Source organism: Hydractinia symbiolongicarpus, chromosome 15, assembly GCF_029227915.1.
Source record: "Hydractinia symbiolongicarpus strain clone_291-10 chromosome 15, HSymV2.1, whole genome shotgun sequence".
Taxonomy (NCBI): Eukaryota; Metazoa; Cnidaria; class Hydrozoa; order Anthoathecata; family Hydractiniidae; genus Hydractinia; species Hydractinia symbiolongicarpus.
Window position 1 is genome coordinate 4787873 of NC_079889.1, and position 70815 is coordinate 4858687.

The following is a 70815-nucleotide window of genomic DNA, read 5'->3' on the forward strand; positions in this document are numbered from 1 at the left end:
TACTGATATAATTATAAAAATTATACGAAAACAATTATAAATTAAGCATGACGCGACCAGAAGGCTATATCGTATGTATCACAGTATCGGTTTTAGCTGTAGTCTGTATATTCGCCAGTTTTATTAGTGATCAGTTTCTGAGTTTTAAGGATTATTCATTTGGAACCAGAAGGATCTACACGCCAGGTTTTAAGCTGAGTTATGACAGTATACTCTCCAAAGCATGGCAACAAGACTACAAAAGCAAATGTGAGTTTTTCACAAATTATGTCTTTCTGGGTCTCGTTCGGGGTTCGGGCTGTTTTCATTAGTTTATATCTCCGAACAGTTATTTCTAGATTTATAGCTAACGCCACCCATTTTTAAGATGTAAAGAATGCACAAAGAATTTGTTTGGAGCGTAGGAAATTTTGCGTAATTTTTTCGTAGTATTCGCGAAAAGTATTACACACGGAATTTCCTCTCATTTTTCTTCGCTTTATAAACTTCTTAAATCGTTAAATTTGAAGGCATTGTCGTCATCAATCTGTACTTTAAACTTTAATTTTTCGACAAAATCTAGCTATCCACGTAAAAATTTTAAATTCTTGTTCGAAAATATTCGCGACAGTTCATCATTCAGGGCATGTGATTTTATACTGGTTTTATAAGCCAGTATATGATGTCGATGATTCCGTTGTGAAAAGAATCTTTTCGACCAACCTCGTTCCCAGTCTTTTTTTCATGTAATGACATTTTTTAACAATTCACAATTCGTCTCAGTCTTCTTAACTTAGTTCCATTATAACACGCATTATACTATTTTATTTTTTAGCTGTCGGAGAACTTAAAAGAATCTCAGCTATGATAATTATCGGTTCTTTTTGCTTGTGCGGGTCGATTATTCTGGATATTGTTTGCGTATGGTTGATAACTGTGAAGAAACATTTTAGAGCAAGGGATTGTTGCGTAATGGTGTCTGCTCTCTGGAAAATTTTAACCGGTAATTCTTTTATTTTTGGACATAAAAAAGGATAATTGGTAGCTAAGTTGTTATTACTTTGTGTTGTTTCCAAATAGTCATTCCAAGGTAAAAAAATATATGCCACAGTGAACCAGAGCGTAAGCAATTCTGTTGTTTATACTCAACTTGCACCAAATCTCCTATTAACAACCTTGTCCGCCTGAACAAAGCACTGGAGAGGAGGTTGCTATCTCAATTCTTAATTTACAAATGCGGCAAAACCTGCAGGGTTGCCAGCGAAAAAAAGAATAAATTCAAGGACTTTTCAGAACACCTAAGCTAAAATCTAGGATTTCTATATTAAACTGTTCAAATATTTCTAGACAAGAAGATATGATAAATATATATTTAAAATCATTTTATTTTATATCTAAGCGACTATGAAGAAATCCTTAACATTACAAGCTAAATGTCAATCAAAAATGGGATAGTTGTCATGACACAATTTTACTGCAGAAAAACAATTTATGGAGGTTAAAATTAAAATTGCAGGATTTTCCAGGACGCTCTGGCAATCCTGGCGTGAGAGTAAAAGTTGCTTCTCTAAAGTATATAGAACTGAAATATTGTAAACGTGTTTTCTTTAGTCGTGATTGGAACATACAGCTTATGCGAAATCAAATTCGTGGTGGGAAAAATTTTGTATGAAAGTGGGCAGAGCATGTGGAAGGATTGGCTTCAGATGGGATTTGGACCGTCCAGTATTATGATGGCGGTCGGTTTATCATTCTCTGTCTTGTCTATTCTAATACACTTTTTTATAATTTTGACGTCATCGAGTCAACTTGTATACCGAGAACGTCCATGTCGTCGTGAACACAGAACACGAAATCAAAGCCGAACGCGAAGCCTTTTCAATTTCTTACCCACTTTACCTCCGTATTCTCCTCCTCCACCTGAGTATTCTTCAAAACCAGCTACCCCTGCTGCTGTCAACCCAGAAAATAACTCCGGTGAAGTGCACATAATCGAAAATAATTCACATGTAGTATCAAATGCAAACACACAGATTGAGAGTGACACAGCGCCGACAGTTGTAAATATCGGCGACGTGACGGTACCAAATGTCGTTGAAGAAACCAGAAGTGAACCAACTGGTCAAGTGACTCCAAATGCTGAGCCGACGAACTTTGTATTCTAGGAAGCATTTTCTTGAACAGAATGTACTTTCTGTTTCCAAAATATTACACAAAATCGTTTCCTACCCTGCGCAAGGTCAAGAAACCTTTCGGACGATGACTGTAGCATTACCATGAGTTACCATTACTTCCCGTAACAAAATGTACGGAAACCTATAATAACGGAAATAGCACGGGTATCATGATGACTGTGCTAGTTTGTATCATTAAGGAGATAAAAATACGTGACGCTAAAGAAATAACATGCATAATGTAACTCTATTTGTATTTTAACACACTAATAAATATTTATTTATTTTCGTAGAAAAATTGTTAGCGAAACTTCGCGATATCTACGCGATAAGTCAGCTATAATTGTCTGTGCATAAACTTATATTGGATCGGGATAAGAAGATGTAGAGAACTCGCACGACTTTTCTCTTTAATTGTTATCATTCACAATACACTGTTACACTTGTTTTTTCTGCTATTCTTGCTTCTCATTCTCAAAAAATTATTATACTTAATTTGCGAATATTTTTTTTCATGAAAGAAAAAAAATGACGCCGAAAATTTATTCCCGCAAAATTACTTCTCTTAGGTACTCAAACCGCCACCAGGTACCACCACCGCTGAAAATGTTCTTACTCTAACCTTCCTCACACAAGAGTTGCTTTAAGTATAATCTTCCTCGTGTTTTACATTAACACTAAATAGAAATTACGATTGTCAAAAAAAATAAAAAAATCGGACACAGGTGTTGTTTGAGGGGGTAAAATCAAGCAACAATAAACTTTCACGTGTTCTTTTTTTTCCTTGGACATCAAAATAACGAGTTCTTACAAATGCTATAAACTAAAAACCATCTTTTACACCCACTTATAATAATCATTACTTCGTACTTTATCAAAATCCTTAACATCATCGTCTAACGACGTGACTTTGTCGGTAAATTCCCCTGACCTGTCGGATTAAAGGTGACTGTCGGCGACAAAGCTGCATCACATTCCCAACTCCTACGCTGTCAAAGTCAACTAATATTCGACCATACATTTCACTTCACCTTAAAAACAAAAATATTTTATTTACTGTTTTCGTTATTACATCAGAAGAAAAAAACAAACACAGTAAAACAAACAGGGTAAAGATTATCTGATTATAATTGTCCAAGGTAGGGTTCCTAGCTATCTTTTCACAAAAAAAAAACCCTAGAGTTTTTCTTAAGAAATCTATTCTTTCCAAGAAGAAAATACCATATCCGTCACGCCTAGCAAATACCGTACATTTTTTAGTTTTGATTCTCGCTGACATTACACTAGATTTACTTTTTGGTCCAATCCAAATTGGGAGCCCAAATTTAAAGCTGAACAAGAATAAGTAAGACATTCAGTGTTTTTATTGCTATTCTTTAAAATCTCCCCAAACTTTACATGATATAGGATTTCACGACAACCCATGCAAGAATATACCTCGGTAATAACACCGGCAGCGATTGTATTTCCAGAATACCTCAGCATGAAACGTCCCAAGACTTTGTTGTCACGATACAATTCCACACAAATTGGTCGTGGGAACTTGATCTCAATCACAGCATTCATGTGTTTCGTCAGACATCTAAAAGCACGGAATAATACACAGGTGAGAAATGAAAAGATTGTAATACTGACGGTTAAACCTGAAATAATTTTGAAATAAAGTAGAGAAATTTTCATGCACCCCGCAACCTTTTGTTACACCGGCTGCCATGACATTATTTTTTAGGTAACTATCACATAACCATCACTACAAGTGTTTGTCAGTAATTGATAGTAGAAATTTTAAAACAAACAGAAGAGTCGACTTTGACTGAGGGCCGACAAGGTCCAGGTATACTGTCCATAATAAATATTTGACGCACTTACAAAGATATGATGTAAAATTTCAAATTCACAACATCTGTTTTCCTTACTATTGTCAAGTTGAGTTAAAACTCCTTGTTATTTCCATGCCTGTTTTCCTTTTCAAATGACGGATAGATTTAAAAATGTTAATAGTCACTTAGACCTGACGTTATGTTTAGTATAAACACTGACGTAAGGGCTAGTTTACATTATTAATAATTCACGTTACAGTAATACAAGACAACTATTTTAACGCTAAACAATAAAACGTTTCTGCTATCCCACAAATTACAAGTGTACATGCCTACCTTGGTCTCTTCTGTATGACCTCTCCACTGTTTTTATTGAGGATACTTGCCAACTTACTAACTGTCGCTGGTTCACTTAAATTTTGTGAGTGAAAGACAACCTAAGAAAAGAAAAATAAGGGAGAATCACATTGCGAATGAAAATATAATGATGCGTTCCAATAAATCTTGCTTAAAACAACGTAAATGACCACTCACCCTACTTATATTTTGTTAATATTCTGAAGGCTTAACTACCAGACGACGAAATAAAAAAGATGCAACCTAGTAGAAATCTCCTGGTTGACAAAAAAAATAAAATTTTCCAATTCCTGTAAGAAAATGTTCATAATTTTTTTTCCCTAAACAGAATTAAAAAAATCTCACCATAAAACCTTTTGTGATGGGAACTTGAGTGTTGAACACCACAATACGTGTAACTATTCGCGTTGTTACTTTGATTGGAGACGTCACACTGCATATGATGCATCCAACGCTATAGCAAAGCATAAAAACAAGTTGACATTAATCTGCTTTTTTTTCTTTCGTATAAAAAAGCATGTTTTTGATTTATTAAGTTTTGTCTACTAAACCGGTCAATGCGCACCAGTTTTTAGAAAGATCTTTTTGAGTGTAAAAAAATAATTAGTTTTCCAGGCTTTGAGTTGAAATTGGTGAGGAATGAAAAAATATATATGGTTCAGGTTTAGCACCGCTGGGTATCTCACTTTATCCTCTTTCTAAACCATGCAAAATACTTTTCACAACCAGGTCCGCAGGTGTTATGACGGTGTAATGGTGGGGTGTCTTTTGCCCGATGATGCCCTACGTGACTTGTCACCTAGATGGTTGACTTTAAGCATCCAGTTCAAAGTTTTGACGAGAGTTCTTGCAATAGTGATAGAAATATTTTAAACCGAATATATCAAGGATTGACTAAATAAAGCTTAGCTTGTGGTAATGAGGAAAAACTATTGAATGTCAACATGAGGAACAACAGAGACGAATCATGTTAACTACTAAGAAATTTTTTACTGACTGTCGAAAGATAAGATTCAGCTAAAACTTTTAACACTCGTCCCTTATCAACATGGGAATATTAAAGTAGATATGAGTTACTTCAGAAACAAGATATATTTCTGAGACATAATGACGCGTGTAGGGTATAAAAAGGACAAAAATGGTTAACTTGCCTTATAAACTAAGATTTTTGAAGAGCTATAAGGTGATATAAACTATTTTTATTGTAAAATGTTTCACTTTTATTAGTTTGTGGGGATATTTATAACACTTCATAAAAACTTTTAAACACCAAATAAAACTTCCTACAACTTTTGTATTAAGCAGTTTTAAAAAAGCGACATTTTTACATTGCCCCTTTAAATTGAATGCATTACCCTGACATTTTAAATCCAATTTGGATTGAACAAAGGCTATTATTTATCTCAAACAAAGCTTCACCTGACATGGGCCATATCTACTCCATGAATGGACGCAGTTATGTGGTCACCAGCCGCTGCAAATTTCACAGGCTCGTCTCGCGTTGCTAAGCCTAGAATAATAAAAAAGGTGAACAGAAAGCAGACAATTTACCAGTTTTAAAGTTATCACTTGAATCAACGGAAACAGAAAAAAGATTACAATGATGATAATTAAAACTCAAAAAATCAACTCATGTTGGTGCAATGTAACGAAGAATTCTGACACGTTAAAATTTTCTTGCCTGCTTTCCTGAATATTGAAGTGATCAACCCCACATACTTTGATGTTAAGATCATGTGATTTGGCTTTGTAAAATGAATTTAAGAATGATTTCACGAAGACATTTAAGAGACATACGTACTTTTGATAATACCAGATTCAGTAGCTGGCATCAGCATAATTTTATCGCCATTTTGAACACTGCCTGATTCCACTTTACCAGCAACAACGAATGAACCTTGACCTGCAAGAAAAAAATTTGTTTTTCAAAAAAAAGGAACAGACAACAAACAGCTAACAACGTATTCAGATTTCATATTGTTAAGCGTTGAATTCAGATATGAAGTATCCTCTCCTTCTTATTGCACTTATAAACTGTATCAGAACATGAAGAAATCTTTAGTGGAATACTGACTTTCACCAGTGTGCAACTTTTGAATATTTTTAAGGACTTTTTTTTCCTTTTCGAAACCGTTTCTTTTCATTTAAAGAAACGGTTTCGATAAATCAAAAATCAGCATGTTAAGTGATAAAATTATCATTATATACTGATACTAACGCAATTGCAATCGGGTCGAACTAATCTTTGAAAATCACTAGATCGGTGAACCACAATAAATCCTACATCTCCAGCATGTTTAGTATCCTGACATTTGGGGATAATTTTTCCGTTCGACTTATTACCTTCCCAAAAATCAAACTTAGTACATTTCTCTAAAAACATTACTGGTACAATCTTCTTACCCTTGTATACATCGGCCACACAAAATCGAAATGGTTTATCTATAGGACGGTCAGGTGCGCGAAACTGATCTACATAACAACAACAACAAATTAGAGAAAACAGCCATCAAGTATCATTCGCTATTATTTTGCAAAAAAGACAATTTGATTGGTCGTTATAGAAACATTACAAAAAACAAACAAAGAACAAGCACACACAAGGACCACTGATAGGGCAATAAATACTTTTTTTATGAATCACGCGAAAAAAAAAATTATTATGATCATTGACCGACTACATATTTTCTGCATCTGTTTATAAAATTCAAGCTATGTAAACTAAATGATCAATATGCTGAGATGGTGTAGTGATAGTGCATTCGATTGGTAATTATAAGGTCCCAGGTTCCTGTCCCCACTCCGGCGCACTTTAAAAGTGGTATTGTCAGCGCATTTGGAATAATCTACAACGTCAACCGGCCTTGGGGGCCGGCGAGTTGGAGCAATGCTTCACTGACGGTAATGTAACATAGTTACAGTCCAAAGGGAGGAAGAATCAGGCGTAAGGATGGTATTTTTCAAGGACTAAACTTTGCTACTAACCTATTAACTCGACCAAACAATCCTTCTTATACCATGATATCAGCTTGTCTTCGTTTGATCTTTCCGTCAAATTTTCACCACTTAATCCACTGCATGGTATATAATAGACATCCGATTCCTAATAATAATAATTCAGTTAAAGTAGAAGATAAATAAATGTTCTATATGTTCCATTCTCCCAGCTTCTATACAAAGATATCATCAACATGAAATTAACAGTCACAACAAGAGATAAACAAAAAACCCAAATTTTTTGTGAAATTGTAATTTTTTATATAAAAAAAGCAAAACGTCGTTGTTTACATTTTAACGCATGCGCAAATTTAAACACTTTTATTTAGAATAAGCAGCGCAGTGTTACTTGCGTGGCTTATATCAAGCCAAAAGTGCTGCTGTACTATGCCAACCTTACCCTGAATCCAGCTTGTTTCGTGAGAAAAGTTTTTAGACGAATCACAATATCGTCATAACGATCTTTAGACCAACTGATCTATGAAAAAAATAACATAACAAATGAAGGCAAGATAAATAAGCAGGTAGTAACTAAAGTAGGTATGTATCACACAAATAATGGCGTGTGGCCTGGTGGTTATGGAGTTCTCTTCATTATCACGAGGTCCGTGGTGCTGTCCACAGCGCCGGCTTGTTTAGCAAATGCCAGCTATGGGTCAAACCATGTCTTGTGAGGGAAATTGGGTATGCAATGCTGGTGTATACCTAATGTATACATTCAAAACACAGGATCCATATTGATAACAGCGTTTCCAACACTGAAGCGGTTTTATCTCTCATAATAATAATAATAATAATAATAATAATAATAATAATAATAATAATAATAATAATAATAATAATAATAATAATAATAATAATAATAATAATAATAATAATGAAAAACATAAAAATATCTTACAGAGTCCATTTTATTTACAGCAACTACAAGTTGGCCAACACCTAACGACCTTGCCAAGATTGCATGTTCACGCGTTTGACCACCAGCTTCAAAGCCTGCTTCAAACTCACCAGGCCTTGAATCGACTACAAGGATTGCGACATCTGCCTAAAACGTAGTGTGTGAAAAAAATGGCTACAATGAACGATGTTGAAGCACAGTTGCAAAAATTTTGGCTAATAAACCTTTCCCGAATTTCCTAATTTTGTCAAATTCAATTTGTCGTCGATACTAAAAATGATTCTATCCCTAAGTTCCTTAGCATAAGTAAAACTAATTTCGTAAATATTTCTGTTCGTTAAGTGCCTCAATTGAGCATTGAAAGCTACCATCAAACCCATAACCGAGCTTTCCAAGAATAGCCTCGTTTTCAAAATAATTATTTTCTTTAAATCTAAATAAAATTCAACCAGAATATTATATCGCTCTAAAAACGTTAGTTTAGTCATGATAATTTGATATTCTATCTGAATATCCTTATTTGAAGAGCATAGAACCATTATAAAATTTTGAATGACGTCATAATTATGATAATTTATGAAATTTGGGAAATGTGTATTTTTTTTTGAACAAAGCATACTTTTGAAAATCTTTCTTAAATAAATAAATAAAAATCTATCTTAAATAAAGTAGTTTTGGCGACTCTTGCGGTTACATAATGACCGCTGATTCAATTGCAACAAATTGATCACTTAGTTAGGTATTCCAAATCAAAATCAAAATATTGTACAATTGGTCATAACTGGTAGGGTACACAACACTCTCTACAGCCTAGTTTCTAAAAAAGGTCTGTTATCACAGCGGTCGCAAATTTAAACTTTAAGTGGAGTCAAAATTCAGGAGCTAAAAAATATATTATGTATATATCATATATTATAGAAGATTTGGTCAAAATCTTAGGAGTAAAAGAATAATAACTATAACAATCAAGCCTTCTCCTGACATACATACTGGTAAATCAATTTTTTTTTAGGTTACATTGATTTGCTAAATAAAGGACTTAAAAACTCACTAGATAAGTACATCAACAATTTAATTCTAACCTGTGCAGTCCCTTGAATCATATTGGGTATAAAATCTCGATGTCCAGGTGCATCCATTAAGCTTACCATCTTTGTTTTCGTTTCAAACATTGTCATAGCAACATCCATCGTAATACCTCTGCACATAAAATTCAAAGGGCAAATTCAACGAAATTGTCCAGCAACTTCAAAAATTATACTGTTTTAAAATATTTTCGTATCTACCTAGTTCTTTCTTCTTCTGTTTCGTCCAACACCCATGCGTATGCAAATGATCCTTTTCCAGACTTTTTTGATTCCATTTCGTTTCTAGAGGTTATGCAAAATGGTTGGGAATGCAACACTAAAACGCTAGCTTGTTATTCTTTTATGAGAGTTAAGAGAATTGCCAATTCAGCATACAAAGTAAGTTAATGTGCCAGATTGTTTTTTTTGTAGCAACAGACTTTTGCTCACAACTAATCTGCCATGTTTTGTATTGTTTTGTTACTATGTGGTGGTTGCAGTGCCATCACAGTAACGAACTAGGCTTACAGGGGTTCAGTAATTTGTCTACACTAAGTTTGAACTTTGCTGCAACAAATTATTAGTTACAGGGTAAACAATAAAAACGTTCAACTTTTAACACGCTTTTTAAGTATCTCTTAATTAAAAATTTATGTTTACAAGGAAATGTTTTAGTTTGTACTTTTTTTATAACATTGAACATTGCAAGTAAAATGTCTAACACCACTATGCTCCTACAATATAGTCTCCAATGCTGTAATGGAGTTTTTAACGCCTGGAAATGCAGGTTTTACGCAAGTCTATATCACTCCATGTGTTGCACACTGATCTAGTACATTCACATTTTAATATCTTCATGGTAGATTCTCACTTGTATGTTTTGAAATAAGTAAAATACATACTTATGCATGACTTTCTTTGAAACATTGCCAAGATTGTAAAGTAAATGACCCATCAAAGTTGATTTACCCGCATCAACATGACCTGTGAAAAAACACCCATCAAGATTATTAATATTCCAACGGAATGGAAGTGTAAGAATGAAAAAAAGTTTAATTTAAAATTATTATTTCTTTAATAATAATTAGGAAGACGTGCTACTGGTAATATGAATATCAAATGTGATATATTTTTGTTCACTTTGTTGCAACAGGTAAATTTAAAGGACGGGTGAACCGGGGTTTTTTCCATGGGCTAACAACTAATCTTGATAATAATAAACATAATTTGTCTGTCTCTGTGCAAATAGTACCACAGTAGCAGGACACACAAAATGAGGTATATAAAGGACGGGTAAAAAAAAATTGGCTAACCTCAAAATGAATATTTAAAAATACTTAAAATAAGAGAACAATACCTACCAATTACAATTAAATTAATCAGGTCTCTTCCATCTTGACGTTTTTTCAGTTCCGTTGAAATATCAATAACCTGGGTGGCATGAAAATTAACAGTCACATTTACTAAAATCTTTTGTCATATCTTAAAATAAAATTCTTTAAAAATACTTTATTCGGACGCGAGAGAACCTTTCGCGAGAAACTTTTGCAAGAGAAACTTTCGCGAGAGAAACTTTCGCCAATTTCGCCTTTCTTGGCCTTTTTCGCAAAACTTTGTCTCCCAAAACTTTTAAAATTGTCAATTCGCGAAAGTTTATCCACTAAAATTTAAAAAAAATTTGCTATTTTTGAAAGTTATTTTTTGACTCCCCCTCACTTGGCTCGCCCTCCCGATATAAAAAATAGACAACTTTGAAGCCTTTGCCTGCTGGTTGGGTGATTGCCTTTTACAACTACATAACATTAGCTCATGGTAAATTATCACCATTAATGGATGGAAAGCCGCTGGAACATACGACGACATTGAACTTGGATTAAGTAAGCTATCGACGATAGATCCTTTCCATGATATTGACACCTTGGTCGATCAAGACCCTACCTTATTAGCTTTGAATCTGGACACGGTCTGCAGAATTGATGAAGAGGAGCGGAATGCTTATAATCGAGTTACTGGCGAAGAAGACGATGACGACGATGTGTGGGAGCTGAAGAGCGCAAGCCTAGAAATGTGTTTTATCTGTTTTGTGATTTTGACGATGAACCCAATTTGTAAAAAAACGTTTTTACACACCATTAGAAAAACAATTACATCGTTAAAAAACACTTCTTTCTTTTTATTGTAAGAAATATAGGCCACATAAAAAATAAGTTCATAATCACGAATAGCAAAAGTTTATCTTGCCAAAACTTAACAATTTCGGATTTCGCAAAAGTTTATCTCGTGAAAATACTTCAATTTGTAGATCCGCGGAAATTTATCCAAAAAATTTCGTGAGTTTTTGAACTCGCAAAAGTTTCTCTTGTGAAAGTTTCTTCGAATAAAGTATAAAGATTGCATAAATAACCCAACATTTCCTTGTGTTTTTAAATAATTTCTATATATTTAACTAGCTTAGTGTTGCTAATATAGAGATGTCAGTATTCTTCCAATTATTTTACAGTAAATATTCTTAACAACCTTATTAGAATTTTATCTTATACCTCTCTGTTTTTGGATGCTTTAGGAGTCTTTGAACTAGTTGGAGTTCCATCAAGTGAGTCTTCACTAGTCTGTGTTCGGGATGGAGTCTTTGTCGTTAAGCTAAAACCAAAGTTTCATTTTTGATAATAATGTTGAAACTGGAGAAAGAAGAAAAAAGTTAAGGATTTTAAAGAGAGTAAAATTTGAAGAGTATTCATGCTAGAGAGCAAACTGACAAATAATCACAGTAGCTACCTTAGGGATGGCTTCAAATCATCGCTTGGTGTTTTTCTGTTAAATGGATTTTTCTCTTTTAATGACGGTGAGGGTGTTTTTGATGACTTCTCTAATTTTGGAGTCGTCACAATATAACTTTTGTTGCTAGTAAAATATTCTAAAGAAGAAACTCGAAAGAATCTAGTGATTACAACAATTTCGATGGTGAATGTATTATTTATCTGTTCATTCAGAAACATCTAGAAATTAACCAACTAATTCCGTGGTTGAATCTTTTAGTTGACATTTTTTTTTCTATACACAAGTTGTTTTGTTTTTTTAGTTCTTAGGTAAAACTCTGAGTATATCACAAATTATTAAAAAGACACATTAAAGTAAAGTATGTGTGTAATATGCATTAAATCCTTGGTTAAAAAGGACATTGGGGATTATTTTCTTATACATATTTCTTAAGATGACAAAATTAGAAACAATAATTTGTTGCTTTTTCTCACCAACTGTCGTTTATAGCAAAAATAACTTAAAATAATTTCTCACATTTTTCTCTATTAATGTACTGAAATGCTTCGACTAAAAGCCCTCTTTCTTAGCACACCATATATAACTCATCTTAAAATTCAAATGTTCAATGAATGCTACTCTCTTTTATACACATCTTTTAATAAATTAAACGCCCTTTCCCAACAGAGAGCTAATTATTTACTGAATACTTAAAAATCACTAAATTAAACAAAGGACTAGATTTTGTGGATTTTGTGCTTTTGGCAGTCTTCCCCCGTAATGCAAAAATTTCTATATCTTCAAAATTTACTTGGCAATCTGTGAAATATGATTTTACGATATGCAAAAACAGGATTTTAATTGAGGAGTTCCCCAATTATAATGGAAACTTTGAAAGAAATTCATGCTGGCATCATTTAGAATTAAAATATTTATTTAAGATAAAACTAAAATTATTAGAATAAAGAAGAAGACATTTTACATGAAAAATTTAAAACATAGTTTTTAAATAAACCATAATTAATAATAAACATAAGACAAAACAGTAAAATTACATCTTAATATGTCGAAGCTTTTGTGTAAAATTGAACTATAAAATTCTTCATACTCAAAGTATTAAAATTTGTTGAAACAACAATCAAACAAGGTAAGAATGACAATAAAAGAAAATCATAAAACATATGCTTAAGTATAGTGTAAAATGAAAAAAAAGACATACAATAATGATGTCAATGGTGTTTACATATATACAATATAAAACAAAAGTTTATATATTTACAAATATCTTAATTTTCAACTAAAATAATAAAATTTTGCATAATCTTAATTACAGTTTATGTTCTTCTGTAAATACAAAATACAGAGTTCCTAGTTATGATATTCCATAATCTTCTTGTTTATGGTTAAATCACTTTAATATAACCACATAGTTTACAAGCAGTTTGATAATAACTACTAAATTACAGGTTTAGGATCTAGCTTGGTTTAGAGTCCCGCTCAAAAGCTTTTCCCTGTTTTGCTTTTACAACATCATCTGGAGAAGGGGTGGAGAAAAGAAACAATTTATCTAATGAAACATTATAGCATTCGTTTTTCAACACAAATACTTCATATGGTAAGTGGTAGGCATGTTCTTTTTTCAAAGAGCTAATACCAATACAAGGTTTCTTTAGGATAAGCGTTGCTCCAAAAATTCGTGAAAAATTTGATGGCTTTTTTAGATTTGTGTGGCCTTTGTTTGACGATTTATACATATTTTCTTTACTACAAAGTGAGAAAACATCAGTCCCATGACTTTTTTTCTTGCCCTCCATTTTTGATAAAAAATGATGCTGAGCCAGTTCTGCCAAACTCATATTAGCAACTGATTGTAAGGTAATTTCACAGCTGCCTGGCGACAATGACAGTTTTTCAAACGACAATAATGGTGCAATGCTGGGAGATTGACTTACGAGATTATCAGTTGTTAAATTGTGTTCAAATATTTCCTCGTCTTTTTGGTAATTTTTATCTTCAGTTAACAAGGAAGGTAAAGACAGTTGTTTCTCTTCTGATATCATCTTTTTGCTGTCTTTAAAACACAAATCACTCAAAGATGGTATAGCACCACTAACTTCTGATAAAGAAGGCAGGGTCTCCATAACATTATTACCAAAACCCATACTTGACAGGGGAACCATAGAACTATTTTGCAGTAGTTCAGACAACGATGGTATTGATTGAGGTATATTGTCTTCACGAACCCCATCAGGTGTATTTGATGATAAATTTATAAGTTCCAACAACGAGGGCATGTTTAATCCATCATCCATTTTAATGTTGTTTTTTTATCTTATACTTCATAATACGTCAAAATAACATGTTAGCAGATAAGTAAAATTGTGTGTTTAGTAAAACAAAACAAATATTAATAATTGTGCATTGCTTTGGTTTTTCAATATAGTACCGAAGCTAAATCTTGATTATTTCACAATCTATAAGTGTTTTGTGCAGGACCAATGTATTAATAAAACAAAGAAGATTTCTATTACTTAATGAGAACCAGAGGTATGGGCCTCAAACAAAACATTTGAGGGACCTGGGAAGAGCAAACGAGTGTTATTTTAGCAAAAAAATTTAGGTTAGTGAATCAATTCACCTTTGTAATATCTAAATGATAAAGTTTTAATGCACATTCCTTAACAGGTCTAAAATTACTAAACTTAAATGACTTGTTAACCAACTTTTAAAGATCTATAATAAAGTTCAACATCATTTTATACCCTGGTTTCCCTTTATTAAAATAAACAACAACAAGACAACAAAATGGCCCCCTTCTGCAAGGCAAATCAAGTGTATGCACATAATTTATCATTCTTTGTAAAAAGTAAAAAATAAGAAAGAACTCTGATAAATGGCTGATAATGGCAAACAAAAATTGATTCTTTAAAAAACAGAAAAACATTTATGAGCTGACTAAAATGCTAGTAAGTAACCCCTGAATTTACAATAAATCTTGCATGCAATCTTTTAGCGTTTTACCATGCCTAAATATCTTTCTTCGAAACCACAGGGTGCAATATAAAGTAACAAAAATAAGACAAATATCTTACCTTAATTGGTGCCAAAGTTAAACATAAAAAGAAAAAAAGAGGCGAAACATTAGTTAAAGTTAGTATTACATTAGTTAGTAGTATTCCACTAATATATATTTTTTGACCAATAACTTTGTGACTAACATTAATAATTCAACCACTTTCAACAAAATGAAACACTCACCAGTATTAAAAGTTGATTTGGGAGGGTTTGGAGGACTAGTAGAAGAGCCTAAAAAAATGTAAATTTATTTTCCAAGTAAAAAAATTTGAAATAAAAAAATCATGCTTATTAAATCATGCTGTAGTGTACACCATATCCTTAATGCTTTACGTGAAAACTGCGAAAGACTTAAGAAATAATATCATGTTGGTGTTTCGCAAGACTTATTCAAAAACATTATTTTTTTCTTGAAACTTTACACCAAAAGCATTCCTGTATCCTTTCACACAACCCATTTACAGCAAATTTCATCAGGGTTAACTGTTAACTGAAATAACAAAAGAGAGTTTAAACCTTTATTCAAGATTTGGTTCAGCGCTTTGTCAACATCAAAGTTATGTGCAAGAATGGCTTCAACAATAGTTTTTTCATGGATTGAGTCACCTAAGATATCCTCCAGATGTTCAATACAAGATTGTAGCTTTCCTACAATAAAAAAAGTTTTTAAGTTGGGAAACATTGTTACACAACTTTTACAAGGTTTATTAACAACATTGGAAGGAAACTATGCACTACACTTACGCACTTTTAAAAGCAAATTTTTTTTTCAGGTTAGTGTCAATGTTTCAAAATTTTGTTTGATCATTTGTGCAAATTCTACTGCCTTAGCACCCAATCACCCAGAAGTTGATTTGCTCATGGCAAGGCCTGGGCATTTTCTTGTTTACTATCAGCTCAGTAAAGGCAAAACAATGATGTGTAGATAAGGCTTGTTTTTACAAATTATATAGTTTGTAAAAACAGCAAAGACTAGAGAAAACTATATTACGCTTGAATATTTATTGCGCATAAAATGAACTTGCATCCGCTATTTTTCCTCACTATCGTGTTGTTAAAGCTATAGAACTCGGAATACAGTTGCTGTGTTAAAATATGCATGTTCGCCACATTTATATGGTTAAAATCAAACATTTTTAATTCTTTATACGTCGTTTCTAAACACTACAAATAAATTGTGCATTTTTTAAGGCAAAAAGCACTGACACATTTGCATATAAGCTACAGGGTGGACTCAGAATTGATTTATCAAACCTTGGTTAAGAGGATCTAGTACAGGCCTTTTATATTCAACATCAACACTGTCATAAAAGTCTTCTTGATCAAATTCTCCTTTTTCCTCTTCAATTTTGGCATCATTTCCGATAAAGGAAGACAAGGTATGGCTTTTATCTCTTCTGTACATAAACTCTGCCTCTGAAAAAGAAAAAAAAATCAGTAAATGGGTGAATATGCAGGCCAAGCAAATAATTAAAACAAGTAAAAAAATAATTATTGACTAAAGTTTTTAATTAACCTGTTCCTGGCGATACACAATAGTGATCTGTATCATCAAGTGAGCGACCATACACATCTTCTGATAACTCTGAAAATTAAAAAATGTGTAGAATTATATTCAGCATTTTAGTTCTCATAGATGCCCAAGAAAAAGAACTTGTTACAAGGTAGAAACACTTCTAAATAATACTATACACAGTAGATATTTTTTACATCTTTGCGCAACTGTTTTGATAGTTTTCAGGTGATATTTAAGTTTTTTTACAGTCATCTTTTGCTCAGACCTGTTGCACTTAACCACCTAGCTTTTATTATAGTAAGAGCAATTTCAAGCAAAATTACAATTATTCTCATGCTACATGATAAATAATTTACTATTTAAATCAAATATCCTTACCATCCTCCAAACTAAGGTTGCGAATATTTCTATGCCTGGACATTTTTATGTTATTTTTACTACATCTAAAAAAAATGTGATGTTTTAGTAATTATTATTATTATGATTCCGAATAGTTATACAGGATATAGGTACTTCAGTGTTAGAAACACTGTTATCAATGTGGGTCCTGTGTTACATTAAGTATACACCATATAAGTATACAACATATGGTGATAAGAAAATTGTTTACAAATAAAATTAAAACGATTGAATGCGCTAACAAACGGAAGATGGTTATTTACAAAGTCAGTCATGATGGAATTGATTATTGGGATTGACAACGAAATCTTGTAACAACAAATTATATATACTTTAAATAAAAAAGTTAGTTTTACAAAATAATAAGACAAAATGTATCGTGAGTTAATGTTAAATAATAAAAAGTTAGTTTTACAAAATAATAAGATAAAATATATTATGAGTTTATATTAAATAATAAATAAGTTAGTTTTACAAAATATATGTTGTTAAATTGTGCTGGAAGTTGTGCAGTAGTGTTGAGTTGTGTGGGAGTGTCGAGTTGAGAGGAACGTGTAACAAATTCCAGTTGTTTTTGGGTAGTTCTTTTTGGGGTTGAGAAGAAATTTGTATGTCAAAGTCAGTACTAGTGTCGTCGTAGTCATAATGCAAGTCCACAGGATTTTCAGGATTGTATGCAGGTGAAGGTAGCTCGGGAGACTGTTGTTATTCTTCTTCTTGTTGACCTGGTGATGGTGGTGGCTGAAGTTATGGTTGTTCTGGCAGTTTTGTCGAAGGTGGCTTTTGTTGTTCCAACTGTGATGCTTGTGTTGATAGGGGTTGTGTTTGAGATGGCTCTTGGTGATGTGATGGTTGTGTTTGAGATGGCTCTTCGTGGTGTGATGGTTGTGGTTGTTGTGCAGTCTTTTTTGTTGGTGTTAATGTTAAGCAAGGCAAAATTAGGGAGTCGATTCCCTGTGACGTTGTTAACTCAATATTTTGTGGTTGTCTGCTTAAATCTATTGCGAGGTTGCTCTTTATGTGGCTCACAGATAAAATAAAATCCTATAACAAAAGAAACATCTATAGAAAATTTGTATAAGGTGACGTTGTTTTGACTATACAATAGCATCTATGGATTAGACAAGACAAGATAATCGAGACAAATTCGATGATTACCTGAAGAATCTTTTTGATGTCTTTTTGCTCAATCATGACAACCTTCACGGCTTCCAGTGTTTGTTTGCATGTAGTGCATGTTTTGTCTTTCAGTATTGGTACTCCGTTGCCAGAAAAAAAGATGGAACATAACCAGTAATTTAATGATTTGTAAACAATTTGGTGAAAACAGGTGAAAAAACTTTGAGGCCAGCTTTCAACACTCTCACTTATCATTACATTTTATGTTGACATCAGACGTGTCAGAAGTAAATTTTTGAGCAAGGGTACTACCGATGGTAGCAAAGAAGGAGTTGAAAGAGTTCGAAATACCTTTAGGGTCATTTATTTCCATGTCGTTCTTAGAGATGGAAGATGGAACATTCTTGTTCTCTTTATCAGGAACAAGTTCCTTAAGCGTTTTCCAGAGGCAATTAGGATCCGATGCGTCCTCATTTATTTTATTGCCATAATGATGACCTTTCAACTTTTCCTTCATTTTATTGACTTGATTTCTTTTGAATTTGAATTTGTCCCAGACAGTTTTTGAGGCTTTTTTCTTTAAGAAATCCCTCTCTTTTATAGCATGAATAAGGTCATCATTTAGCCATTGAGGGCAATTTCCTTTCACACGGCTAGATTTAATAGGAGCATGTTGATCAATTATATTAGTAACAAATTCATTGAAGATATTACAAGCCGTGAAAAGATTGTCTTTATTTAAAATTTCATTCCAGTTTACAGAATGCAAGTCATTTTTTTTCATTGTTAAAGTTCTTAAAAGATCTTGCTTTAATAACTTTTGCAGGAATTTTAACCCTTTTCCATTTACGAATGGCATATATAAAAGAGTGGTCACTCATACCTATATCAATGACAGAGGAGTGACATATATGCTCACTGTTGGAAATGAAGAGATCAATTAAAGTAGATGAAAAAATAGTTGTGTGAGTATCCTTATCAATAAACTGCTTCAAGTTACAGGAGACAAGACAATCTTTTAAATTCAGGTCAAGTTATTAGGTTTATTAAAATTACAGTTTAAATCACCTAAGATGAAAACTTCTGGATTTTTCGGAAGGTTTATTAAACAGTCCTTGATATATTGAGACAGTCGTTCCGCCATGACAAGATCTTTTTCCTTTCCAGGTGGTCTATGGAACATAAAAATATTGAAGTACTTTTTTAGTTTGACCTCAATCCATATACTCTCATTATTATCTTTACTCAAATGGCTAAGCTTTTTAGTGGGTAATGTATAAATACCATAAATTAAGACTCCACCACCATGTTTGTTCCTGTCACAACAAAAAATTTTGTAATAAGGGATGCTAATATCTGCATTGGTGACATGGCTGTCAATTTTAGTCTCATTTAGAGCTAGAATGTCAAGTTTATGTTCATGTAGGAAGACTTTATATAGTCAAGCTTGCTTCTTAACCCATTCACATTCAAATGACCCATTTGGAAACCCTTTTTATTAGTTGAACCAAGGTCAAAATCAAAGTTTGGTTTAAAGGAAGATATATCTGGTTCTATGTCATCGTTTTGTAATGAGTTGTCAAAATAGCCATCCTCAAAAGGAAGTTCATTGCGGAGGCATATGGAACACACAAAGTTTAAAGTGTCATCAGTCAACATGGAATTGTACAATTTAACAAATATATTGTCACACTTTATATTTAACCATTTTTTACATTCGTCATATTTAACTGCTCTGTGGTTTTTTGCTACCGTTCTCAAACAGGCAGGGCATGTGTTGGCATTACGTTGTGATTAAGGTCCCAGGTTAGGATTTATGTCCCCTGCTAGCAATAGCAACCAGTACATTTCTTACTGTGAGATATCTTAAATTTATGTAGCACAAAAATCTTAAGATTTTCATTAGATGTTATTTTTGTTAAATTATCATCTAACAGCAAAGAGTAAGGTGGTAACAGAATGTTTTCTGAGACTGCTTTGCTGGGAATGCAGCCTTCATTTCTGAACAGATGATATTGTGTGAGAAATAATATTATAGATATGGAAGATGGAGATATGCTGAGAGTTTTGGTTCTAAATCTTTTGTATTTCTTAATTTTACTGAATAAATGCTAAGAATGATAACTTTTGTATGGGACATTTTTCTTGATGATATTTATGAACATATTTGAGAGAAGGACTGAAAATATCAAGGATTGCATTGTATACATATATAGATTAAAAATGTGTTGTGCTATTTAGGGTAGTCTGTCCAGATTTTTTAATTTACAAAGAGAAAGCCTTGAGCCAAATGTACAGTGTGGAAGCTTACCTCCTGTAAAACATTTTTTATTTATATCAAATTAATGTGTTGATTAAGTGAATAACAATTATTTTGCTTATAACTTGCAACTTTGCTATAACTTACCCTAGTTGTAGAAATAAACAGTGCTACCATCTACGATTCTTTCAAAAGAAAAAGTCCACACTTTTGAACTTTTAAATCAACATGATTTGATATTTCCTTTGCATAAAATGATTTTAATGCTGTACTTTCATTTTCATTGCCCCATTTTATTGCCTGACTTACTAATGCTGGTTCTCCAAAAATTGTTTTTGCAACAAGTGGTGTTGTTTTTGGTTTTCTTGCTCCTGTTTCTCTTACCACACTTACTGTTCTGCTTGCCCCCTTGTAGCTTTCTCAACAGTTTTAATAATTTTGTCATTAAGTCTCAATTCGTTCAGCAATAACTGTGTCGCTTCCTGTTCTGTATATGTTTTTTTGCAAGCACCCTTTCTTTTACGTTGTGCACAATTGTACCTCACTCAAAACTGTGGTACTAAGTGTTTCAATGGACTTAAACAGTATAGCGTCTCTATTAATCGCCTGCACTTTTCCAAAAAATTGCGATATATTATTAGTGTTAATTTCCCCTTGTGATTCAATTCTTGGATTGAAAGCTTCTAATTCTTTCTTTCTTCACTAGGAGTTTTGTCCATTTCATTTGATGTGGCTAGTTTTTTTCGAACAAATAATTCAAAAATTCTCTTTGGAACAATTTCTTTTTTGGTCCCTTGATTCCAAGCACAAGCTTGCTCAGAACATGTAGGGTTGCATAATCCTTTTGTGTTTGCATAATCAACCTTATAAAGGCAAGCAATAACATGGTTGCAGGTTTCATATGGTCCCGCCATGCATGAGCACTAAGCTGACACAATCTCGCTACCTTTGTCATCTTTTCGTTTTATTGCTATCCACAATTCTTTTGTATCACTCATACTTTGTGATGCTGTGACAGTACAATGCAGAAAATAAAACCTTTTTTTTATCTCGGGTTCGTGTATATATATATAGGTCCTACAAACCACTGCCAGATGGTATTGCAACATGCAAGTGTCATGGTACAGCATTAAATGAAATAAAATGTCCATATACAATAAGAAATAAAACAATTACAGAAGGTGCTAAGGAATGTCAATTGTAGCAACAAAAGATGATACTACAAAGTTGTCAAAAACACATAAATACTATACTCAAATTATTTTTCAAATGGCAATTGCAAACATAGGGAAATGTTACTTTATTGTGTGGACAAACAAAGACCTTTTTATGGAGATTGTAACATTTGATAAACATTTGATGAGAAACACTGGAAAAACGTGAAAACAAATCTGGAAATATTTTACAAGTTGTTTGTTTATCCAGCACTACTTGAATTCAAGCCCCTAACATATTGTGGCAGCTGCGACAATGTTCTGTTAGAAGAATGCGAAATTAATGAAAACGAAGAAAGAGAACTTAGTAGTATTCAGTGTGATTTTTGTGCTGCATGGTTTCACTACAAATGCGAAAACATAACAAGCGAAACAGACACTAACGAATGGCTTTGTTCAAAATGCTTGTTGTCATTAGTGGATGCATAGTACTATATATAACTTATGTAAATAATATCAATGTAAATAATACGTGTTATACTACTCTGCTAAAGGTCGTTTTAAATTAACAAATGCACTTATTATCCGTAAAATGTCATTCATAATTGGCAAATGCAAAAGAGGCTGTTGGTGTTTTAACATTCGAAATTCTTTCATTTTTTTGATAGCTTGCTCAACGTATATACGTACATTAGCTATGTTATATGTATTGGTAACATTTTTAGCAACCATTTGATTTCCTTTTGCTGCACTAGGGGGTATGCTCAATGTGCACTGCTGCAAGGCTAAGTCGGTTTTGATCTTAAATCCACGGTCTGCCATTACTTAGTCAAAAGGTTCAGGCAATTTTAAAAATCCTGAGTCCTTACAATATGAATGTCCGAACTCCTTCCACCATATAATGGAGATATCCAGGACACTGCACCATTTAGAGTAATGCACACAAGAAACTTAACTGTACAATGGTGTTTGTAATCACTCCATAAACAAGCCTGTACTTCTAAGAAACTTTGAGTGTCCATAAATACCTCAGAACAATCAATGATAGCTCTTGTTTTCGGAAACAACTTTATAAAACATTCAGGTAATGTCGCTCTTATTTGACTTCTTGACGGCCATATTATAAGGGTAGATAATTCTTTGGAAATTAGTTTAATCCATGTAATAAAAATTTGTGATACTTTTCCACTTGAAATTTGAAACCTATGTGCCAAATTATCATTTAAAAGATTCATCCTTAGTTTCATTAGGGCCAGCAACATTTCTTGTTCAAGAGAAAGCTTTCTCTTTGGTCCAGACTTTGTAATAGTCAAAAGTACTGGATCAATGTTAAAGTCATGTGATGCCAACAATGACTGGGCAAGTTCGATAGCTGCCTTTGGCTTCAGCAAGTCAAAAATGGCTTTAAACATTTCAGAGCATCACACTCACGCGTAATATGTGCAAACTGAACAGGTATGGGCTCTGGTTCTTGAACCTCTGTGTTACAACCAATATCCTTTGTTAATGACCCAATGTCACTTAAACTTCCTTCTGGATTTAATGTTATTGTAAAGGAAAAAACTCACTTGATGAGTAGTCTAAGAAAAACCTTTATAATTTATCAATACTTTTATATTTTTTTTCATGTTTTTTTGTTTCTGAATGCTTGATGAAAGACTTTTTTGATGGTGCTATTTTCGTGAGATGGTAATTTAGCAAGAAGAAAATATAATGAAATAAACACACACCAATTTTTTTTCACCGTACGTTTTAAAATGGCTTCTTTTTTGAACGCGTGGTCACAGACTTCTCGTTTTCGCACCATTATATTCAGCATAAATTAAATTCAAAAAGGTTCCCGGTTTTTTTTCTAATAACGTCGTTATGAAATTATTTGTAATTATATATAATCATTCAAAAAATGCATAATTTTTTCTTTCTGTCGTCATAATTCGCTAATCAGTAATTTATACAAAAAAATCCGGGAACCTTTTGTACATAATTTATTCAGCTTTTCATTACCGAAAATTTCAATGAGACCACAAACGTAAAGGCATGTATGCGAAAATTTACTAACAAGATATTTGTTTTTAAAGATTTTCGTAGGTGTTATAAAAATGTGTGAACTGAGTATGCAGAAAGATGATAGAAATGCAAACTTTTTCTTTATGCTGAATATATAATCAGAATAATCAGAATCATCAATAGGTTTACAAGAGACAGCTCATATGCATATTCCTTAACTTTGATTTTTTTTAATTCGATAGTGAAAGTAAACTATCTAAAAAATATTATTATGCATGTTTTTATATGGGAGTATAAATATTATGCATAATGTGTACAAAAAATATGCTCAACTCATTTTGCACATATTTTCTCGAAGGTGTGAAGGATATAACACCTTTAAAAAGTCTTTTTTCAAAAAAAGGGATGTTCCAAATATTTTCATAGACTATAAAATATGTCATTGGAAAGAATTTTTTTTTCTATATGTGATGATTTTTTTGCAAAAAACCTAAATAAAAAATTGTTTCCTTTACAGTAACCTTAATGCACAATAAGAATGCTCTCTGAAGGGTGATCTGATTTCAAACAATTTTTTCTTAATTTCAGTGCTTTTTTGACATTCTGAAGTACTACGTTTATGTGGCCTTCTGGATTTTGGTGTTGGTAATGTGTTTTCTAACGGTCAAAAACAATGTTGGAACTGGATTTTTTTTGTGGGTTTGCCATCAAAAAATGAATTGAACAAACATGGCAGTTTTTAGGAAGTCCTTTTTAGATCTAATGTCTTTCCTTCTTTTTAATATCTGGTGAACCCATGCAGCTCTAACATCCTTGTCTTTGGGCAAACTGTGCATGACTATGTTTCCGTAAACATTACTGTGTTTAATCATACGTTCTGGATATCTGTTGTCATTATCACACACGCCTATGACACAACGGGTGTGTTTACCCATCTTTAAAAGTTTGATCCAAACGAAAATATCTTGCTACACAAGTTTGTATCAATCCAATAATTATTTACAGTTAAATCGTTGTCCAAGAAGATAGCCCAATGCCCTTCCAATCAAAATTTTCCAAAGCAATAATCAAAATCTTTGTTTACACGTGTGTTCACCTTGATATCTCATTTAAATTTCACTAAAATGGTTGTTCACTATGTTAGTCTGTCAGGTTCAAAGTTCAACTTGCACCACTTGCAGAAAAATTAAATATGGCTGCGCTAATTCTGAAATGGCGTATTGCAGAATGTTCTAGTCATGAGTGCATTTATGTGTGAATGAGTTTGAGCCATAATTAATGGTTTTGGAATATGGAATAGAAACATTTGTGAGGGTAGATCTGGTGCCATAGGAATGAAAACTGAAGATGGGTTGCGAAAAATACTTAAATACAATAGGAAGTTTGTTATTGAAAAGGTCATGTATAAGCAAGCAGTTTAGAGTGGTTAAATAGTCAGATACTTTTAAGATGTTTGATTTTTTGTACAGTGGATTGGATGATTCACGTTGATTTTTAAAATGTATTATTTTTAGGGTTTTATTTTGGAGAAGATATATTTTTTGTTTAAGCATGTTGTTACCTTGTGCCCAAACTTGAAGTCAGATTGGAAGATTTCATAATAGCTAGCTAGATATATTTATGACAGTTTCTTGTAAGACAAAGTACCTCATTTTAGCTAACATACGAGTACGTAGTAGACAAGTACGTAGTAGGGAACTACTTAAAAATTACAGCAACAGGATTGAATTTGGTCTCATTGACAATCATAATCAGTACCTTTAACTATCTATTTCTGGTCCCCAGCCTGTTTTGTTTTCATCAGTCTTGTGGGGGTGCGCGCAGTGCAGCGGCTACGACTCCATTTAGCACCGGGCTAATTGGACCCGACAACGTACAACATGCTTTGTATTTGTGCCGAATTCCCCGTTCCCTCTATACGGCTAATTCGCAATGCATTATGGTAGTTGTATTCCGCGAAAACGTAAACAAACCATTCGTAGTAACAAAAATGGCCGAACAAGTACACTTCATCCTTAATTCTACTCAAAACCAAAGCGATATACAAAATTCTAATCAAGACAACAGTTTTTTTCAAAACTTGGGCTCTCCTGCAAGCATTGGCTCAAACTTTTCATCAAGTTCAAGCTTTTTATTGCAAGCTAAAAGTAAAGGAGGAGGGATAACTTGCTGTGTACCTCTCTGTCAAAACAACTCAAAGAAGAATCCAGACTTATCTTTTTATGTCATTCCTAAAGACTCAGAGCTTCGAAAGAAATGGCTTTTTATGATCAGTAGAAAGGATTTTGTACCTTCTACATCGCATAGAGTTTGCTCTGTTCATTTCACTGGTGGAAAGAAGACATATATGAACAATGTTCCCACAATAGTCCCAAAAACTATCAAACCAACAGCTAGCAAACCAAGAAAAACTCTCAACAGTACAAACTGTAAATTGCAACTATTTTCTCCTGTGAGGGCTACGACAAATGACATTGCTGCAGAATTATCTGTGGAGGAAGAGTTAAAACAAGAGTTGGAAAAATTGAGAGCCGAAATTAGTTGTATGAGAATTCATGAAAAGGAACTTGATCAAACTATTGAAAAACAACAAGCCACTATAAGTGACATAGCATTTTCAATTGACCGGTTTAAACACAATGAAGCACACTTTAAGTTTTATACCGGATTCGAATCTTATAAATTATTCAAAGCAGTTTTAGAATATTTACAACCAGCTGCAAATAAACTAATATATTGGGGTTCAAATACTAACACTGAAAATACAAAAAATATAAACTCTACAAAACGAGGCCGATCACGATCATTGAGCGCAGAAGAAGAATTCTTTATGATATTGTTTACAAATGACTTTTGCTCATCTGATAACTCTGCTATTTCTGGTTCAAAGTCAAGAGCCTGCAAAAATAAATTAACTGTCGGACGTAATTCAACTGTTTCACTGTTTGTCTGTTCAAAATTAAATTCTTTTATAGATGTGTCATAAAATGATGATGGTTTATAGTCATTTCCTTGTAATAAATATGCCATTGAAGTTCCTTGCCCTATTTCAAATAAGTCTGTCGCTAATTTTTTGACTTTTTCGGTTGAGGGCTCATGTGCAAACAGTGGTGTAGAACAAAATTTTCTATTTCCTGTGACCAACGGTCTTTTGCGACTTTCATTTGTGTCTTTCGTAAGGTCTGCTTTCTCGAATGCCATTGCAGAAAATTTTATTGGTGCAGAATTTGCACTTTCTCCAGGTACATGCCATTTTTGTAACAAATCTGTGCATGTCTTGTCATCAGGGACAATTTTTAAGTCCAACTGTTTGTATTCAACCAATTGAAATAGAACTGCTGCGACATGCTTACAGCATCCTCCTGCTCCAGCTTTACATAAACATTTCGCATACAAAATATCACCACTTCTTTGACACAGGTGGACATAAACAGAATATTTTTCTCTTTTCATGGAAGCAGCTACAAAACATTTCACAAGAAAAGTTAATTTTTCAGCCATAACATTACTTTTAACTCTCACTTTCTTCACGTAGCTCTCCTTGAATAGTTGGTATCCAAGAATTTTATGCTTTGTAGCACCCTTCGGCTTGCTATCACAGCTATTTCCAAGAACTAAATATTGGTGAATTTTCTCCTGGGTGATCGAAGGCATAGCTGCAAGATCAGTTGACCATTGACTTATATCTTCGTGTGTTCTTTCCTCCACTTCTTCGTCCCTCTCGGCATTTGTTAATTCTTTAAAAACAGGTCTTGGTACCACACAAGAGCTTTGAGAAAAGCTAGGCCCAAGATCTGTAGAGCTTAAAATTATATCTAAATCTGTATCCTTATTTATTACTTCCATTTCGACTTCTTTCACTCCTAAAACCTCACTAACTAACAATATTTAAATGTTTACATCAATAACACGGGTTTTGGATAAGGGAGATAATGATTTTCTTGAGGAGATTTGAAAATTATCACAAACAATAACGGCTTTTTGTTATTATCGCCACAATAAAAAGAATGCTGTTATTTATTTACAAACTCTCGCTTCTGGGAGGGAAAACTGTAGAATACAACTACCATAATGCATTGCGAATTAGCCGTATAGAGGGAACGGGGAAAAAAGTCCGACACCAAATGGACCAAAAAACAATAAAAATAATAATAATAACAATAACCGATTTATTTCAAGTATATCCATAAATTACATAGTTCTTCATCGAATTCTTTTGCCTCGGCAGCCCAGGGACTCGAACCCGGGATCGTAGCATTCATCGTGCACCACTGATCCAAATGGAAACCAAATAAAGAGTACTACTTCAAAATCAAGAAAGGGGGTGCCACACCCATACATATATCGTTAAAAAAAGATTGTTGGAAATTACTCTCCTACTAAATAAAGTGCTGAATAGGATAAGCAGACAAGTCAAAAGAGAAAATTTATTCTACTTTGTAAATAATAAGGCGAGCAGAAGATAATGCCGTACAACGGTTTATATTTACGTAAACGCAAAATTTTGCGCAACTAAAAATATTAAATCTTCTTGCAGGACAATTTTATAATAGATTTTATACTATTAAATAAACCCGTTGTAGTGTTCTGTACCCATCCTCACATGAATAAAAACGATATTTTGGACAGATACCCTCTCGCGAAATGACATATTAAAACTCCTAAAACAGACCAATCTCAGGGAAGTTGCCATACTATACATTGACGGGGCAGCAATGTGCTATACCGATCCGTACTTCATTAGAAGTGATATTTTATTCCAACGAAAACGATATTTCGGACAAATACCGTCCTGCAAAATGACACATCACAAGTCTGTAATCACACCAACTAAAAGAAAGATTTTTACACTATATAGTAAACAACAGTTGTGTTGAATACCCATCTATACACCAGTAGAAACGATATTTTGGATAAATACCCTGGCGCAAAACTACATAAAAATGTCATAGCAGGCCTATATAAATAAAAAATAAGTTCTACTTAATAAACAAGTAAGGGAATAAGAAAACCATCTGTATGTAGCAGAAAAAGGTAAATTTTATGAAGAAGTAAAACACCTTATATAAAAGTAAAGTATGAAAGTTCTAAGCAGGCACGCAAATGCGAGACACATTCATGCATCATTAAAAATAAAATTTTTGGAAGTTAACCTCCGCGCAAAATAAAATCTTAGATCTTTAAAAGAGCAAATTAATTTAAAGGAAAACCTTGTTCTGCTCAGTAACGAAGCAGAAATGCTGGATACCCATCCATAAGTCACTGAAAAGAAAATTTTGATGAGAGTTCTTTAGCTCTATTGATATATTGGATACCCTAGCGGAACAAGCCAAAGGGAAGATATATTCACTACAGTAGACAAACAGAGGTGCGGAAGACCCTTACATACATCACTAGAAATATACTTTCAAAAAATATCGCGCGCGAAATATAAGATATAATGTTCTAGCAAACCATTCAAAGGAAGTCTTTGTTTTACTCTGTCGCGTATTGCCTTCACAAAAGCTCGGGCAAAACTTTGATATCGGTCAATATCCTCCGGTATTGCCCTCATAAACAGTTATTATAGGGTTAATATTACGTTGGTTATAGCCTATCTACACAGGAAAAATATATATTTGTTACGTAGTAAACAAACGTATTACTACAATTATGCAATATTAATATGCCTCATTACGTTGGTTATGCTTATGGCTTATCTACAGGGAAAATATGTATTGTTATGTAGCGATAGGGAGTATTCTAAGGTTAATATGTATGCCAAAGTATGCCATATTATGTTGATTATGGTCTCTCTACAGGGGAATTTGTTTGAGTAGTGAGGATGTCGGATAGTGATGTCTATCTATCTATCTATCTATGTATCGGGTCCATTTGGTTGGTTAAGTCGACGAGTGTCGGACTTTTTATGTTAAGCGGTTTTATTTTTTTATGTTGTGCGTCGTGTGTCGGGACCACTTTGCCCTCTGCTAAATGAAGTCATAACCAGCGCAGTGGTGTTTTGGTTTTGTGTTATTTTTACATGTCGCAACATAATAATGGCGAATTAATTGGTATGGTTCAGAAGTGAAAACGACACAAAGTAGTGGTAGAAAATGTATTCTTAAATAGTTTGCAGTTATATTTTTGGGGTATGGGTTGAGGTGCTAGGGCTTCGTTAAAAATTAAGTACTGAAATAAATTACTGACATTGTAACAGACTAGACAATTGATAAATTACTGACATTGTAACAGACAAGACAATTCTCACTACATGCTTTAGACAACGGACTCTTGAATCTTGACACTACATGTCTATTATGGTGAGTGTTTATCGTAACAGTTGGCACACGGGCTTCTTTTTACTGCACCATATGGCCACTGGCTTCTTTTAGACATTTTGACAACGGACTCATGACACTTGACACAATGTCTTACTATGGTGAGTGTTTATCGTAACAGTTGGCACACGGGCTTCTTTTTACTGCACCATATGGCCACTGGCTTCTTTTAGACATTTTGACAACGAACTCGTGACACTACATGTCTATTATGGTGAGGTTTTTATCGTAACGATTGGCCCACGGGCTTCTTTTTCCTGCACCATATGGCCACTGGCTTCTTTTGACATTTTGACAACCGACTTTTGACAGTACATGACAATTAATGACAATTAAACGTTTGTCTCATTATGACAGACTGACATGAACTGACACGCTCTACACAAGAAACTTACTTAACCCTATCACTGTAAAGAACATACAACTCTAGGCTTAAACAGAATAACTCAGAAAGCCCAGCACCCCTGACCAGAATTAGTTGAATTATAAGAAAGAAAATGGCACAGAGATGGTTGATTCTGCTTCTGGACTAAAACCTTGGTGGGGTCTATCAGCCAAATGAAACGTAGTCCCTCTGCAAGGAAACCTTGAAGCTAAATCAAACATCGACCATCAGAGCGCGCCGCGTCGCGCATCCAGTCACCATCCACATCAATGAATACGTAGAAATTGTGTCAGGTTGTTCTTGTCCTCATTCCATCACCAACGTCGGATTTATGTGTCGACAGATACTCGAAAGATAACGTATACCAGATCGTTATTGTCGTCATGCCATCACCAATGTTGTATTAGTGTCGAATATAGAAGAAAACAAAACAGAACTAATTAGTACATTAATCGGGGAGGGCGGGCGGGAAAACGTCTGAACTGTTCAAGAGCAAGAGGCTTACTGTGTTCTACTCCATATTTATACCCCCCTGCTTGTGGTATGGATCTATGACCTTAAGTAACAAGCTTAAGGCAGTTTAATGTTTTGGTTAAATTAATATAGTGTTGACTATTAGTCATAGGTCACCAACACATTTGTAAAATTAATAATGCAGAATGACAAAACACTAGTGAACCAGGTTAGCCTTATACTAGGAGTCAAAGGAGACACACCTTTCCTTCTGTAACCCCAATTAACATGTGCTAAACTTTTAGTTTAGCACCATTTAATTGGTATGGTTCAGAAGTGAAAACGACACAAAGTAGTGGTAGAAAATGTATTCTTAAATAGTTTGCAGTTATATTTTTGGGGTATGGGTTGAGGTGCTAGGGCTTCGTTAAAAATTAAGTACTGAAATAAATTACTGACATTGTAACAGACTAGACAATTGATAAATTACTGACATTGTAACAGACAAGACAATTCTCACTACATGCTTTAGACAACGGACTCTTGAATCTTGACACTACATGTCTATTATGGTGAGTGTTTATCGTAACAGTTGGCACACGGGCTTCTTTTTACTGCACCATATGGCCACTGGCTTCTTTTAGACATTTTGACAACGGACTCATGACACTTGACACAATGTCTTACTATGGTGAGTGTTTATCGTAACAGTTGGCACACGGGCTTCTTTTTACTGCACCATATGGCCACTGGCTTCTTTTAGACATTTTGACAACGAACTCGTGACACTACATGTCTATTATGGTGAGGTTTTTATCGTAACGATTGGCCCACGGGCTTCTTTTTCCTGCACCATATGGCCACTGGCTTCTTTTGACATTTTGACAACCGACTTTTGACAGTACATGACAATTAATGACAATTAAACGTTTGTCTCATTATGACAGACTGACATGAACTGACACGCTCTATACTTACAAAATACTTAATTAACTCTATCACTGTCGACAAAATAGACATCTGCACCTAAGCCGGCTGACGAAGGAAGCCCAGCACCCCCAAATTTCCCCAAATTGAAAAACCAAGAGTTGACTAATATGTAGTCTTCTATAAGTACGACATTAGCTACATACTATGATTTAACACAACACGTAATCGTAAATAAATATCTGCAACTAATAAACTGCTGTCATATTGGAAAATATACAAAGAATAGTGCAACATTTACAGTATCCTTACAGACGTTTGAAACTCAAAATTGTATATGTTAGGGGATTGTAATAACCTACATACTATATATACTCAGTTAAGTTAAGTTAAACTCAGCTTAAAGCACAGACTTAATGTCCTAGATTTTTGTCAGTCCATTTAACTCTGCTATGCGAGTAGACCATTCTTTCAAAGCGTTGTCTGACAGGTGAATATACCTTCTGTAGCAATCACTACTCCAGCGTCCAATAATCTTAATAGCGGAATCGGGTATCCCGCAGGAAGCTGCAGCCGAAGCACCACCAATGCGAAAACTATGCGTGTTAATGTTAATATTGTTAGGCAAGCTTATTGTAAGAAATGAAGAAACAAACTTCCGGGTAACAAACTTTCCGTCACTAAACGTGAACCAGGGCCCTAGTTTGGTTCCTCTGAATGCTAGGTAATTTTGAATGGCTTTGTAAGGACAAAGAGAGCCTCCAATTTTTGCTAAGCGAATCTTGCACCCTAGCCTAAACGGATCTGTTTTAGAGCACTTAAGGTTAATTACAGCATTTGAACCACACGTGGAAAAGGATATGTCAGCAGGTGTGAGGTGAGTTTCTGTATCAAAAGTGGACGTGGTGGGGCAAACATACTCTGACACCCTTAACAGGCCAAAAAATGCCACTAAGATAAGACAAGTCCACATTGCTTTGTCGTGGTTGGAAAACATAGAGTTTTTTATAAACATTATCATTTTACGCAGATCAGCTGGTGCAATTGGTAGTCTCTGAGAAGCAGAATTTGGATGACATCTTCTAATGCCACGCAAAACATAGTACAGGCGACCCATGTGGGCTATCTTCGTGTCAAAGCCACGTATTACACTCTCGTACTGAACCCCACAAAGATAGACTTTAATAGTGGCAAATTTGACGCGTCTTGCCAATTATGTCACAAACAGTTGAAGTATTGATTCTGTCAGAGGAAAGGTAGGTATAGATGTAGCTTCACAAAAAATTTTAAAGGAGAGATATCCTGACCGATATGTTGCCCTGGTGTTTGTTGAAATGGACGAGTTTAAATAATGACTTAAATCTCTTTGAAGAGTTGTAGTATCGATGAAGGAATTGGTGTTGGATCTGCTTCGGCTTCTGGGCATAGACGTTTGAAGTGTTGTACCTGCAATCGAGACAAAAGATCTGCATAAGTATTGTGCTGGCCTTTAATGTGGTGTACCAGGAGGTTTATATTGTGTTCTGCTGTGTAGAAAAATAAAAAACGTACAAGATGCATGATGTTTGGACAACGACACGACCCAGAGGACCACACATGAACAATAGCCAAATTATCTGTGTATAACACTAATTGCTTGTTTTTCCATGCCTCGCCCCAAGAAAAAACTGCTACAACTATGGCCAATAACTCAATGAAGGTGATACTATACTTATGAATAAGGTTTAAGGCAATTGAAAACCATGCACCAGAAAAAAATCCTCCTATGCCTACTCCAGAAGCATCAGTAAAAAGATTTATGGAAGAGGAGTCTAATGTTTCAGTGTGGATAATAGCGATGCCATTCCAAGTGGGGAGAAACTCACACCACCATTGAATATCCTTGCGAGACTCTGTTGTAAGAGAAATATGATGGTGCAAGGAGCGAACTGTAGTGGAGAGATCGATAAGACGTCGTAAGAACATTCGACCACATTTCACAACCTTACATGCAAAAGACAAAGACCCTATGAGAGATAACAGTTCTCTCTTTGTGCATTTCTTCTTCCCTAACCAATTATGAAGTGAAGATAGTAATTCAGTGAACTTATCTTGTGGGAGACGAACAACAAAATTTACTGTGTCTATTTCAATGCCCAGGTATGTAATTACTTTGCAGGGGCCTACCATCTTATCTGGAGCCAACGGAACACCAAGCAAGTCAAAAACGTCCTTAATCAACTTTACTATAGCCTGACATATATTTTTAGACAGGGCAGCTGTGATGAAATCATCTAAATAATGTAAGAGATTTTTGACAAAATAAATCCACAATAATATCCACTCTAGAATATTAGCAAAGTTGTTAAAGATGAAAGGAGAGGAACGCCCACCAAAAGGAAGAACTACGTCAAAAAAGTATCTTTCCTTCCACTTATAACCTAATAGGTGCCAATCACTAGGATGCACAGGGCACAGTCTAAAAGCGTGCTTTATGTCCAACTTAGCCATGTAACAATTTCTACCCAACCTTTTAACCATTTCAACTGCATCGTCGAATGATGAGTAGGAGACCGAATAGTCCTCTTTGGTAATGCCATCGTTAACTGAATGTCCATGTGGTGAAGAAAGGTCTAATACCACTCGCACCGTCCCATCCTTTTTTGGTGCAGCACCCAGGGGAGAACAATGTAATTTAAATGGTGGTGAAGCAAATGGGCCCACCGTATGTCCCCTATTCAGCTCTTTCAAAATCGCCTCATCAACTTTGGTTTCATACTGTATGGAAGATTTGTTGTTATTTATGCATGACTTCAACTCATTGTCCTGAAAACCAAGTTTGAATCCATATCTAAAACCTGATACAATAAACCGCACTAATGTTTTGTTTGGATGACCAGTCAAGAGACTCTCTAATACATCAACCTTAACCGGGGTTGTGACAAGCGATATTACAGGAAAGAACTCATTTGGTATTTGGCCTAGAGGACCTGAGTGGGCAATGGAGTGCTGGGTGTCCTGAAGATCCACAGGAAAAACACCTGTGAGAGTAGGTGCATGGGGTATATGTGCAACTGAGTCCTCTATTAAATTTAATGCACCGTGGTTGCTAGGAATTACTGCGAAACTGGTGGGGGACATTCCGAAACTGCTGCTCATCAGCCTTCGTAAACTGCCTATTTCGAGTGGGGCATTGGTTAGCGAAGTGCCCTACTTCATTGCAGGTAAAACATGCATAGCTCAACCTGCTGGAGGATGTAGATGAAGATGACCCCCAAGCAACAGCATCCCTTTTTGGCAACACAGGAGCGCCTCTAAGGTGCTGGTTGTATAGCAGGTCATCAATAACATCCCACCTCTTGCTGGTATCATTTGCCAGATGTATTCTGTGTAGTTGGTCAAAGGCATATACATATGAAAAATTATACTGGTTGGCAAATTGGGCAATGTACGTCTGATATCTGACTAACTGCTGAGCTAAGTGTGGTGAGAACTGGAGCATACAACTAAGATAATCGCTCCAAGCCAAACTCCACGAAGCATAATCCTTAATGCGAGACTTAGTTATGTTTTTTCTACACATAGCTAATGTGGGTGTGCCATCCACGGTGCGCATCCTCATCTCGTACTCACCTCCATCGTCCATGGGCAAGGACGACAAGGACGTTGTTGAGGCATTGAGCGATGGAGGCAATAAATAGTCGAAATTTACATACTCACCGCCCTTAATCTTATCCAAAATTCGCTTAGGAACTGGAGGGAGAGAAATTGATAAAGTTGACCCTACCACTCCCGCAGACAAACCCGAAGTAGCTAAAGTTGAAGCATTAGTAGTAGTGAGGCTAGCAACTGAACGATCTGCGACTGACACGCCATCTTTAAGATTGGCGTGTTCCACAAAACCGGCTGTCGGAGATCGCTGGGGGGAAACACGAAAAGATGGCTGACGTGACTGTGGACGGTAAGTCGGAGCTTCCTGCTGTGACAATATTTTTTGTTTTCTAAATTCGTTTTGAATCTCATTCCTTAAAAAAGATTTAAGTTCGTGTGCCAAAGTCTTTTTCTTCTTAAATTTAGCTTTTAAAGATTTTCTCTTTGTTCCTGAAGAGGAGCCCTGTGATATGAAACTGATGTCTTCTTCACCGCCTTCTGCAGAATTCGCCTCGTATTCGTCGCAATTCTGTTCAAGGTTTTCGATATTGTATTCTGGTAGGCTTTCTGCCTCCTGAATTTTTTTTGAAATAAGGAATGCGATATCTTGCAATGTTTTGCCTTCAGTTGAAATTTGAAAGGATTTCGCAATCATGGTTAGAGTTTCAAAGCCTAACTCTGACCACTCGCCAACAGTTCTAAGATGAGGCTCAGCCATCATTTCGTCGTATGTTAAAAGAGTTTTACCTTTGCTTTTTGCTTTTTTAGATGCCATTGAGTATTATTTGAATTGAGCAATTTCACACCAATGTTAAAAAGCAGCCACTTTCTAAATGTGTTCTGCCTGCAAAACGTCTGAACTGTTCAAGAGCAAGAGGCTTACTGTGTTCTACTCCATATTTATACCCCCCTGCTTGTGGTATGGATCTATGACCTTAAGTAACAAGCTTAAGGCAGTTTAATGTTTTGGTTAAATTAATATAGTGTTGACTATTAGTCATAGGTCACCAACACATTTGTAAAATTAATAATGCAGAATGACAAAACACTAGTGAACCAGGTTAGCCTTATACTAGGAGTCAAAGGAGACACACCTTTCCTTCTGTAACCCCAATTAACATGTGCTAAACTTTTAGTTTAGCACCATTCAATTTCAGGCGCACGGCCGGCTTGCTCAGCTTGTGTTTTATCTTGTTTTGTTGCATCATTCATTCATCATTTGTTTTTTCTTTCTTTATAATATATCTAATTATCTTTCCCCCTTTTCAAATTTTTTCCTGACATATTTTTGTCTGTAGAAGCCATTACATTCTCCTAGTTTCATCTCGACGCGTGTTGTTTGTAGCGTCAAGTCGTATAAATTCGCCAGGCTGGTAAGTTCGCCAGCTTCAAACACAACTCCTCAACAAACCAAACTTCATATCTGGCGATTTTGTTTCGACCTGTGACGGTACGGCGACCCTGTAAAGTATTTGTGACTCTGTATATATTCCAACATGAAGCTAACTGTGCATTTTTACTACTTTTGAGAAGTTGCGCGACGGTCTTATAAGTTCACCAGGGATGTTTTCTTATTGTGAGGCCTTATATTTCACTTAAAAAGTGTTATTTTATATTTTTAACATATTTTAGTCTGCTTTACTGCCATTTAAAACATTCTTATTGATAGCTATCATTATTTAATCAACTCCTGAAGTAATGAGAATTTTCGTGCGAAAAATACAAAATTTCAGATTTTTTTTGGTTACTACAATCTATTACCCTCTTTTTCACCAATCTAGTTTTAAAAACATTTAGACCTGTTTGGTGTTTGTTTGCTAAGAGTTCGGTTACAAAAGTTTAGGATAAGCTTACGATACAAGCAATGGTATATTAGATAGTTGATAGTTAATTGGAGCAAAGATAAATGACAAAAAAATTTTACTTTAACACTTTTATGTTTTAAAAAGAACAAGCTTTACAAATATAATCCTCACTCTCTGGTAATTTTTTTATGGACACACCTTCGCAAACATCGTGCATCCAACAACTGCATTTAGCGTCTTTAGTGACAATTCTACTGTTCTTTTCTTTTTTTTTCAGGCTCCAGAATTGGCGTGATAAACAGATCGATTATGTTTGGGTCCATATCTTTGAAAGCAGCAGGTAATCGGTTATTTGTTGATGTTGATGGCATTAGAGAAATCGATCCACCAGGAAGATAGTTGAAAGTTCCTGGGAAAGATGCAGCTGTTGGTGACAACGATGTTGATGGTACATTTGATGATGCAGTTGGCGGTAGAGTTGACGATGCAATTGACGGTACAGGTGGCGGAAAAGTTGACGAAGCAATTGACGATAAAGGTGGCGGTAGAGTTGACATGCAGTTGGCGGTACAGGTAGCGGTAGAGTTGACGATGCCATTGACGGTACAGGTGGCAGTAGAGTTGACGATGCAGTTGGCGGTACAGTTGACAAAGGCTTAAAAGTAGATGGCATAAAACGTTTTAAATTTATGGCCAGTGGGTTGAATGGGTATATGCCACATGACCGAAATGATGAAAGGATGCGAGCGTAGCTAAAGGTTTCCTCGTACGCCAGCTTAAAAACAGCAGAAAATTCAGTTTTGGAAATCGTAACATTTCTCCTGATGCCCAACCTTGCAATCTGAATCTTGTCAGTAATTCTGCTGAAGTATGTCTTGAGTGGACTATACAATCCAACATCCAATGGCTGAAGCACATGAGTTGTGTGAGGGGGGAGGCAATACAAGATAACTTGGTTCTCCCTAGCAGCATCTATCAAATTGAGGTTGATGTGGGATCCGTGGCCATCAATTATCAAGATTCTTTTCCCCACGTGTTTAGTTTTTGGAACAAATAAACGAGTAAACCACTTGAAGAACGGGTCTTCGTCCATATATCCATTGTTGGATTTGCCATATAGAGCATCAGTGGGGCCATTGGCAGAGTAGTTTCCGCTTGGAAAAGACTTCTCATAAATAATGAAAGGTGGAACCATCAGTCTGCCTGGAGAAACACAGCAATTAACAGTGACGTGTTCCCGCGACCCTTCACCTTGCGAATACGCATGCTTCTGGCTTCGATCAATGACAACCTTTCCCTTCCTCAACTCTAAATTCATCCCCGATTCATCTACATTAAATATTGTTCCAGGCTTGTCCATTAAATTCTCACTTTTCAAAAGGTTTCCCAAAAGGTTTTCTTTTTTTTTCAGGCTCCAGAATTGGCGTGATAAACAGATCGATTATGTTTGGGTCCATATCTTTGAAAGCAGCAGGTAATCGGTTATTTGTTGATGTTGATGGCATTAGAGAAATCGATCCACCAGGAAGACAGTTGAAAGTTCCTGGGAAAGATGCAGCTGTTGGTGACAACGATGTTGATGGTACATTTGATGATGCAGTTGGCGGTAGAGTTGACGATGCAATTGACGGTACAGGTGGCGGAAAAGTTGACGAAGCAATTGACGATAAAGGTGGCGGTAGAGTTGACATGCAGTTGGCGGTACAGGTAGCGGTAGAGTTGACGATGCCATTGACGGTACAGGTGGCAGTAGAGTTGACGATGCAGTTGGCGGTACAGTTGACAAAGGCTTAAAAGTAGATGGCATAAAACGTTTTAAATTTATGGCCAGTGGGTTGAATGGGTATATGCCACATGACCGAAATGATGAAAGGATGCGAGCGTAGCTAAAGGTTTCCTCGTACGCCAGCTTAAAAACAGCAGAAAATTCAGTTTTGGAAATCGTAACATTTCTCCTGATGCCCAACCTTGCAATCTGAATCTTGTCAGTAATTCTGCTGAAGTATGTCTTGAGTGGACTATACAATCCAACATCCAATGGCTGAAGCACATGAGTTGTGTGAGGGGGGAGGCAATACAAGATAACTTGGTTCTCCCTAGCAGCATCTATCAAATTGAGGTTGATGTGGGATCCGTGGCCATCAATTATCAAGATTCTTTTCCCCACGTGTTTAGTTTTTGGAACAAATAAACGAGTAAACCACTTGAAGAACGGGTCTTCGTCCATATATCCATTGTTGGATTTGCCATATAGAGCATCAGTGGGGCCATTGGCAGAGTAGTTTCCGCTTGGAAAAGACTTCTCATAAATAATGAAAGGTGGAACCATCAGTCTGCCTGGAGAAACACAGCAATTAACAGTGACGTGTTCCCGCGACCCTTCACCTTGCGAATACGCATGCTTCTGGCTTCGATCAATGACAACCTTTCCCTTCCTCAACTCTAAATTCATCCCCGATTCATCTACATTAAATATTGTTCCAGGCTTGTCCATTAAATTCTCACTTTTCAAAAGGTTTCCCAAAGTCAAAAAGTGTCTGTTTATAACAACAGGATTTGCCATCCTCGCCCTTCCTCTTTCCTGCAAATCTGGCTTTCTGATTGCTACATCAATTAAATGGCGTTTACGGAACTCGTTCCACCACGTTTTCCCGGGACCATTCTCAACATTAAATCTACTTTCCCTTCCTGACCTCTTTACAATGTTTCATGCGAATGACTTTATCATAGGAATGGTCAGGGGGGAAGCATGATTCGACATGTATTTGATGTACACCACCAAGCTTTTTTCCTCATCTGCCGTTAGCTCAGTTTGCCGTCCTGATTTTAAAGGATGGTTGTTATGGACTTTGTCCGATAACGTTTTTCGTGGGATATCAAAAACTCTTGACGCCTTAGAGATTGACATGCCGTCATCTAACACTGCACTCACAGCATTCACCATCTCTTCTTCAGACCATTTCATATACTTTGGAGCCATGTCTAAAAATTGGCAGACAATAATATACAAATACAAATTTTTAAAATAATAATAATAATTTAGTAAAAAAAATTATACCACACGAATATTGTACTTTTTTTTTCTCTTTCGTAGACACGTCCGCATAAGTTTTCTAGAAGAACAAAAAGAAGACAGAAGAACAAATTTGCCGTGAAATAGATTTTCGAATATTCTACTTACCGAAATTGTTTGATTATATATATATAAACCTTCTTATCGGTCAATCTTGCTCGGTCAATTACAATCACGCGTGGTACTTTTAAGTTCGCCACCCACAAAAAATGCTAATAATGATTTAAATACATCATGGAGCTCACGAGAACATGAAATAAGTCTATTATTTATGGAATATGTCGATTTTTAGTCAGAATTTACATAAAAACGATATTGCGAACTTACACGTCATATGGCGAACATATAAGCCAGAGGTAAGCGTTGTACTTTATAAAATGGGCGGAGGACGCTTTAGATGGGGCGTAAAAATAAGACTCAATTGGCGCGCGATGAATTTTGCTTTCGATTCAAACAAGAACCGGAGCCATAATGACGAGGCATGGATTACTATGGTAGGTTTTCTGAACTTCTGGCGAACTTATACGACTTGACGCTAACTGGACTTCTTACGCAAAACGACAGGCAAAATAATATAGGTGGTAAAACCGTGGACCAGTCCATTTCAAACTTTATTTTCAGTTAGAGGCCTCTTTTATTTAGAAAATTAAAATTTATCTTGCTTGTAATTTATATTTAGCTATAGCTGTAGCTAACGTATTTCAGCAAAAAAGATGCTCTAGCTAGCTATTCGGCAATTCGGTTCAGTGTTCTTGTCATAGTGATGATGGACATATTGTTTAATTGACGAATCACATTTGTGCTACATCCGCCATTTTTAAAATTTCGCAGGGTGAAAACAAACCTAGTTCGTAGGGGGAAGAATGAAAAAAAATGGATACTATAGCAACGTCAGTTTGCGCATGACCAAATGACACTCTGAAGAGGTGTATTAGCTATAACGAAAGGTATCCACAATAAAAATCTGTCTGGAAATTGAGGATTACGTAAGGGCGCGTAGCGCCCGCAAGGTAATCCCGATTTCATGTATGAAATCAAAGCACGAGCTAATACTGGATATCCCCCATCTCGCAATAAATCTAGAGGTCATAGCCGAAACACATCCGCTTTAACATGTTCCCGCGAAGGCGTTCCGAATGATTTTAAAATAAAACGTTTCGTAGCATAACCGTGAACATGTTGACAAATCCTGGGGAAAATGCTAACACACGGGACGCCTTGGTAGGGAAAATATAATGACAAAAGACATGTAGAGCCAAAAGTTTTGTTTTAAAAGAAAAAAGAAGCAATACATATTAGTGGCCACGATAGCCGTAATTGCCACGATATCCTCCTCGACTGTATCCTAAACGAAAGAAAAATATGTGAAAATACGGGCAGTATTAGCTCGTGCTTTGATTTCATTCATGAAATCCGGATTACCTTGCGGGCGCTACGCGCCCTTACGTAATCCTCAATTTCATTTCATGAAATCTCCGCCGAGCTAATACTGGATATCCCCCATCTCGCAATAAATCTAGAGGTCATAGCCTTAACCACCTCTCTTCAAAGCCCACCAGAGAGCAGTGCTTTCTGAAACGTAAGACTCGGGTCCTCTACCTGCTTATGATAGAACCTTTGAAATGTGGATTCGCAAGACCAATGTGCCTGCTTGAGAATATCGGATAGAGAGATGCCGATTGCTTTTGCTTTTGAAGTCGCTGCGGATTTTGTGGAATGAGCCTTAAATTTGTCCACATCAATGTTCCCGAGCTGAAGCATTTGTCTTAGCCATCTTGAGACTGTTGAAGTGGAGACCCGTTTATGTGGCTTTATATATAGCTTACAAGAAGTTGAGAATCGGTGACTTTCCACTTTTCTCTTCTACTTAAGTAGTCCTCCAGGGTGACACATACACACAGTTTTTCATCGTTCCTAAACCTGTAGAATTTCAGTGGCGGCCTTTTCTTCCCTGGGCGGCAAACCTTAGTTAGTTGCTTGAATTGGAACATATAAAAGTCTTCATGTTTTATGAGAGTATCAGTGCTCAAAAAAGTTATTTCAGAAACCCTAGCAGCTGTTAAAGACAGTAGCATTGCCACTTTTAAACTTAACTGCTTGTCTGATAAACAGACGTTGTCTGGCATATTCCTTAAATATTCAAGAATCTGTTCAATATCCCAAATGAAAACAGATTTTGGTTGCGGAGGTTTTTTATTAAAGACACCTGCCATGAGAGATGACACTCTAGGGTGTTCGCCGATGGGTTTCCAATCATGTCTACCTGTTCTACTTGAACTTTTTTGAGAACCCTGCCTATCAGAGCAAAAGGGGGGAAAGCGTATGCGTAATGGTGTTTCCACTTGATCTGAAAAGCATCCCTCCCCTTGCTGAATGGGTCTAGTTTCCAGGACATGTAGCTCTGAAGTTGATGCGACACCCTTGAGGCGAATAAATTAATAGTTAATAGGGATCCGGTGTTCCCCATATCTGGCATACCTTTTGGAATACTGTTGGTAGCAGTTTCCATTCGCTGGAGTCTGAGAGATTGTGCCTGGATTCCCGGTCTGCCTCTACATTCATGTAGCCTGGTATGTAAACTGCAGTAATCGTGATCTCTTTCTCCATTATATATTGCCAAATTTCTTTTGCTATTTTTACCAGAGTCTCGTTCTTGGTTCCTCCCATTTTTACTAAATATGATAGGGCTGTCATATTGTCCCTCTCCACATGGACTGCTACCCCTTTCTTTTCCATATATGTAAAGGTTCTTAAAGCAAGGTTGATAGCCTTCAACTCTAGTATGTTGATGTTAAGATCCCTTTCCTTTCGAGTCCATGGGCCACCCGTTTTTTGTCCCTGGCAAAATGCTCCCCACCCCATCTTGGAGGCATCTGAGCTTATTTTCTGAATTACTAGTGGGGTTGGTGTTAATAGGGATTTGCCATTGTACAATTCTAGATTGTTCAGCCACCAATGAAGCTCCCCCTTGGCTAGATCTGACAAAGTTATCTGAGCATCGAAGTTGTGTTTTGTCAACAACCCTTTTATCTGTTGTTGTTGAAGGAACCTGTATTGTAAGGGGGCTGGAAATACTGCTACTGCTGATGAGGAAAGTTTTTCTATGAGTTTGGACAGTTCTCTTATTGTGACCCACTCCTGCTTTAACAATTTCTGGCATTGTACTTTCAATGTTGTAACTTTTGCCATTGGCAGTTTTACTGTCATTGTCAGATAATTTATTGTCACCCCCAAAAAATCGAGGCATTGGGTTGGTTCGAAAACTGACTTGTTGCTGTTGATTAGAAACCCTAAATTCTGAAAGAGAAATATCAGAGTATCCCTGGCCATCAACAACTCTTCCTTTTCACTGGCCATAATAATCATATCGTCCAAATAAACTATTATTTTTACTCTCAGTTTTCTTAGGAGGGAGATTGGGATCTTTAGGAGTTTTGTAAAAATCCACGGGGCTTTTGAGAGCCCGAAACATAGGCACAGAAACTCGTAGAGCTGTCCTTCCCAAAGAAACCGAACAAACTTCCTCGAATTTTTTGACAATGGGACTGCAAAATAAGCGTCTTTTAAGTCCAGTTTGCACATAAAATCCCCTGGACATAGCATTTCCTTTAAGAGATGTAATCCCTCCATTTTGAAATGAACATAAGGAATGTTTTGGTTCAGTTTCTTTAAGTTTATTACTGGCCGATGACCACCGTCTTTTTTGTCCACAAGAAAAATTGTACTGATAAATTCCCCCGGTACATGAGTTGCCCTTTTGATGGCACCTTTTCTCAGCATACTCTGGACCTCCTTGTCCACAAGGGATTTCTCCTCTTGACTGATATGAATAGGGGGTGGAACAATTCTCTGTTTTGGTGGGGAAAGAAAGGGTATCTCGTATCCCTGTACGATCTTTAACATTGTCTGATCGTTTGTCAGCTTTTTCCAATTCTCCACAAAGTATTGAGTCCTTCCTGCAGGAGGCAGGTGGGGAATAGGTATTGGAAATAACCTTTTTATCAAAGGATGTACATTTGGGAAGTCTCTGATAAGCTGAGAAAAGGCACCTCTAATATTGAATTGAAACATACCTCTGCTTCCTCTGTTGCTTTCCCGGTTAGATCCACGGTTGTTGTAGTTTTTACCAGCTGCGGTGAAGAAACCTCGCCCCCTACCTCTGGTCTGAAATAGAGGGCCTCTTGAAAAGGGTCGGCTGGCAGAATGTGATCCTCTGCTACTATTCTTTTTGAATGAAGTAAATAGTTCTTTCGATTTGTTCTTTGACGAAAGAAATTTTGACACCATGTCTTCATATTTAGGACCAAACAAAGCTGGTTCAGTTTTCTCAGAGGGCACAAAACTTGATGACATTTCCTTTAACATACTCTCTACTTTCTTTTTATCTGGTATGAAAGACATCAGCACATTGAATCTTCTCAAATAGGAGCAAGAATTGTATGCCTGTCCTAGAAGTAGGATAGTTTGATCAAATAATTGAGACATCATGTTAATACTTTCAAGTTGATTTTGGTCGACGTCTGGCGAGCTTGATAAGGAAGTCTTCTCTCCCTCCATAAGTGACCAAAGGCGACACAGTGGCCCCATAGTAAAGCTTATTCACTGTTGAATGTTTGTAACCATGCGGTCTTGATTAAGCGTTATCTTCTTATCTTGCTCGAGAAGAAGTTCTTTTAAGTGCACATCAAGCAACTTTTCGTTCTGAACATTTCCCGGTACTGGGTTGTCAAATAAAATCCCTTCCTCGAGGGCTACATTTGGTTGAAAAATATCCATGTATTTATTTGCATAGTCAGCTAAGTCTTGCTGAATTTGCCAACTATTTTGTGGCACAACATCTAACTCAAATCTTGTCTTTTTGGAGGGTGGCTCACAGTTCTCCTCTGTGTCTGTTGACAGTTCGTTTACTGTCTCCTCTTGTGGGAGCTCGTTTGTAGGCACACTCTGTTGGGTGGCTTGTGTATTGACCGTATCGACTTGTGCATGCGATTCGGTCTCCGCCATTCTACGAGAAAGACGAGAAAACATGGCTTATTTAGTGTCTCCTCTTGTGGGAGCTCGTTCGATACACACTGTTTAGTGGTTTGTTTGTCTTGGTAGTATCACCAACTTTAGAAAGAAATTCATAAACACGAAAATAAACTCTTATTAAAACACTATCACACTGAAGGAGAAACACTTATTAACATTGTTTGTACTATTGTTTTAATAAATCGTTGGGTGATAAACCCAGATTCTTATTTTTAAAATACTCGCTATGACCTCTAGATTTATTGCGAGATGGGGGATATCAAGTATTAGCTCGGCGGAGATTTCATGAAATGAAATGATGCTTAGCTATCTAGATTTTGCTTATCTTTGCTCAAACTTCCTAACATTGTTCTTAAAACTCCAAAATGTGTCTAGCTCTGCACTGTCTTCACCTAAAATACGGAAACTTTTCACCTCCAAAAAATTGTTATGACGTCAAACCAAATTGCCGAATAGCTCTAGCCACAGTACAAAATTTTTTAACCATCACAACCATAAGCATAACTATATTTTTGATGTTGACTAAATTAAATCAATCAAATCTTAATTGGGGAAATACTTCATATCTTTAATTTTTTGGCAGCGCAACACATGCATGAGCATGGTGGATAAATAAAATCTTTATTTGTTTTTTAGATATAGATAGATGTCCATATTTCACATGGCTAGCCTCAAAAAAATATTGAGGGATATGCCCTGTCTATTATTTCCAGGAGGGGCCATGGCTTAGATCGGGAGTACTAGAGTATTTAATGCTTATTTTGAGCTACGCAGACCCATTTAGGTCCAAGCTTTACCAGACAACTCCCTGCCACACTTACGCAGTGTGCCATCTCCCCAATTTCCCTCACATAGTTTGGGTTAACCCAGGGCTATGGTATCATCCACTAGCCCATATTAAATCGCCACCAAGGGGAACCAAACCCAAGTCTTCCGCACAAAGTGCAAGAGTGGCGCCACAACTTCCCGATGTTACTTTTTCCTCTCATATATTTTACAATTCTTCTCAAAAAGAAAGTTTAAGCAACGAGTACAAGAACATATGCGCGCAGTGAGAAACGGAGATGTGAAGAAAAATGAAATTGCGGACCACAGCTGGAGCAGAAATCATCAGTTTAATTGGGACGAGAAGAAAATCATTGACAGAGAATCCAGAACAACGGCCAGGAAGATTGAAGAAACCATCAACAGTGTAGAACGTAACAAATACATAAACAGCATCTCATATCAACTTCCTGAGATTTGGTTACCAGCCCTACAGAAGAAGTAGTTATCTACATCTAGGTCCAAAAATGTTAATTACTGTAATTAACTGTAATTATCAGCTCGTTTCTGATTGGTTAATTTTTTTATGAATTTCGATCCTCTGCAATTATATAAATGCATGCTCAACATCATTTTACTTTGCCCGATAATGGGAGAAGGATCTCCCGAAACGTCGCCTACTAAACTATCATGTTCAAGAAATGATAAACTTTCCACAGTAATAGGATCCTAAGTGATTAAGATTTGTATCCATGGTGATGAAATAAGATTGTTGCTGTTCCAGCAAGCCAGCAGTGATGAGTGTATAACATAAAAGAAAAATGTTGAAATATTAAGATGCAGTAATATAAATGCCTGGATAGGCATTTATATTAATGCAGTAATGTCCTGATGGGGTACTGTCAAGATACAGTTTTACCCAAAATCTAAGCTTGGTTGATTTCAATAACAATCAGATGTCATTGTCAATCACATATGTTTTGATAAAAATGCCTTTTCCAGCAATTTCACATGGAAATGTACACTTCCTCTGGATTTCTTTGCTTCTTTTCCATCAAGTTTAAAAACTACTAAACTATCACATTGTTCAACCAGATTAGATTCTCAAGCATCTAATGTTTCCCGGTAACAGTCCATCCTATGTCTGCCTAGAATCAAGAACTGCAGAATTTCTTGCTTCACAAGTGAGTAAACACATTTCTGTTTTATTTGAACCAGTAAATAATGTACTATGCTCCCCAGGGTTCATGGACCATCTCTAAGGACAATCTCTCATAAAATGTAAATAGACCTGCAAATTTTGCATTTCATTGGTGTACCAATAAAACCTAATGGATTTGTTTTAATGTCATCCTGGATCATAAATCTTCATTTTCACCATGTTTTAAAAATCTCTGTGGCCTGCTAAAACGGTATGTTGCCATTTATTTTGACGACTGTAAAGTATCTTTTCTGAGACGGTAGCTTCTGTGGTTTCCAGTGTGATACCAGAATTATCACTCAGACCTTGTTCTCCATGGAACTTTCTGAGAGCGATTTTCATTTGATTAAATAATTGTTCTTTTTTGTATAATCAACTCTGGTTGTGAGGAAGTCTTAAAGAAAGAGTTTAAATGCAAGACTCATCATTCATCATCATTCATCATCATTCATCATCATTCTCGACTTAATATCCATTTTCCATGCTAGCATGGGTTGGACGGAGTATATTAATGACCCTCTTTCAATCTGATCTAGACTGTGTTAGATCTAAACTCAACTTCCTCTGTATCAAGTCTGTCTCTTATAGCCTCCTACCAAGTCTTTCTCGGTCTGCCTCGGGCTTTGCCCCAGGAACTATCAAGTCTCTACACTTTCTTACCCAATTATCCTCCTCCATTCTGAAGATGATAATTTCATATCTTTTTGCATTATAGGATTTTACCTTTTCTCAAATTCTAAAACAAAGGTCTAAACTTTCTGGTTACATTCACATATGTATCTATCAAATATTGCACAACATTTATAAATTCACTTAACTTGTCTTATGTAAAAAGTTTGTCAAAAGAATCAAAAGTTTTTTCACACCATCACACCGGTTTCAATTCATTAAAAACTTTGTCTCTAATTTCACATGGAGCATCTTCAGGAAATGATAAAGTCACTTATTTCCTAAATCTGTAGCATCGAAGCACGTAGTTCTTCACAATATCTCGGCTTGGCTTGTCTTTGCTATTGAACACCTGTAAGTTTTTGACTCATATCGTATAATTTTCTAACTGCCCTTTGCTACCATGAAAATCAATAACAACCAGAGATAGTCAAACAACATACACATATATTTTACGTACCAGTTATATAATATACACTATAAGAAAACAAACAACATAATGATTAACAGTACCAACCCCTGTCCAGGCTTCTTTCTAGTGATCTAGCTTCTTTCTAGTGATCTAGGTTCTAGACTAAAGGGAAACCTAGGTTTTAAATCAAGAAGGTCAAAGTAGCCATTACTTTTTATTCGATGCATAGCCCTGTCTATTTCTATTTCTATTTTTATTTTTTTTCTCTATTTTAAACTTTACTTTAAAAAAAGTTGTAACAAAAACAACGCTTAATAACAGCACATGCAAAAAAATTACACATGCAATAAAACACTGACATATTCTTACCATACACTAAAACTGTCCAGGAAAACAACAAAAACTGCCTTTTTGGAATTAGTGCAACCATATTTAAATTTCTCGCAAGTGGTGGAAGTTGGACTTTCAACCCTCCATATATTGCTTTTACCCAAGAATAGTGTTTGTCATTTAGAGAAGTTTATTGAATTCTTTGTATCGTGCTTTTAGGTTAGAGAAATGAGTTTCCGAAAACGGAGCATCCGGCCGAACCTTAGTCTGTCTAAAAGGGTTACATTGCAGCCAGATAAAACTGTAGATTCCAAGGAGAAGATTCAAGGTAACTACTTTTGGTATATATCTTTTGTCTTATTATTACTTTCATAAAAATAAATTTTGTAAACTTTGACTGACCATAAAAACGGCAAAATAAATAGGAAAAGCCTGTTATACTTGAGAAAAGCACACTTGCAAATAAAGCAAGTATCACATTTTTGTGACTTATCAAAATAAGACTGATCATAAATAATTAATACAATATATTTTCTATAAAAGCAATAATTTTATTACTATCCGTAAATGTCTGCAAATATCTGCAAGTTATAAATCTGTTTCCATAGAGCGTTGTTTTGTTAAAAAGAAGAGTTGCAGCTTTTTGGTATAACATCTTTTTTTGCATTTACACTTTAGGCAAAAATTAAGTTTTTTTACTACTTACTTAGTTACGACATGCTGACATGCATGACCAAATTCAGCCTCTACACCACATTTTTAATGACAGAGGAAATTGCAGCAGTATCACCACTGGTGAAATCCTTAATTTAGCTTGATGGTGAACAAAAGTAAAGCATCTTGTAGAGAAACCCCTTTTATAGCTTATAAACTCAGTTTAATCTTACTTAGGCATGTTAATGTGCTATTTGTTTTTTTGCATTAGTTAAAGAGGAAGAAATCAATTGTGTGGTAAAAACAGAAAATGAAGATATGTCAGATAAGGACAAAATGGAGAAAACATCTGTACCTAAAAAACTATCTAAACGTGTGAAAGTTATGCCTAAATTAAGAGAACGAAGCAATGTAAAAAACACACCAGCAATAATAATTCCAGTAGATGATACATCGCTAGTACACAAACAGGAACATGTTGACAAGAGTTGTAATGCAGATACAACATTAGTTGTTGACAAATGTGAGCTAGGTAAATTGGAATCAATCGAGGACATTGAGTTACAATGGAAAAATAATCTGCCTCCAGTGGAAAATTTTGTAGTGTCTAGTGGGGCTAGTACGCATCCCTCAAATGGGGTGCCAGCAGGAAATAAACTCAAGAAACGATGTAAAGTAACACCCACACTTATAAGGAGAAATACCAGAGTTAACAACAGTGATAACTCTGATTCAGAAGTTATTACTGCAAGGACTAATTTAATAACATCTGAAGAGAATATTGTAATTTGTGACAACAATGAGTCAAAGGCTAGTCCAGTATATGCTGAAAATGATACCAAGATTAGTTTACACCAGTTTACTGTAAAGAAATTAGATGATGTTTCCACTGATAGTAGATTATCTGAACATGCCAAAAATTTACCCAAAATAAATATTTACAAAGATTCAACTTTAAACAAACAGCCTCTAGAATCAGAGCAGAAAATTGAAAGGAGCATCATAGCAGCATCTCCGAAGGATAAAACAATGATAAACAGTGCACCAGCAAGTTATATGAAACCCTCACAAGAGAATGATGATGAACCCATGCTGAAAAAAGTACGCTTCACAGAAGAAGATGAAAAGGAAATAGATTATAAGAAGTCACAAAATAATTTGCAACTTTTCAGCGAAATATGTCTAGCTGAATCCGGAAGTGATAACAGACAAGAAAAATGTGATGTGACTTGTAAAGATTCTAAAGACATTCCACATGATAATTCACAATCTGATAGTGAGATGTCAACGAAATTAAACTTTGCTAAGAAAAAATCATTTCAACCTAACTTGGGTGCAAAAAGAAGAAATCGTTTATCCTCGTTTTCAGCTTATTCCTCTTGTGATGAAGATAGTGAGAATATTTCCACAAAAAGAAAGAAAAAGAAAAGTGCTACAGTATATTCCTTATAAAATTTTTTCTACTTTTATGAAGGAAAATCGTTTTTTCGCTGTAACTATAGGGGTGCTTAAAAATTGCTATATTACAAGTCAGACCAATTGTGGGAATGGTTAAAAAGCTAGTTCTTCTTACAACTTAAGAAATTAAAATGCCTGTGTATACCTTTTTGAAAGGGTCAAATTAATTTTTACACTAATAGTTTTTTTTAGTACTGTTGTGTTTTAGAAACCATCAAGCAATACAAACATAAATAAAGAGAAGAAGACACAAAAGAAAAAGGTTTGTGTTTTTAGTAGTATTATGAAAATTTGACAACAGACCCAAACATGCTTAAAAATCAAGTTTATTTTTATCTTCACAATTCCGTATTATAAATGTATAATATCCAAAATAATACCAAAAATATTTTGTTGTATGTATATATGTGATTATACAAATAAATGTTACTCTGAAGTTGTAGCTAAGTTAGTTTGCTTTTTTATGTACCCATAGCATGACTATAAAATTGTTCAGAGACAAAATATAGGTATTAATTTGAAGCAAGGGAATTAATGTAAAAACCATTGGTTGTAACGGTTGTTTTTGAAGGGTATTTGATATGTCTTCTTGTTTTTAGAATAAAGATAAAGAAAAAAAAAAGAAAAAGGTTTGTAATATTTTTTGATTCAATTAATAGGGTGGCCTGGAAGACCTGGAAGAACAACCATTTTAGAAAATTTTTTGGAGAAACTGACATTTTTGAAAACAATCCTAGAATAAAGGCCTTTAAAAAGTGGCAGTAACCCTTTTTTAGCTGTCCAAACAGCAGCATTATTTACTCAGTGTTTATGTATAAAAGTTTTTCTTTACTATATCTGCAAAATATGAACTTATTATCTAAATTGCTGAGTCGGCAGAAATTTCCAATTAAAAATGTATTATTAACAAGAAAAACGTTGTCCTTATCCTGTTCCATTTTTTTACAACCTTGTGATTTTTTTCTGTTTCTGTTTTTAAATGAACTTTGGGTTAGCCAAGCTGAAAGGGTGAGCCGATTATTTTGTTTAATTGTATTTTTCAAACAACAGACTTTTGTAGATATTTCCAGGGGACTGATCCACTTATCGACTAGTTTTTTTTTTATCGAGGTTTATTCTTGCTAAAAAAATGAATTTTATTAAAAACAAAAAAATCAAAATCAAACAAAATCAAACAAAATCAAATTTCCAACTTTAAAGGGTAACTTCATGCAAAAGTTTTTTTGATATACATGTTACTACTACCATAAGAAAACGAATTCAACTAGTTTTACTGTTTCATATGACTTCTAAGTGCCAAGAATACAAACCTTACCATCCTAAAATATGGCTAGAAATTCCGACCCCCAATTCCGCAAAAAAGACTAGGGCGAAGGTGATGTGTGACGTTGCAAAGTGCGGAAAGCGCAATTCTATGCAGTGGCTGGTTTATTAAAGCAACAAATTTTTAAATCCTTTTTAGTTTTGATAAATATAGCTACTAGTAATTCATTCTTATTTGATGCTAAGTATGCCAATTTGCTCAGCTTTCTGTTGTACAAGTCGCTCCACGTTTAACAAAGAGCTTAGTTTTCAAATGATACCTTCAGATACCAATAATACCATTGCAAGCGATTAAAAGAGAAAGGTCTTTACCAAAACATTCTGCTTTTTACATCTGCTTAAATTATACTTCACTGACGTCTCCAGAGGGATATGATAGTAAGACAAAGTTCATCTAGATTTCTTAAATGCAAAAAATAACATTTTCTTTGTATTTGCATATATTCACTGGTCATCAAATCCACGCCATTGTATAATTACGTTCACTTTTATTTTGCTAATATTATTTCACTCGTTTGTTACCTTCTTCCATTTTTGAATTGAAATTAAATTTAATATATTAAAGTTAAATTTTCGTCCTGCTTGCCACCTATGATTATATTCTCTTGCAACTCAAAAGCAAATTTTTGTTGTTTTTGTTTTGCCGGAATAAAAATCTAATTTCTGACAGGGGGTGAACATATTACTTTGCTAGAGTAACCTTTTTCAAAATTATAACGGTTTATCAATGGGAGAGGGACAATGCGTCAAAAGTGTTTAAAAACATCAAAGTTTTGTTATGAACACTGTTTGTTTATTTGAGAAAAAATTGTTGGTTATCGTTATTTTTTGACAAATAAGGAAGGTTTATTTTTTGGTAAATACTTAGTTATTTTGGTTCTTGTTTATTAAAAAATAAGTTACAACAAATCATAATGTCTCCTCTTCTTTTCAATGTGTTTTCTTGGAGGCCTCTCTCTGCGGTTTGCTACATTTTGCACTTTGCAACGTCATTTTTGTTACTATTTTCAGTCTTCTTGTTTTTATGCGATCCGTTGAAAAAAAGCATGTTTCTGGCAAAGAAATTGCTCTTATTGAGGTAAAAACAGATATAGTTAAGTTGCACTTTTTTGTTTTTTTGAAATATATTACTCATGTTTGACAATAATGAAAACATTGTTTTTGTGCCCAATTATGTTATTGATATTAATAACATGCTTTAGTATTCAAGTAATCTGACTGAGAAAGTGCAAATAAGAAGTATTATTTTTTTCTTCTTTGTTTGTTCTAGGAAGAAATCCAAACTGGTGAAGAATCTGCCACTAAAAAACCAAAGGAGACAAAAAACATGAACTGCTCTGCTGAAAGAGATCTTTCTACACTGACCATGCAAGAATTAATTTATTACAGACCTAGAAGGTATATTTTGCATACACTATTTCCCATAATATATTTTTTCATAAAATTATAACCTGTTTCTCATTTGGAGTATTTGAGAAGACCTTTTTAACAAACAGTAACATGGAGATTTTGTAACAGCTAGTGAGACTAAAAGTTTAAAAAAATTGCCACTTCTTTTTGAAACGAATTTCAATTCTGCACCATTTGTCTTTCTCTATTAACACTGAGCTTTGTCTTTATCAATTAAAAATTTTTGTTTCTGCACTGTTTGTCTTTCTTATTAGCTTTAAATTGTGCACACTTTTAAACTTGACATATATAAATAACAATTTGATGATTTTTATATATTGTCTGGCATATAAATGTTAATTTTCTTTTTTTTCAGTTTTAAAACAGCAGAACTTCGTTTAAAAAAGTAAGTTATCATTAAATCTCAAATGAAATTAAATTGAATTTTTGTAATTCGTTTTTTTGTTTGTTTGAACAATTAGCAGGTTAGGGCATTCAAACAGTATATTCGCTTAAATATTCGCTACTTTTAATTCCTTCTTTCCCTTGTTTTCTGAAGTTTAGTTTTTTCCCCCAACATATTTGAGACCACCTTCTCCACAAAAATAAAACACAAAATGCTACTATAAAAAAACTTTCATTTCTAGTATTTTAAAAAATGGAAAAGAGGTCAGTCCTTGAACACTAATAACGCAAAGCAGGGATCACGCGGTATTTCTACACATGTAGCCATCAATATAACCATTTATACTTATGCCGGAATTAACCAATACAGTATAACATTACCATAAACAATAAAAAAAATATATACATATTTTTCAGAAATTGAACATACACAAAACAAAATACCTTCCTCTCCCTGTTGTTTTTTTGTTGTTGTTATATGACCCCTCTTTCTCCCCTTCTCAACAATTTAATACCACTGGTAGACTTGTGCCTAGAATTATATAACAACTTTTTTCCAGAGATCCCGTTGAAGAAGGTTCTGTTGTTGAGATAGGCAGTTTACTACAGCCTGTTAATGATGGTGCAAACCCAGATTCGAAAGTGAAGAAGAATGATGACGAAGACAATGAGGAAGAGGATGTAATGGCACCTCAAGTTATGATAGATGAGAATGGGGAAATTATTATCAATGAAGAGAGGTGCTTAGTTAAATTTTTGTTGTTATCAAGTTGATTTGGAAATGGAAAATTTTTTAACCTGTTATTTTGTTGTGTGTTCCCTGGAATGTTTTAAAAACTGTTATTACACATTGGATAACCTTAATTTTACAGTTTAAAAATCTGTCATAATTGAACGCAATGAAAAATCAATTACCGACTATTGAATTTGGGTTTTGATAAGGTCTGTTTAGTCAACTTTCTATATGCTATATAAATATAGTTTGTTTTTGTTTTTATCATGCATAAATTGAAACACTTATGGGAAACAACTTTTTGTTTGGTGGTAGTATTTTTTATGAAAATGTTAAATTTTAGTTTATGTTGAACTAAATTGTACAGAATTTAATTTGGTATAAATTAAAAATTTGATGTTTTCTTTCCACAAACTTCCTGCAATATAAAATATCAGAATTTTAGAAGCTGGTTGGTTTGGTAAAATTATCCCAACCCCATCCTCTTCCAGCCACTACAGTTGACTAGGCAAGAAGAAGCTTTATACCAAGCCTTAATATTTTCTTTTTTTTAGTTTGACTATCAAGAAGAAGGTGGATGACAGTGTCCTCAGAAATAGGTAATCTGAGTTTTATGGGTAACTTGGGAGCACTCTTAGAATGATACCAATTTTCCACTTTCAAAATTTCGAACTAAATGAGTAGCTGGAAAAAAATGTTTAGGAAAAAGAAGAAAATTGCCTGTATATTTTTATTTGGTTTTCAAAAGCGCACAAACCCTTTTACATATCGAAATAAGAAATCAAAGAAGGAATGGTGTTCAAAGAATTTTGTTCGAAGAATTTTGTTAAGTAGTGATTTGATTGGTTAATATGTTCGCACGAACTGTAATAACAGCTTATGACTTATTCCGCCCTAAGTGAGAATCAACCTTTAAATTGTTCTAACAAAAAAATTGTCTAATTTTGTAGTGACCTAAATGATTTAAACGAGTTAAGTGATACAGGTTAGCCTCTCTACTTTTAAGGGGTATAAACTCTCATTCTAGGAAGGACCACAAAGGCGCTTCTAGAGTGTTTAAAGCTCCCATTGGAGCTACAGAAATCTCTGAAGTTTAGGCTAACTAGACGATGACCTTATGTGGGGATGAAACATAAGAGCTCATGGACATAAGTCAGGTATTCTACAAACTAAGTCGTACAGTTGCTGAAACTATTTTTGAATTAAGATATTATTTATTCCCTCAAGTAGTCTGAAATTGCACTTGGTAATAATATTGGATTTTTTCTTCGGTTTTGGTTATGTGCTGTAAATGACGTCTTTTTCACATTTTAGATTTTTTACATAGGTGCTTGGAAAGGATCGCTTAAAATGGCCTCTTAAGTTAAACAAATGTTTCTTTTTAATTTTCCTCCTATATAACAAAATTGCAATATGCAAAATACTCTCAAAAATGAAACAAAGTATGAGAAAGGTATTTTTCCGCTATTAAAAAGGTTTGATGATATATTAAAATCCATTTTATATTAAAATCCATTTGTAAAGAATTTTTTGTGTTCTTGTTATTCTGTTTGTTGTCAGGTGTTGTTTATATTTTCTATTTTTATTTGTTTACCTGTAATTTGTTTTAAAAATAGCAAGATTGTGTACGAAGATGCGCTCTCGTTTGGAACGAATCGTCGAAAAACATCACGTGGAAAGAGATGGAAGCTTCATGGTATGTTTCTTAATCTACAGGCGTTCCACAAGTCCTGAATTACCTATAAAGTCTGGGTAGTTCTAAAATTAATTTCCATTTTGGAAACTGATTTCAGGACTACTAATTTTGTCATTTTGATATTACATTAATCTTTTCGTATGTTCATTAGCTAAGTGATCGAAAACTTTCTTAGTTTAAGAACATGACTCCAAACTTAATCTGCCAAATCATTTATTACAGTCATGATGTTCGAGCTGAACTCTTTTTGAAACGGACTTCAAAGCCTTGATACAAATAACAAAATTTTTCCATAAAATCATAAATTTGAGTTTGTTAGCAAAACTAGAAGGACTTGCCCTGTTCCATATTGTTGATGAACTTGTGACCTATTTGTAAACTGAGTTGCAAGACCCATTACAACATTAACTTTCAATCAGTTTTCACATTGCTCTAGGTTATCAGCTTTTAACCAAACCTTTTTTAGTACGAATTTACTGCTTCTAAGGTTTTCCATTTGTTTAGTCTTAGCAGCATTATTGTAAGATTATTAAACTACGTGAAAAAACTTCGCACACCGTCAAATAGATACATCGTTTACCTTAACTCTCCGTTTTTTACTTTTACTATAAGAATTTGAGTGGTATGAGGGTACTCTTGTTTCCTAAAAACTGTAATAGTATTACTTTCAGAAAAAAAACTTTTGAGGTATTAAAATCACTGCAAAGTTTTGGAGCTGAGTCTTTTACGAAATTTTTGCGGGAATAAACTTCTCATGGACCTCGTGTCAATTTTTGCGGTTTGCAATTTTAACAATAAAAATTGAAATTTGATATTAAATTTTTAGAATATATTTTTGACTTCGCGAGAGTAAATTTTTCCTTTTTTTCCTAAAGTTTTTTTTTGAGTTTTCGCGGGAATAAACTTTCGCGAATGGGCAACTTAGGCGTGGTTTGTAAAAAAAACGTTTACAGAAAATAAAGTTAAGTTACCGCGAAAGTTTCTTCCAGCAAACATTTCTTCTCTTAAAGTAGATTACTTAGTGTGTTACTGATTCAGTTTGGATGTGGATGTCAAAAAAGTATTCAGCGAATTGTGTTTATGTGTTTTTAGAAACATTACGCTTCTACAAAGCGTTGAGTCAGATTGGTACTGATTTCACGTTAATGAGTCAAGCCTTCGGAAAGTTCACGCGCAATGAACTCAAGGTTCGTACTATAGTTTTTTTTTTTGAAATTCTACCCTTCTTCCGTTGCAAGTGTTTTTTATATACATCGTACAAGAAAAGGAATCTGGACCTGATTATTAAAGTATTTTGCGGCTGAAATAATTAAAATTTTTACGAAATCTAAGGCTGGGAAAGAAACTTTAACTTACCCAGGGTTGGGAAATGTTTAATAAAATATTTAGCTAAAATGGATATTTTTTGAGAAGTTACAGACTACGAAGTTGCAGACTACTTGAGAAATTGTGGTGCGTTATTAAAAAGAACAAGTTAGTTCGGTGTTCCTATGTCCTCTTTGTTTTTTGCTAACGTCAAGTTTCATGCGTGTGTGCAAAAATGTTTGTTCCTTTTACTCATTGTAAGTTATGGTTTTCTCATCCAAAAAAAGGTTAAAAAACGCTCGTTTAATTAGAATATTTATACATATAGAAAAAATTTAAACAAGAAGAGAGAGTCAATTGTGATCTGGTTGACAGAGCCCTCGGTAAGTTTTTAGTTTTGTTTCGATTTTTATGTGGGGCAAATTTTATAAATCGTAATTTATTAATAATAAAGTACGGTCAATTTAGTCATTTTCACAGGCTACCATTGAGTTTTAGAACCAGTACTCGCTGTGCCCGATTGAAAATGTTATCATGTATTAATCTTCTGTGCTTCAGCAAATCGTTTACCTCTCAACATGGAAATGTTCCTGCGTGGTAAAGAAGAACTGAGAGATTTGTTGAATGACGATGCAAGTGAGACGACTGAGCCCACTGATGAAAACGAGGTCATAGATAACACCACAAACGAAGTTTCGATTGAAAACGAGGCTGTTGCGACATCAAGCATGTAGGCGATATTTTTTGCTTAAGTGCGTGAGCAAGCTGGTGTTCTTGGCACAGTTTCGTGTTTCCCACGGAGGTTTTGCTTGGGAAATTTCTCTGCTTAATCAAGTCTTGGTTTCTTGGTAAATCATGAGAAATGTTTAAGATGTTTTACCTAAACCGTGATCTAAGGATCTTCCAAGAAACTTAGTAAGGAAAAGACGTTCTACCAACCTACCTTGATACAATCTCTTCCGTCACAAGACCTGAGTGGGAGCTTTGGCATAGGTAACGTGCCGACTGATTTATCAGATGGACGGCAACATCACCGCTATTGAAGAAATGGGTATTTTTATGGATGTTTTGTTTGTGTCGTGTTCATAAAATATTATGGAGTATATATTATTTATTATGAAGAAAAAATTCACCGTTTTTTTTTTTTTTTTTACTTTTTTTTTGAAAAGGCACTGTTGTACCTTGCTTGCAGAAATGCTTGCTTGATATACAAAAGTTTAAAATGGTATCAGTTCCAACACGTCTTGCTTGTTCAACGCCTAAACCCAAAGCATCCTTTATTAATAACCAAAATTATATTTTCGTTTTTAAATGCACTCATTAATAAGCATATCTGGGAGAGGGGGATCTGTCAAACACCCATTAGGTCTCTGCACTTGGCTGTTTTATAAGTTAAAGAAAATTTTTGTGATATTCAGAGCTGTAGCAGCCTGGCGTAAGACAGGAAAGCGGCACGCCATCCTTAAACGCGGTAACAACTCAAAGTAAAAGACCCCTAGAAACGAGAATGAAGTTGTGCGCCTGAAAAATCAGATTGGAAATCAACATGTTATAGTGTAATGTTTAATGAAGCAGAACTACTTTGTTTGAAGAAATTTTATCTTCGGATAGAGACCCTGTTAAATCATATTGTTGTCGACTCTCGCACCAATAATGTTTTAATTAGTTGAATTGCCTTTAAGTTTTAATTGTCTTATAGTTGAGTCATCAGTCTTTTGCAACCTCGAGCCTAGGACTGACTTTACATCACATCTCGTATAGAGATTTAAAAAAAATCCTTGAGCAAGTATTAGTTTGCTTACCCTGAAAAGCGCAGTGCCGTTTAAGAAGCAAAAGAGTTTGGGAACAAGGTTGGCTTGAATGATATTGTAAAAAATGCTATTGCATTTACTGCCTTAAAATTGCTTACAATCCGGGCTTTGCTTTTACTGTGAGGTTTGACTGGTTGAAAGTTACAACAATGTTTTGTGTAGATCTCGAACAAAGCTGTAAATCAACTCGTCGGGCGTCTAAGAAAAAATGTTTTTTTGTCATTCCCTTATTCCTGAAATTTTCACGAGTTTAAATTTCGCGCTTGTTTTTTTTTTTTTTTTTTTTTTTTTTTACATAACGTAGGTTTGTGCACATTTAATTTTCTCGCACGCATTATGGGTATACTAGTCGTTAGCCCGACTAGAGACGGGTTCGCCCGTCGCAGCTAAGCTACCATTTTGCGTGACAGACAGACGGACGGACGGACAGACGTATACGGGCATTGTAATATAGATGAAAGACCAAACCTCGTCATCACATCGTATTTACAATTATTTTTTTTTATTTTTTTTTTTTTAATACTACTGTCTATTTATTCTGAATGTTCGAGTGTTTTGATTGTTTTTGAATTTTAAAATCTCTTCACAGAATAGATTATTGATTAATCGCTGCCTACAATCCTTGAAAGAGAATTGGAGAGTTCAATGTCATTGACTGTTGCAGGTTCCCTACCCCACAATGAGCATGCGCCTCTGATGCATAGTAAAGTTGATCTTAACAAACTGAATGAGATCTTCGACCTTATAAAGTTGGTCGATTGTTGAACTGTGACATCCCGCTTTTCAGCAATCATTTCTGATAGTCGTTTGTAAAACGCTCCACCCTCGCGACCCATTCCTCCATTTGTTGAGAAGACAAGGGGACTGAAGGTCCCATATTCCACGGTGTTTACTCGCTCGTTATAATGGGGTTTCCTTTCATCTTCATTCCTTTTGAAGCACTTGCTGAGCTCCAGACCCCTGTATCTTCGAGCACTTAGGTCAAAGACCCTTATATCGAAAAATGCTCTTTGCCCAGGAGTCCAGAACCCAGTAGCACTGATGTCCAAACGTGCTTCTCTGCTGCGATTGGCAGTACGATATTGAAACTGCTCGCCATCTAGAGCCATCAAGCTTGGTTCGCTTCGAACATTGACACATACCTCATCAATTAGCTTTGCTGTTATGTCGCGAATCTCATTGTGTCTTAATGTCACAAACCCTCCTTTCTTACAGGACAGCGCATGTGAAACATCAAAACTGCTTCCACAAATACATTCAGTGGGTAATCGAGGTAGGGTCCAGTTATATCGAATACGCAGTGCATCCTGGAACTGCTCTTGGTTGAGATCGTACGCAAGCTCTTTGATGGGAAGATTTGATAACCAGATTGAAGAACCGACTAGGCAATTGGAGTCGTTTTTTTTCTTTTGATCTTCATTCAACTCGGCTCTGACTCGCACCAGTTTCTCTTTATTTCGTTGGTTCTTCTCACTTTTAATCATTGCAATTGATTTTATTTCCCCATTTTCAGTGGTGCCAAGCATCTGATTCTGAAGGTAAAATGTAAACTGCTTTGAATTCTCGTGCTCTATCGGTGCAATTTCACAGACATTTTTAAGACCAAGTCCGCCCATCCGAGGCGGGAGGGACGGAAGATCTCCTTCTGTGTCGTTTATGACTTTCCCACCAGTGATGGCTGGTATAAATTGATGTCTCAAAATATCTTCAATTGGTTGGAGGTAATCTTCCATTTGAGGTATCGTTCGAATAAAGTATGAGTAGCGATGCTGAAAGCCACTCACATAACATGCATATGCCGCCTGTGGCTGGGTGACTGCAATCTGTGTCAGCAAGGTCAATTCATCAAACCAGTGTTTGACCCTCTTTTTGCAGTATTGATCTTTGGCTGTTTTACTTCCAATAACGGCGCCAAGATGTCTCTCACCATCTTTGGATATTTGTATATTTGTGCCTTCAAACACTGTTTTGGCAAGATCAAAATGTTCCTCTTTTACAATTAGCCATAATTTCATTGGCTGGGGAAAGTATTCAAAGTGTGGACCGATTGTTGTAATATTGGTCCACCATTGCTTCAATGATTGCAATTTTCCTGTTGATGTAATATCGTCCGCAAATGCTGCCATTTGATCTGGAACATCAGCAATTGTTGACAACATGATGTTAAGGAGTGGTGTAATTCCCATAGCATAAACTGCCATGCCAATTGGGTCTCCTTGATTGGTCCCTTCATTAGAGCGGAGTTCAATTCCACCAATGACAAACAATCTGGCAGGCACACGATAACAATTGACGACATAATTTGAGAACTCTGGACACAATATTTGCACATTGTGAAGAAGAGCTTTCCGATTAATGTTATTCAAAGCATTAGCGGCATCTACTAGTATCACCGCCTCCGCTCCTTCACTTTCAAATGCTTTCCTCATCGAGTGGATTGCAGCCTCACTTCCTTCTTTTTGACCAGAACACATCTGCACCCTGATCCCCGATATGATAACATCTCCTTTAACAATTGACATAACCAACTTTCCACAGATCCTTAGCACTTCCCCGACCCCAATGGGCCGGACTCCTGGTTGCTTGTCAAGTGGTACTAACCTTGCAGCTAGAAAACCCTGCAACGATTGATCATTTATTTGTTGGGTGCAAAGTTTCTTTGTGAAATTTGCAATGGACGATTGTAAATCCTTGCCACACTCTCCATACATTTTCGATGTCAGCGGCCTTCTCCATCCATCAGCATCAAAACCAGAAGGACCCGAACCACCCTGTGTTGCCAATGCACCCTGTGTTGCCAATGCAGATTTTAGTACCACTTGCTCATCAATAGCATCAAATATTATCGGATTGATGTGTTGAACAAGGCCATGCAGTAGATTGTAATCATTAGTATTTTGTCCTTTGAGATGCTTCTCCTTCAGTGTTGCAATTGTCGCATCGTCTAATGGAAGCACTTCTCCACCCATATTGTTTGTAAGCAATTTGATTGCGCCATGCACATCACCTCTTTCCATTTTCTCCTTAAACTGTTTTGAGATTGTTTCAATTGTTTTCTTCTCCATAATTTTTGGCAGTCTTGATTGTAGTGTTTCTGCCTCATTCACCAACGCATTAATTTCCCCTCTATGCCATAAACACAGTCTTCTTTCCAGAGCTTTTACATGGTCTCTGGTTTTGGAGGTTTTGCTTGGTTTTTGGAGTAAAAGGGCTGGCATGATGTGAATCGCCTTCATAGATATCGATCCCAGCGGGCTATCTTCTACCCAAGCATTAAGCAATCTAGTTATTTCCCGGGTGAAGTCTTTGCCAGCGCCTACACTTGGGAGCATGAAAAGATTTTTCCCCCAGAAAACGATTTTTTCATAGCAGGAATCAAACAGTTTTGTAAAATCACTTCCCTTCACTTCACCCCAGTAAAACTGTTCAGGAGTTGTTACTTCCGTTGCATTGTTGTTAGAGTTTTCATGCATAGGAACCTCTTCTCCTGTAGCGCATTGAGACTGGAAGGAATAGTCCAATAGTAACCTGCGCAGGCAGATGGAACCACGTGATCTACGTGTGAGGCCTTTATTAGACTGCAAAAGGCCAAATTACAGCATTTATAGGACTGTGAACGTAGTTAAGAGTGTTCTAAGGCCACAGCGCTAAGGAGAACCACTTGGAACGTTGTAGCGCATTGAGACTGGAAGGAATAGTCCAATGGTAACCTGCGCGGGCAGATGGAACCACGTGATTTACGTGTGAGGCCTTTATTAGACTGCAAAATGCCATATTACAGCCTTTATAGAACTGTGAACGTAGTTAAGAGTGTTCTAAGGCAACGGCGCTAATGAAAACGACTTGGGACGTTGTAGCGCATTGAGACTGGAACGACTAGTCCAATGGTAACCTGCGCAGGCAGCTGAAACCGCGTGATTTACGTCAGCGGTCTTTATTGGACTGCAAAAGGCCATATTACAGCCTGTATAGGACTGTGAACGTAGTTAAGAGTGTTGTCAAGTCACAGCGCTAAGGAAAACCTCTTGGAACGTTGTAGTGCATTGAGACTGAAAGGAATAGTCCAATGGTAACCTGTGCAGGCAGGTGAAACCACGTGATTTAATTGTGAAGCCTTTTATTGACTGCAAAAGGACATATTACAGCCTTTATAGGACTGTGCACGTAGTTAAGAGCGTTCTAAGGCGACGGCGCTAATGAAAACGACTTGGGACGTTGTAGCGCATTGAGACTGGAAGGAATAGTCCAATGGTAACCTGCGCAGGCAGCTGAAACCGCGTGATTTACGTCTGCGGCCTTTATTGGACTGCAAAAGGCCATAATACGGCCTTTATAGGACTGTGCACGTAGTTAAGAGTGTTGTAAGGCCACGGCGCCAAAGAAAACCTCTTGAAACGTTGTAGTGCATTGAGATTTGACGGAATAGTCCAATGGTAACCTTTGCAGGCAGATGGAACCACGTCGTGATTTACGTGTGAGGCCTTTATTAGACTGCAAAAGGCCATATTACAGCCTGTATAGCACTGTGAACGTAGTTAAGAGTGTTGTCAGGCCACAGCGCTAAGGAAAACCTCTTGGAACGTTGTAGTGCATTGAGACTGAAAGGAATAGTCCAATGGTAACCTGCGCAGGCAGGTGAAACCACGTGATTTAATTGTGAAGCCTTTATTAGACTGCAAAAGGCCATATTACAGCCTTTATAGGACTGTGCACTTAGTTAAGAGTGTTGTAAGGCCATGGCGCTAAGGAAAACCTCTTGGAACGTCGTAGTGCATTGAGACTGGAAGGAATAGTACAATAGTAACCTGCGCAGGCAGATGGAACCACGTGATTTACGTGTGAGGCCTTTATTAGACTGCAAAAGGCCATATTACAGCCTTTATAGGACTGTGCACGTAGCTAGGAGCGTTCTAAGGCGACGGCGCTAATGAAAATGACTTGGGACGTTGTAGCGCATTGAGACTGGAAGGAATAGTCCAATGGTAACCTGCGCAGGCAGCTGAAACCGCGTGATTTACGTCTGCGGCCTTTATTGGACTGCAAAAGGCCATAATACGGCCTTTATAGGAATGTGCACGTAGTTAAGAGTGTTGTAAGGCCACGGCGCCAAGGAAAACCTCTTGAAACGTTGTAGTGCATTGAGATTTGACGGAATAGTCCAATGGTAACCTTTGCAGGCAGATGGAACCACGTCGTGATTTACGTGTGAGGCCTTTATTAGACTGCAAAAGGCCATATTACAGCCTGTATAGCACTGTGAACGTAGTTAAGAGTGTTGTCAGGTCACAGCGCTAAAGAAAACCTCTTGGAACGTTGTAGTGCATTGAGACTGAAAGGAATAGTCCAACGGTAACCAGCGCAGGCAGGTGAAACCACGTGATTTAATTGTGAAGCCTTTATTAGACTGCAAAAGGCCATATTTCGGCCTTTATAGGACTTTGCACGTAGTTAAGAGTGTTGTAAGGCCATGGCGCTAAGGAAAACCTCTTGGAACGTTGTAGTGCATTGAGACTGGATGGAATAGTACAATGGTAACCTGCGCAGGCAGGTGAAACCACGTGATCTACGTGTGAGGCCTTTATTAGACTGCAAAATGCCATATTACGGCCTTTATAGGACTGTACACGTAGTTAAGAGTGTTGTAAGGCCACGGCGCCAAGGAAAACCTCTTGGAACGTTGTAGTGCATTGAGACTGGAAGGAATAGTCCAATGGTAACATTCGCAGGCAGATGGAACCACGTGATTTACGTGTGAGGCCTTTATTAGACTGCAAAAGGCCATATTACAGCCTTTATAGGACTGTGCACGTAGTTAAGAGCGTTCTAAGGCGATGGCGCTAATGAAAATGACTTGGGACGTTGTAGCCCATTGAGACTGGAAGGAATAGTCCAATGGTAACATTCGCAGGCAGATGGAACCACGTGATTTACGTGTGAGGCCTTTATTAGACTGCAAAAGGCCATATTACAGCCTTTATAGGACTGTGCACGTAGTTAAGAGCGTTCTAAGGCGACGGCGCTAATGAAAATGACTTGGGAAGTTGTAGCGCATTGAGACTGGAAGGAATAGTCTATTGGTAACCTTCGCAGGCAGATGGAACCACGTGACTTACGTGTGAGGCCTTTATTAGACTGCAAAACGCCATATTACGGCCTTTATAGGACTGTGCACATAGTTAAGAGTGTTGTAAGGCCATGGCGCTAAGGAAAACCTCTTGGAACGTTGTAGTGCATTGAGACTGGATGGAATAGTACAATGGTAACCTGCGCAGGCAGATGGAAACACGTGATTTACGTATTAGGCCTTTATTAGACTGCAAAACGCCATATTACAGCCTGTATAGGACTGTGCACGTAGTTAAGAGTGTTGTAAGGCCACGGCGCTAAGGAAAACCTCTTGGAACGTTGTAGTGCATTGAGACTGGAAGGAATAGTCCAATGGTAACATTCGCAGGCAGATGGAACCACGTGATTTACGTGTGAGGCCTTTATTAGACTGCAAAAGGCCATATTACAGCCTTTATAGGACTGTGCACGTAGTTAAGAGCGTTCTAAGGCGACGGCGCTAATGAAAATGACTTGGGACGTTGTAGCGCATTGAGACTGGAAGGAATAGTCTATTGGTAACCTTCGCAGGCAGATGGAACCACGTGACTTACGTGTGATGCCTTTATTAGACTGCAAAACGCCATATTACGGCCTTTATAGGACTGTGCACGTAGTTAAGAGTGTTGTAAGGCCATGGCGCTAAGGAAAACCTCTTGGAACGTTGTAGTGCATTGAGACTGGATGGAATAGTACAATGGTAACCTGCGCAGGCAGATGGAAACACGTGATTTACGTATTAGGCCTTTATTAGACTGCAAAACGCCATATTACAGCCTGTATAGGACTGTGCACGTAGTTAAGAGTGTTGTAAGGCCACGGCGCTAAGGAAAATGACTTGGTACGTTGTAGCGCATTGAGACTGGAAGGAATAGTCCAATGGTAACCTTCGCAGGCACGTGAGTTACGTGTGAAGCCTTTATTAGACTGCAAAAGGCCATATTACGGCCTTTATAGGACTGTGCACGTAGTTAAGAGCGTTCTAAGGCGACGGCGCTAATGAAAATGACTTGGGACGTTGTAGCGCATTGAGACTATAAGGAATAGTCCAATGGTAAACTTCGCAGGCAGGTGAAACCACGTCATTTACGTGTGAAGCCTTTATTAGACTGCAAAAGGCCATATTACGGCCCTTATAGGACTGTGCACGTAGTTAAGAGTGTTGTAAGGCCACGGCGCCAAAGAAAACCTCTTGGAACGTTGTAGTGCATTGAGACTTGAAGGAATAGTGTAATGGTAACCTTCGCAGGCAGATGGAACCACGTGATTTACGTGTGAGGCCTTTATTAGACTACAAAAGGCCATATTACAGCCTTTATAGGACTGTGCACGTAGTTAAGAGCGTTCTAAGGCGACGGCGCTAATGAAAATGACTTGGGACGTTGTAGCGCATTGAGACTGGAACAACTAGTCCAATGGTAACCTGCGCAGGCAGGTGAAACCACGTGATTTAATTGTGAAGCCTTTATTAGACTGCAAAAGGCCATATTACAGCCTTTATAGGACTGTGCACGTAGTTAAGAGTGTTCTAAGGCCACAGCGCCAAGGAAAACCTCTTGGAACGTTGTAGTGCATTGAGACTGGAAGGAATAGTCCAATGGTAACATTCGCAGGCAGATGGAACCACGTGATTTACGTGTGAGGCCTTTATTAGACTGCAAAAGGCCATATTACAGCCTTTATAGGACTGTGCACGTAGTTAAGAGCGTTCTAAGGCGACGGCGCTAATGAAAATGACTTCGGAAGTTGTAGCGCATTGAGACTGGAAGGAATAGTCTATTGGTAACCTTCGCAGGCAGATGGAACCACGTGACTTACGTGTGAGGCCTTTATTAGACTGCAAAACGCCATATTACGGCCTTTATAGGACTGTGCACATAGTTAAGAGTGTTGTAAGGCCATGGCGCTAAGGAAAACCTCTTGGAACGTTGTAGTGCATTGAGACTGGATGGAATAGTACAATGGTAACCTGCGCAGGCAGATGGAAACACGTGATTTACGTATTAGGCCTTTATTAGACTGCAAAACGCCATATTACAGCCTGTATAGGACTGTGCACGTAGTTAAGAGTGTTGTAAGGCCACGGCGCTAAGGAAAATGACTTGGTACGTTGTAGCGCATTGAGACTGGAAGGAATAGTCCAATGGTAACCTTCGCAGGCACGTGAGTTACGTGTGAAGCCTTTATTAGACTGCAAAAGGCCATATTACGGCCTTTATAGGACTGTGCACGTAGTTAAGAGCGTTCTAAGGCGACGGCGCTAATGAAAATGACTTGGGACGTTGTAGCGCATTGAGACTATAAGGAATAGTCCAATGGTAAACTTCGCAGGCAGGTGAAACCACGTCATTTACGTGTGAAGCCTTTATTAGACTGCAAAAGGCCATATTACGGCCCTTATAGGACTGTGCACGTAGTTAAGAGTGTTGTAAGGCCACGGCGCCAAAGAAAACCTCTTGGAACGTTGTAGTGCATTGAGACTTGAAGGAATAGTGTAATGGTAACCTTCGCAGGCAGATGGAACCACGTGATTTACGTGTGAGGCCTTTATTAGACTACAAAAGGCCATATTACAGCCTTTATAGGACTGTGCACGTAGTTAAGAGCGTTCTAAGGCGACGGCGCTAATGAAAATGACTTGGGACGTTGTAGCGCATTGAGACTGGAACAACTAGTCCAATGGTAACCTGCGCAGGCAGGTGAAACCACGTGATTTAATTTTGAAGCCTTTATTAGACTGCAAAAGGCCATATTACAGCCTTTATAGGACTGTGCACGTAGTTAAGAGTGTTCTAAGGCCACAGCGCCAAGGAAAACCTCTTGGAACGTTGTAGTGCATTGAGACTGGAAGGAATAGTCCAATGGTAACATTCGCAGGCAGATGGAACCACGTGATTTACGTGTGAGGCCTTTATTAGACTGCAAAAGGCCATATTACAGCCTTTATAGGACTGTGCACGTAGTTAAGAGCGTTCTAAGGCGACGGCGCTAATGAAAATGACTTGGGAAGTTGTAGCGCATTGAGACTGGAAGGAATAGTCTATTGGTAACCTTCGCAGGCAGATGGAACCACGTGACTTACGTGTGAGGCCTTTATTAGACTGCAAAACGCCATATTACGGCCTTTATAGGACTGTGCACATAGTTAAGAGTGTTGTAAGGCCATGGCGCTAAGGAAAACCTCTTGGAACGTTGTAGTGCATTGAGACTGGATGGAATAGTACAATGGTAACCTGCGCAGGCAGATGGAAACACGTGATTTACGTATTAGGCCTTTATTAGACTGCAAAACGCCATATTACAGCCTGTATAGGACTGTGCACGTAGTTAAGAGTTTTGTAAGGCCACGGCGCTAAGGAAAACCTCTTGGAACGTTGTAGTGCATTGAGACTGGAAGGAATAGTCCAATGGTAACATTCGCAGGCAGATGGAACCACGTGATTTACGTGTGAGGCCTTTATTAGACTGCAAAAGGCCATATTACAGCCTTTATAGGACTGTGCACGTAGTTAAGAGCGTTCTAAGGCGACGGCGCTAATGAAAATGACTTGGGACGTTGTAGCGCATTGAGACTGGAAGGAATAATCTATTGGTAACCTTCGCAGGCAGATGGAACCACGTGACTTACGTGTGATGCCTTTATTAGACTGCAAAACGCCATATTACGGCCTTTATAGGACTGTGCACGTAGTTAAGAGTGTTGTAAGGCCATGGCGCTAAGGAAAACCTCTTGGAACGTTGTAGTGCATTGAGACTGGATGGAATAGTACAATGGTAACCTGCGCAGGCAGATGGAAACACGTGATTTACGTATTAGGCCTTTATTAGACTGCAAAACGCCATATTACAGCCTGTATAGGACTGTGCACGTAGTTAAGAGTGTTGTAAGGCCACGGCGCTAAGGAAAATGACTTGGTACGTTGTAGCACATTGAGACTGGAAGGAATAGTCCAATGGTAACCTTCGCAGGCACGTGAGTTACGTGTGAAGCCTTTATTAGACTGCAAAAGGCCATATTACGGCCTTTATAGGACTGTGCACGTAGTTAAGAGCGTTCTAAGGCGACGGCGCTAATGAAAATGACTTGGGACGTTGTAGCGCATTGAGACTATAAGGAATAGTCCAATGGTAAACTTCGCAGGCAGGTGAAACCACGTCATTTACGTGTGAAGCCTTTATTAGACTGCAAAAGGCCATATTACGGCCCTTATAGGACTGTGCACGTAGTTAAGAGTGTTGTAAGGCCACGGCGCCAAAGAAAACCTCTTGGAACGTTGTAGTGCATTGAGACTTGAAGGAATAGTGTAATGGTAACCTTCGCAGGCATATGGAACCACGTCATTTACGTGTGAGGCCTTTATTAGACTACAAAAGGCCATATTACAGCCTGTATAGGACTGTGAACGTAGTTAAGAGTGTTGTCAGGTCACAGCGCTAAGGAAATCCTCTTGGAACGTTGTAGTGCAATGAGACTGAAAGGAATAGTCCAATGGTAACCTGCGTAGGCAGGTGAAACCACGTGATTTAATTGTGAAGCCTTTATTAGACTGCAAAAGGCCATATTACAGCCTTTATAGGACTGTGCACGTAGTTAAGAGTGTTCTAAGGCCACAGCGCCAAGGAAAACCTCTTGGAACGTTGTAGTGCATTGAGACTGGAAGGAATAGTCCAATGGTAACATTCGCAGGCAGATGGAACCACGTGATTTACGTGTGAGGCCTTTATTAGACTGCAAAAGGCCATATTACAGCCTTTATAGGACTGTGCACGTAGTTAAGAGTGTTCTAAGGCCACAGCGCCAAGGAAAACCTCTTGGAACGTTGTAGTGCATTGAGACTGGAAGGAATAGTCCAATGGTAACATTCGCAGGCAGATGGAACCACGTGATTTACGTGTGAGGCCTTTATTAGACTGCAAAAGGCCATATTACAGCCTTTATAGGACTGTGCACGTAGTTAAGAGCGTTCTAAGGCGACGGCGCTAATGAAAATGACTTAGGAAGTTGTAGCGCATTGAGACTGGAAGGAATAGTCTATTGATAACCTTCGCAGGCAGATTGAACCACGTGACTTACGTGTGAGGCCTTTATTAGACTGCAAAACGCCATATTACGGCCTTTATAGGACTGTGCACGTAGTTAAGAGTGTTGTAAGGCCATGGCGCTAAGGAAAACCTCTTGGAACGTTGTAGTGCATTGAGACTGGATGAAATAGTACAATGGTAACCTGTGCAGGCAGATGGAAACACGTGATTTACGTATTAGGCCTTTATTAGACTGCAAAACGCCATATTACAGCCTGTATAGGACTGTGCACGTAGTTAAGAGTGTTGTAAGGCCACGGCGCTAAGGAAA

The 70815-nt window shown here is 36.4% G+C and overlaps 7 protein-coding genes across 11 annotated transcripts; 2 read left to right on the top strand and 5 right to left on the bottom strand.

The window, feature by feature from the left end:
- Positions 1-796: 796 nt before the first annotated feature.
- On the top strand, positions 797-2550 carry LOC130628984 (uncharacterized). Its single transcript, XM_057442061.1, has 2 exons — positions 797-982; positions 1591-2550. Exons 1-2 carry the CDS (start codon positions 844-846, stop codon positions 2142-2144), a joined length of 693 nt encoding a protein of 230 aa, XP_057298044.1. The 5' UTR covers positions 797-843; the 3' UTR covers positions 2145-2550.
- Positions 2551-2915: 365 nt separating this feature from the next.
- On the bottom strand, positions 2916-32060 carry LOC130628983 (HBS1-like protein). Of its 2 annotated transcripts, none has more exons than XM_057442060.1 (22): positions 32057-32060; positions 17022-17087; positions 16644-16712; positions 16382-16543; positions 15644-15775; positions 15311-15358; positions 12071-12209; positions 11836-11935; positions 10657-10726; positions 10198-10279; positions 9515-9598; positions 9311-9428; positions 8229-8375; positions 7728-7805; positions 7316-7433; positions 6734-6802; positions 6132-6233; positions 5750-5840; positions 4676-4784; positions 4310-4410; positions 3591-3735; positions 2916-3184 (listed from the first exon to the last, which is right to left on the bottom strand). In XM_057442060.1, exons 2-22 carry the CDS (start codon positions 17062-17064, stop codon positions 3176-3178), a joined length of 2016 nt encoding a protein of 671 aa, XP_057298043.1. In that variant the 5' UTR covers positions 17065-17087; positions 32057-32060; the 3' UTR covers positions 2916-3175. The 2 variants fall into 2 exon arrangements, with proteins under 2 accessions (XP_057298043.1, XP_057298041.1); XM_057442058.1 differs by lacking the exon at positions 32057-32060 and adding an exon at positions 25341-25438 and having other exon boundaries at positions 17022-17086.
- Positions 17423-23428, bottom strand: LOC130628985 (uncharacterized). The gene is made up of 2 exons (XM_057442062.1): positions 18201-23428; positions 17423-18086 (listed from the first exon to the last, which is right to left on the bottom strand). Exons 1-2 carry the CDS (start codon positions 18414-18416, stop codon positions 17790-17792), a joined length of 513 nt encoding a protein of 170 aa, XP_057298045.1. The 5' UTR covers positions 18417-23428; the 3' UTR covers positions 17423-17789.
- A 28-nt stretch (positions 32061-32088) lies between the features above and the next one.
- Positions 32089-32784, bottom strand: LOC130628644 (uncharacterized). Its single transcript, XM_057441625.1, has one exon. It carries the CDS (start codon positions 32782-32784, stop codon positions 32089-32091), a length of 696 nt encoding a protein of 231 aa, XP_057297608.1.
- Positions 32785-37353: 4569 nt separating this feature from the next.
- Positions 37354-38462, bottom strand: LOC130628645 (uncharacterized). The gene is made up of 2 exons (XM_057441626.1): positions 37820-38462; positions 37354-37757 (listed from the first exon to the last, which is right to left on the bottom strand). Exons 1-2 carry the CDS (start codon positions 38460-38462, stop codon positions 37354-37356), a joined length of 1047 nt encoding a protein of 348 aa, XP_057297609.1.
- Positions 38463-38557: 95 nt separating this feature from the next.
- On the top strand, positions 38558-58683 carry LOC130628981 (uncharacterized). 4 transcript variants are annotated; one of them, XM_057442056.1, is made up of 14 exons: positions 38558-38576; positions 48803-48911; positions 49509-50674; positions 50904-50957; positions 51295-51324; positions 53064-53096; positions 53289-53416; positions 53784-53813; positions 54373-54552; positions 55100-55144; positions 56162-56241; positions 57334-57428; positions 57875-57929; positions 58105-58683. In XM_057442056.1, exons 2-14 carry the CDS (start codon positions 48812-48814, stop codon positions 58278-58280), a joined length of 2172 nt encoding a protein of 723 aa, XP_057298039.1. In that variant the 5' UTR covers positions 38558-38576; positions 48803-48811; the 3' UTR covers positions 58281-58683. The 4 variants fall into 4 exon arrangements, with proteins under 4 accessions (XP_057298039.1, XP_057298040.1, XP_057298037.1 ...); XM_057442054.1 differs by lacking the exon at positions 38558-38576 and adding an exon at positions 46701-47155; XM_057442057.1 differs by lacking the exons at positions 38558-38576; positions 57875-57929; positions 58105-58683 and adding exons at positions 46695-47155; positions 57631-57693.
- LOC130628646 (uncharacterized) lies at positions 38924-39665 on the bottom strand. Its single transcript, XM_057441627.1, has 2 exons — positions 39070-39665; positions 38924-39011 (listed from the first exon to the last, which is right to left on the bottom strand). Exons 1-2 carry the CDS (start codon positions 39663-39665, stop codon positions 38924-38926), a joined length of 684 nt encoding a protein of 227 aa, XP_057297610.1.
- Positions 58684-70815: the final 12132 nt, after the last annotated feature.

What these genes read in the sequence shown, in the direction of transcription:
- LOC130628645 (XM_057441626.1), bottom strand. Translation starts at nt 38,462, where the DNA reads ATGGACAAGCCTGGAACAATATTTAATGTAGATGAATCGGGGATGAAT. An exon ending in TTCATCATTTCGGTCATGTG is followed by an intron (nt 37,758 to 37,819) that starts GCATATACCCAT and finishes TCTACTTTTAAG; the next exon opens with CCTTTGTCAACTGTACCGCC.
- LOC130628984 (XM_057442061.1), top strand. Translation starts at nt 844, where the DNA reads ATGATAATTATCGGTTCTTTTTGCTTGTGCGGGTCGATTATTCTGGAT. An exon ending in TCTCTGGAAAATTTTAACCG is followed by an intron (nt 983 to 1,590) that starts GTAATTCTTTTA and finishes TGTTTTCTTTAG; the next exon opens with TCGTGATTGGAACATACAGC.
- LOC130628644 (XM_057441625.1), bottom strand. Translation starts at nt 32,784, where the DNA reads ATGGGTCGCCTGTACTATGTTTTGCGTGGCATTAGAAGATGTCATCCA.
- LOC130628983 (XM_057442060.1), bottom strand. Translation starts at nt 17,064, where the DNA reads ATGTCCAGGCATAGAAATATTCGCAACCTTAGTTTGGAGGATG. An exon ending in GAACCAAATCTTGAATAAAG is followed by an intron (nt 15,359 to 15,643) that starts GTTTAAACTCTC and finishes ACATTTTTTTAG; the next exon opens with GCTCTTCTACTAGTCCTCCA. An exon ending in CTGTAAATAAAATGGACTCT is followed by an intron (nt 7,806 to 8,228) that starts GTAAGATATTTT and finishes TTTTTTTCATAG; the next exon opens with ATCAGTTGGTCTAAAGATCG.
- LOC130628646 (XM_057441627.1), bottom strand. Translation starts at nt 39,665, where the DNA reads ATGGCAAATCCTGTTGTTATAAACAGACACTTTTTGACTTTGGGAAAC. An exon ending in GACAAGATTCAGATTGCAAG is followed by an intron (nt 39,012 to 39,069) that starts GTTGGGCATCAG and finishes GCTGTTTTTAAG; the next exon opens with CTGGCGTACGAGGAAACCTT.
- LOC130628981 (XM_057442054.1), top strand. Translation starts at nt 47,087, where the DNA reads ATGTTTCCCGGTAACAGTCCATCCTATGTCTGCCTAGAATCAAGAACT. An exon ending in TTCCAAGGAGAAGATTCAAG is followed by an intron (nt 48,912 to 49,508) that starts GTAACTACTTTT and finishes TTTTTGCATTAG; the next exon opens with TTAAAGAGGAAGAAATCAAT. An exon ending in AAGAAAAAAAAAAGAAAAAG is followed by an intron (nt 51,325 to 53,063) that starts GTTTGTAATATT and finishes GTTGAAAAAAAG; the next exon opens with CATGTTTCTGGCAAAGAAAT.
- LOC130628985 (XM_057442062.1), bottom strand. Translation starts at nt 18,416, where the DNA reads ATGATAAGTGAGAGTGTTGAAAGCTGGCCTCAAAGTTTTTTCACCTGT. An exon ending in ACATCAAAAAGATTCTTCAG is followed by an intron (nt 18,087 to 18,200) that starts GTAATCATCGAA and finishes CTTTTGTTATAG; the next exon opens with GATTTTATTTTATCTGTGAG.